The sequence below is a fragment of the Peromyscus maniculatus genome, chromosome 6 (assembly GCF_049852395.1).
Source record: "Peromyscus maniculatus bairdii isolate BWxNUB_F1_BW_parent chromosome 6, HU_Pman_BW_mat_3.1, whole genome shotgun sequence".
NCBI classification, from domain to species: Eukaryota; Metazoa; Chordata; class Mammalia; order Rodentia; family Cricetidae; genus Peromyscus; species Peromyscus maniculatus.
Window position 1 is genome coordinate 13,998,201 of NC_134857.1, and position 72,089 is coordinate 14,070,289.

Sequence of the window (72,089 nt, forward strand, 5' to 3'; positions counted from 1 at the left end):
CTACTCATAATGGCCATTGGTTGATGTACATTGTTAGCAGAACATACGCTGAGCTTCATGGCATTTAAAATATTATGAGGAAGTGTATGTGATGATCCAGCAGTCTAAAGAAGAATTTTTGTATATTTACAAAGACAGGGAACAGTAATATGATGTATGCTAACATTTATATATAAATACATCTGTAAGAGTTATTGCAATGAGTATAAAATTAAAATTCTGAATAAGAAAGCCTGGTGTCATGGTTGAATTAGGAATACTTTTTCACAATTATAGTAGTATAATGTCTAATTGATAATAATGTGTAATATGTAAAAATATTATATGTTTTATTACACATATTATTGTTATTTTCTGAAGGTTGTTGTGGTATATTACCTAGGTAAAGATGTTTTACATTTGTTTGTGTTGCAGAATATTACTTTAACTGTGTAAGCTGTGTTACATTGGTTTATGCGGCATTTGTTTAGTTATGTAAAAATGTGTTGCATTTGTTTCACCTTGCCTGACTAAGGCACTTGACTGTTCTAATAAAGAACTGAATGACTAATAAGTAGGCAGAGAAAGGATAGACGGGCTGGCAGGCAGAGAGAATAAATGTGAGGAGAAATCTAGGCGCTAGAGAGAAAGCATGAGAAGAGAAGGAGAAGAGAACAGGGAAAGGAGACACATCTGTGGCAGAAGCCAGGCAGCCACAGCCAGCCAGACATGGAGACAGCAGGAAAGTGAGATACACAGAAAGTCATAAAAGTAAAAAGCCCCTAGGCAAAAGGTAGATAAACAAGTTAATTTAAGTTAAAGAAAAAAAACTAGCTAGGAATGAGCCTAAGCATAGTGAGCATTCAAAACTAATACGTCTCTGTGCCATGATTTGGAGCTGGTTGATTGGCAAAACCAAAAAGGCTGCTACAGGGATTAGAGATGGATCCAAAGACTTTGCAAGTGAGAGGCAAGTTCTCGACCCCTGGCCTACAGCCCCTTTCCTTGATTCACATCAGTGCCAACTGAACATGACTTACTTAGGAGTGTGCATGCTCAATGCCCTTTCCTCTCCAGTGATGTGTTTCAGCACCCTCACTTCCGCATTTCATTACAAGGAATTCCCGTTGTTCTCCGTTTTTCTGCAGAACCTCATGACTGCCTGATCTCATGTACCCTGTGGGTCTCCGAGATCTAAGTGGTAACTCCTCTCCTCCCATTCTCATAGTTGCAGCTGCTTTCTGGTTTACCAGATGTCTGTGTCAGACACATGTCCTCCCTTGTGGTCTGCTCATGTGGTATACACAGTTTCTGATTTGCTCATCTAGAGTAAAATGAACCTACCCACCACACTCCCTGCCTCGACTTCCTTTTCTTCTCTGAAGTCCCAGCATTGATATGGCGGGACCTTTTATAATATAGCTAAAGACTACAAACAAACAAAAAACAGATAAACAAAACCCAGAATTTGCAAAATATAGTGAAGGAAAAAAACCCTGACATCACTGATCAATTCTGCTAGTCTTGGATCATCTTTGTATTGGTTTGAAAAAAAATTGTTTTATTCAAATCAATGCATTTTAAAAGACAATGGAATTGCTCCTTTAATATGTGATAAGTTCACAAGGGTTTGAAATATTAACCGTAAAGATGTGACATGGTCAAGTTTAACTTTACACATTATGCCTTCCTATTCCCTCCACCTTGTTCCTCGGCATAGAGCTGTTGAGGGCAGATCAGTGAAAAAAGGTATAATCAAGAAAAATGTTAGTGAATAAGTTGAAACATGAGAAATGCAAACCACAAAAACAATTACTCCAAGTGTGATTGTAGAAATGCAAGAGTTATGAGAAGCCGTCTGTATTAGCTAAGGTAACTGGAGCAGATTTTATGGTGGAACACCCCAACAGCTCAGAAATTTAACAAATACTAGATTCCTTGTGTGTGTTACAGCACAAGATGTCCGTGGGGTCCAGACTGTTGCCTTGAACAACCTCAAGGGCAGGAGGAAGAGCCATGGAATATCCCTGTTCTGGGAAAAGCAGGTCCACTCAGTATGCGGATCTTTCTCTTCTCACCTCCTAATATTCCTCCAGGACCTCTGCGTTAGTTACAGTTCTTATTTCTGTGACCAAAATATTTATCAGAAACAACTTAAGGGAGGGTGCAATTATTCAATCAGGGTTTCTGAGGGTTTGTTCCACAGTGGTGAGGAAGCCATTGCAGAGGCCATGGTAATGGGAGCATGTCCTGGAGATTCTTCATGTCTTCTTGACCAGCAAGCAGACAAAGCTAGATTAGAACAATGAGTGGGTGTAGCTTCTAAATATCCACCCCCTAAACCTGCTTCTATCAGTTAGGTCCCATCTCCTACAGGCTATACAGCTTTCAAAGAGGTGCCATAAGCTGGAAATTGAGAATTCAAAACACTAGCTTATAAACTGGATGTAATTGCTCAGTCTTATAATTCCAAGCAGTAGGAAGATGGAGTTTGGAGGATCATGAGTTCAAGGTCATCTTCTGCTATATAGTGAATGTTAGGCCAGTATGGATTACATAACATTCTTGTTTAAAAAAATTAAAACATGGATCTATGGTGGACATTTTTTATACAAACCATAGCAATCTGTCATTTGTCAAACCCTGCTTGAAAGGCCAGCTGTGGAACTCAAAGATCAATGCTCCTATATTGTGGAGAAAACCAGGCAACTGGGAAAAGCAGATCTTAAATGGTCATCTTGAACAAACTTGATGATAAGAAAGAGAATAGGGTGTGTATGCCCCCAGGGGAATATGGCTTGTGAGAGTTAAGGCAAATGAGAGAGAGCATTTGCAGGTCATGCAGTTAGTTTAGGAACCCAGGTAAGAGGCAGGAAACAGTTACTGATACTTCCCACAAGCCAGATGAAGTCAGATGTGGGGCTGATCTGTCTACCTTTTAAATGCATTTTACAGATTATAATTATTTTTAATAAGCTTAGGAATTAAAACCATGCTGGGGAACATTAGAAACTAGAAAGTGTCCCATTGAGTTGAGTTCACTATATTAAGATTCAATTTGCAGTGAGTGAGGCAAGAGAAACATGTAAATATTAATTTCATGAATCATGATAGCACTGTGTCTTATGGTCCAGATTCTAGCGCTAAAATATTCTGGGCTGTTTCCTTTCAGCTAATAGAGAGGCTTCTCTCAATATTTGCTTGAGGACTGAAGAATGCTTCATCCTTCGTCTCCTGCCTGGATTCTCACTGCAAAAATTATTTAAAGTATACAAATGGAAGAAATCATAATTTTCCCCTGAATACTGCTATCTCCCTATTTCCTGTTAATTTTATTTGAATTTTCAACCTGGTCTACACAATAGCTGGATAGTTATCTAATCGTTCTGGACCTCAGAAACTGATCTTCAACAAGGATGTTTCCACTTAGATGACCACAGGGAAGTTACAATTTAGTGAACTGGTCACTGTAAGGAAGGGAAAAAAAAGCAATCTGGGTTTTAAGTTGGCAAAGAATTTTCCATACAAGGCACAATAATTTTTATATTAGAGCTTAATTTTATATATAGTTATGATACATATTCAGATTGTGAATTTTAATGGATAAAACTGTCCTCTCTCCACAGTACTATTTTTACATTACAGGGAAACTGCATCCATGCAGTCTCAGAACTATGGTTATGGCATGCCAGTGTGGATGAGGGATATCTCACACACCCCCACCCCTGCCATGAAGAGCTATAGTCATTAATAGCTGCTGAGAGAAGAACTGTCTTCTAAGGATGATCATCATGATAGGTTGTCCAATCCCAAGGGGTCAGCCCTAAACACATGTGCACATGAACAACACTAAATGGACTTGGCAGGCTGTATTTATATATACATCATATATACAGAAAAAAATTACTTAAAGAAGATGTCATGAACTTAGAGAAATAGTGTGGGAAAGGCATGGGAAGAGTTGCAGGTGGAAGAGAAAAGGGTGAAAATGATGTGAACACACTACTAATGCTGAAATTCTCAAAAAGATTTAAATTAAGACTAAATAAAGTGCTACCTCCAAATCTGGGTGTGGTGACTGACACCAGCAATCCCAGCAAGTAGGAAGGCAAGGCAGCCTGAGCTACATAGTGAGTTCTAGAACAGTCTGAACTACAGAGAGACTCTGTCCCTAAACCCCTTCATATAAAAATTCTGTTTCCACAGAAGAAATACTTAAGAAATAATTATTCAAAATCTGAATTCTTTATATCATGAACAAAGATATTTGCATTATTTACAGACATATGAACTAGTCTCAAGATTGTGCATTACTTTACAAAGCATGTATGTCCCCTTGGTTTGTTAGAAATGGTCTAATAAACAGATTTTGAAAACAGCAGTGCATGAGTGTTCACCAGCAGCCCATCCCTTCAAAACACTGAAAAAAAGCCAAGCACATTGTCATTCAGTTTAACTCACACAGTCTCGGTGTTGCTTGCAGCTGAGAGATTCCATGATGCTTTTAATACTGAACCCTGACTCGTTGATTTAAGTCATAAACATGGCTCTTCTCGCTGTTGGCTATAGAATTTCCACCATGCAAGGTCACAGCAAAAGAATGGCCAGCAGCTGCATCTCACTGCTGTCATCCTTTGGGTGGTGGTGGCTGTCACAGGCTCTGTGGTGAGGAAAATTCTGAAGCCATTCCTGGCTCAGCAGGACAGAGGTCTGTATTAACACTAATGTCTTCTAAAAGTATGAGAAATGAAGATAGTTATTGGTTACACTGAAGTAAAAAAAAAAAAACAAAAAAAAAAACAACTTCTGTTGTAAGTAGAAACGAATGCCTAGCTCAAACAAACATTTTCAGTGGGTCATATTATGAATGAAGATAATTGGCTAAAATTAAGTATTCAATATGAAGTATTTATTACATACGGGGGCTTTTTAGTTACTTTTCTGTTGCTGTGGTAAAACACCATAACCAAGAGAGACTTAAGGAAGAAAGTTCATTTTGGTTACAGTTCCAGAGGTATAAACTCCATAATTTCAGGAAAGGTGTGATAGGAAGTGGCAGGTGTAGAGAGCTGACTGATTACATTTCCATTTGTACATTTACCACAGGGCGGTCGGGGGGGGGAGAGAGAGAGAGAGAGAGAGAAAGAGAGAGAGAGAGAGAGAGAGAGAGAGAGAGAGAGAGAGAGAGAGAGAGAGAGAGAGAGAGCTATTAATCTCAAAGCCTGTCTCCAGTGATGTGGTTCCTCCAGTGCCTCTTAAAGGGCACATATTCCCCCTAAACAGTGCCACCAACTGGAGACCACATATTCAAATAATGAACACACGAGGGCCATTTTCATTCAGACCATCACAAGGACCACATAATTTGTTCTCTTTTGCAGGTGGTTGTAATGGCTCTTCTTTCTTCCCTCACTGATCTTAGCAAATGTTTCAATTATCTCTATGGACCAACTTAACAGAGCCCAGAGTCAGCTGAGCATCTCGGCTAAGTGATCACCCAGATTAGATTGGCCTAGGCCAGGTCTGTGGGAGATTGTCCTGATTATTAATTGATGTGGGAAGGTCCAGCCCATTGTGGGTGGCTCTAGCTCTGGGCTGTGGTCCTGGACTATGAAAGAGAGAAAGAGAGCTAGCTGAGCATGAGCTCCAAGTGAGCCAGAAAATAGTTTTCTGTCATGGTTCTGCTACAGGCTCCTGCTTGAATTCCTGCCCTGACTTCCCTATATGATTAACTGTGACCAGGAAGTGTAAGCCAAATAAATCCTTTCTTTCCCCAAGCTGCCTCTGGTCCCAGTGGTTGGTTTTTTTTTTTTTTTTTAATTTAAACTGGCCTAATGGTTCAGGCTTCTTGCTAACTATTCTTATATCTTAAATCAACCCATTTCTATTAATTTATAAGTTGCCACATGGCTCGTGGCTTACTGGTATCTTAACATCTTCTCATGGTGGCAGCTGGCAGCGTCTTGCTTGGTCAGCCTTCCTGTTCCCAGAATTCTCTTCTCTGCTTGTCCTGCCTATACTTCCTGCCTGGGTACTGGCCAATCAGCATTTTATTTATACAGAGCTATATCCACAGCACTTCTCCTTTTCTTTTTTTTTTTCAAAAAGGAAGGTTTTAACTTTCATACAGTAAAATTACATATAACAAAAACAATTATCAAGCAAGAATTATAGTTAGAATATCTAGTTTATTTACAATATCTAGTCTATTTGTATTTGGCAAAATTAAAGAAGGTATCCTATCTATCCTATATTTGTGAGTCTAAGGTTTCATATCTAACTTATCTTTTATCATAACTGAGGAAATTATAACTCTAGTCTTCAACTACATCAAAGACCCCAGAAGGATATACTATTACCTGAGAAACGGGAGAAGGATGCAAGCAACTTTCAGGAGTCATGCAGGGTAGACAGAGATAGCTGGCAGCCTGGACAGTGACCTAATGTTTCTTTGTAAAGTTGGGGCATCTGTCTTCAGCCCACAGGCCTAGAGTCTCTCAGCCATTTCTCTCTGTATCCTGTAGAATGTCTGGCAATTTCCTCTGTGAAGCAGGAACCTGTAGGACCATTTTGCCAAGCAAAGTTCAGTGGTTACCTTCCTATGGGTCCTGCATGTCCAGTTGATCAAGCAGTCCAGGCAAGAACAGTTTCTTGCCCAAATGGCTATTTTTGTCAAGGTGAAGATAAACTCCATATGGAGTGTCTTCGATGTCCATCTTCCTCTCTGAAGTAAATCGGTACTGCCAGGAGCAGACAAAATTTAGACTTTCTTGTCCAAGTGTTTTATCACAACAACAGAGATGAAACTAGAACATCAAGGCAGGGAGTGACTTTTTAGCCGGGGTGTGCAGGCGCTTAGGAGTCTGGTAACAGAGCCAGGAAAGAATGCAATGGGCTCCTGGATCGTATTTTCTCCTTCGGTCTTCTCTGCTGTGACACAGAAATGAGCAGAAATGGGTGTTCAGATAAACACTGAGTTCGCACAGATGGGGATATGGCTCCGCAGTAGAGGGAGCACTTGTCCAGAAGGACAAGTGTTTTAGCCAAGTCTCCAGTTCTAGGCTCACTGCCTTCTCACACTCAACACTTGACAGAGGTCTTTCCCATGTCTTCAGGCTCCACAACTTCTCTTGAGAAGTCAATGCTGATTAACCACAGTGTTCTAGGGGCTGAAGTGATGGCTCAGTGGTTAATAATGTCCTGGCAGAGGACACAGGTTTGTTTCTCAGCACAACATTGGAAGGTTTCTAACCCAGTATGGGGTGTATCTGCTGCCCTTTTCTGGACACTGGGAGATCCTGCATATACAGAAAAGTGAGTGGACACACACGCACACACACACACACACACACACACACACACACGCACACGCACACGCACACGCATGCACACACACACGAAGAAGTGCTGGTGTTTCACTTGGTGTAAAGTGTGCTTTCTCCTTGGGGAGTTCAAGTTTTCCTCATTGTTCTTGGTTTTCAAGCAATTCATTATAGAGTGCCTAGAAGTTTTGAATTTTGTTTTTATTCATTTTTTTGGTCTTTATCCCATTTAGGATTCACTGAGCTATATGAATCTATAGTTTGATATTTTAAAAAAATCAGTTTTGTAAACCTAGCTGCAATTATGTTTAATAGTTTATCTTCCTCATTTTTTTAATCTTGGGAGCCATCAGTTATGTGCATATTGGATACTAAATGCTGTCTGTTTTGTTCTAGGTATTCTGTTCGCTTTCATTTTTAGCTCTTGTGATTTTCTTATGTCTGTTTGGATACTTTTTTATTGGTCAGCCCTCAGGTTCACTGATACTCTGCTCTAGCATTTGTCTTCCATGAGTCAATCCAGTGAATTTATAATTACTTTTATGATTTTTACAAGTGAAGTTTCTTTTTATTCGAAATTATTGGTTATCTAGAAGGTAGTTGTCACACAGCATATGTCTCATCCATTTTTCTTGATAAATGAAAACACCAGTTTAATAAAGTAGCTTAGTGATAGAGCTTAGTCCAGAGCAGGGATGTATTTGAGAAATGAAGGCAGGACAGTGTGGGTTTGTTAGAGCACTGTATGGCTGAACCTCAGAACAGGACGGTGGACTGAGCAGACATGCTGGGCAACATTTCTAGTTAGATTTTTATGCAGTTATCTTTGATGCGTTTCCCCACTTCTTTCACTGTATTCCTTAACACATCTGTCATGGTTATTCCAAGTTCTCTGTGGGATAATTTCAACATTTGAGCTATCTTGGGATTTGGTTTTATGGACTGCTTTCTCTTTTGTTGACTATTCATATATATAATTTTTTGTGTTTGTAATATAACTTTTCATTGCTGGCAAGCCATTCTGTATAAATGATAGTATAAATGAAATAACATTTATTTCAGGTTTGAAAGTATACTTATTTATTTTAATTTAATTTTATTGGGGTGGGGGTTGGCTGGTATACCACAGTGTGATTCTGGCAGACAGGGGACAACTTGAGGGAGTCATTTTTTCCTTCCACCATGGAGTTCTCAGATTCTCAAAATTGGTGGCCAGTGCCTTAGCCCCTGAACCATCTCACTGGTCCTCATTGGTTGCATTTTTAATGCAACCATTCAAAGTAAGAGATAAGGCAATGCTGATTTCTGTTTATGCTTTATTTCAAACTCACTTTAATTTAATTTTCCACTCTGTTCAAATGCTTTGAAATGTTAGGTTGTTCCCCTTTACAGGGTTGGCATCTGAGTTTGGACAACACTCCAGACATTTCCACAAGATGCAGAGCAGAGTCACCATTTTTTAGAGTTGAGGAATAGCTCTCTCTGGCATGGAGTGGCTGGCCATGTTTGTGGTCTCTGAAGAGTTTCTTTGCTTTTGAACCTTGAAGATCTTGACATGACTCCAGTTCTACATGCTGTGAAGACACTGGGCACCTGGGAGAGGTTTCTTTTTAGGTTTGCTTACTAAAGGGGCTGTCAAATAAGTACATAAGCGTGTTCATGCATGTGTGTGTCTGCCGGTCTGCCTGCCTGTCTGTCTATCCTCTTTGACTCATTCAGATTCCCTCAGGTGATGAAGTTCTCTCCGGTTGTTTCCTTGCTCCAGCTCAACCTACTTTGAGAAAGGTTTGCACTTGAAGACAGAACACTGGGGGACAATCTAATATTTTAGCTCTCACTCTTCACACTGCCTCCTTGCTTTTGGAGTATCACTTCCTAAAGTTAACAAATACTCATGGGCAAAAGTTGGCAAGTGGATGCTCTTTGGGCTGTGGATGGAATTCCTCCACTGACTGTCTACTATGGCAACCCACACGTGGGTCTTAACAATCCTTAACAGTCTTTGTCTAATTTTATTGCTTTCTTTTTCTCACCTCATTCTCATGGCATAGTTCTTCCTCAGAGTTCTAGTGTCTTTCCTTCACAAAATATTCACTCATTTCCCGTATTTGGTATTTTGAGACAGGGTTTCTCTGTACAGCCCTGGTGACTCATCCTTAGTATTTGTTTGTTTGGCTTTTGTTATTTCCCAGCTCTTGATATGTTTTAAAACCTATGACTTTTGTAGCAAATCTGGCTTTTAAGTTTTAAATTAGGGTGAGAGTCATGCACTTTTGTAACTTTATCTGATTGAAAAAAAATTCAAGGTATTGTTGGTTTAAAAACACCTCTCTTTATGCATGGGTTTGTGGACAAAGGATACACCTGATATGGGAGTCCAACAGTCACACCTGCATGCTCGGAGAAACTGGTTAGAGCAGACTGAAAACATTCCTTTGTCCTCATCAGCATTTAGCAAAGTGCATCCTGTAGCACTCAAAACAGGAAGGGAGCCGGAGCAGGGCATCTCAGTGACTCACGCTCTCTTTCTGCTGTCTTGACATTCAGAGTTGGAAACAGTCAACGGAAATATTTTGGTGCTCTGAACTGGTGATAGTGTACATAAGACCACAGTTGTCACTGACTCACTCTGAAAATCATTTCCCCTCTTCTTTCTATTTTCTACTTCTTCAGCTTACAAAAAGACTTTGAATTCTTAAGGAAGATTATAATTTCCTTTATTTTTCTTACTTTACAAACTAAGATATCAACCATACTAAAGCCTGTACTTTTCAGATATTGCATAATATAATTATACTGTCTGTCTAATTTCCAAATTTCATATATTTAATTACTTTAGTATTTCTTTATAAATTAGTGATTTGATTTGTTTATTCATAGTTATTTAAATTCAATTCAGGTTTTTAATAAACAGTTTCTACTATAGTTATTCAAACAAATCTAAATATATTAGTGCATGTGTATGATTATTAGTATGAAGGTACATATTTAATAGGATTTTATCAACCTAAAACTGTTCATGTTACCCAAATATGATTCACATTCTGAACCAGAAAGGCTTTGCAACTTATTTCTCTTGTTCACAGACTGTATACTCATACACATTGATAGTATATTAATCTTTCTGTTGTGGGAATTGTCACATTTATAACTTTGATAGGTCATCATAGTAATTTTATCAGGCACATTGCCCTGATTGAATTCTGCTTGGACAAAGATTAAACAGCAATTTTACACAAATTTATTTTCTTTTGGTGCATATAAATATATTATTTGAGGGCTGGAAAATTGGTATCTTGTTTATTCATTTATTTTATTTTTTTAAGCACTCATTTTCAAGATCCCCAGAGTAATCCCCACTCCTAAGGACTCCATAGGCTTCCTGCAGATGAGTGTCCTTGGTGTCCTGAAGAAAGAAACTGCACAGGAGTGGAATGCACTGTTTCCCCCTTTTTGGTGCGTTCTATGTCAGGAGCACAGTTTAGTCTGATGGTCCAGGGTTGGATGGGACCCAGCGGGCACCCTGCTGGACAGCCGATTGTCTAAGTCAGGTGGTGTATGAAATACCAAATGCTATTGCAGCCAAACTGAGCAAGAATGGGTCATACATGGCAGTCCTGATCAGGTCATGCTGAGACAGTGTGCAGCAGCTCATCACAATGCTGGCGATTCATTTCCTTTGCCACAGGTGCTGTTAACATTGAGCATGTGACCCTTAAATCCGGACCTGAGCAATGAACTATCCATTGAGATATGACTCCATAGCACAGATATGTACAAAGACAAAGACCCACGACAAAAGCCCCTTTTTATGAAGGAAACTCCTGTTACTTGATATCTCTGCCCAGCATTGGTACAACATGGCCTACAGCAGCACTAAACATCTGTTTGGTGATCACCTCCTTCCAGACCCCGCAGGGCAAACCTATTGACCCAGCATTGTAGACATCTGAGGCTACTGCCTGTCTTGACAGGATGACTGAGAGTGCTCTCCATGCAGGAGGGAGGTGAGAGGAGGCAGGAGGAGGTGAGAGGCAGGAGGAGGTGAGAGGCAGGAGGAGGTGAGAGGCAGGAGGACTCACCAGGAGAAGAAACACGCTAACTGACTTGCAAAGGCCTCATTCCACATAGTGTGACTGCAGTTTTGCAGAATGGAAGGTGCTCAGTAATGAAGAAGGCCTTTCTGTTTGGTTTCCTTTTTTAGTTCATGGTTCTGTAGGTACCCATAAAAAATAAGATATGTTCAACTATGGCTGCTGAGAGATTTTTAAATTAAGAAACCATTTTTGTTGAAACTTGCAAAGATCTAGACATAATAACAGTTTCTAAAAGTGACAAAGGAGATGGACATTGAATGTAAGTATTGAAGATAATTAGGATTTTATTGAAAAGTAATGATTTACCAAATTTTTCAAAGAAAAATAATAAATAAAATAAATAACAAATAAAAATATGCAAATAACCATATTTAAACAGTTGACTTTAATTTCCTGAAAATTAAACAATATAAAATTTTGTAATAGCTGACAGAATATCTTATAAGAAAATGACTTTTTTGGACAACATAAAAGTAATTTTAATAAAATTTCACAAATAATAATAATGATAAGTATTTTTTAAATCATATTTTAATTAAATCATTCTCAGTAATACCTATTTAACTATATTAAATCATTATCATAATTGTAACAATTAGTGTTTCTGAAATGAAATTAAGAAAACTAACTACATAATAATATAGAGTAGCTTCTTGTTAAGTTTATTTGTATTTTATTATACACTCAAGCATTACCAGCTAACCAGGAGATGTCTTCGGTTACATTTGGTGTATTTTATAAAGATTTATTTTATTTTTATTTATTTATATGTATATGTGTATTATTTACATCCTCCACCAGCTCCAAATACCATCATAAAATTATGAATCCTGCAATGATGTCAGAACTTCATATTCCAATCCCTTCCCTAACTCTGAGAACCAACCCTTTACAAGGGCCTTTGGAGACATCAGTGCAAGAGCCCTCGGGGTACATTTGACATTCCAGACATAACAACTGCTAACAATTTATTTCCATGAAAAGAAGAAATCCACTCCTTTAATATAACCTATAGTCTTCTTATAACCACAAATGAATGCTGGCTGATGCTACAAAGGATGCCTTTCAAGGGGGAACCATGTCTCTAGCACTGTGCTCTTCCTTCCTTTGCTTCTGGCCATCATGAACTGAACAGCTTCCTTCTGACAGAACCTTCAGTCATGATGCCTGCCTTACCACAGACCCTGAAACCACAAGTTGACAAAGGATGGAAACTGTGAACCAAACAGATCTTTCCATTTCTAGATTGCCTTTCTCAGGCATTTTGTCACGGCGGTGGAAAATCATGAACACAATAATATGTACATAATGCTCTCTTGCCAAGGCATTCCATTAGTGGTAGCTATTTAAAGGTCTTTTCCTTTCTAACATTTGTTCTTAAGAAAAGGAGAGAAGGCATTTCAGGTTTGGAGAAGCTAAGAAATGATTGGATTATTCCATTACACACTTGTGTTAATAAAACATCACTGTATTTCTGAGCTGGGGTTGTTGGTAGTGAGAATAGAAGTTAAGATAAAGAGTAAAGGAGATGGCAACAAGGGAATATTAAAAACTAAAAAATGATAATGCCAGTACAGATAATAGAGTGGTTGTAATTTTCTGTAATTATATATATAATATATGAACCAATCTATGAAAGCCATTACCTTGTACATTGACTAAAATAGTTTTTAAAGTCTTGAAGCTACACTTGAATATTAGATATAGGAATAGATGATATAAGAACTGAAAATAAAAATAGAATTAGAAGATATATGAAAAATCTGAGAATTTTGCTCATCATCATTGGAGATTTCTTTTTCAGAACTTCTCAGAATCCCATCTCTATCTCTTTATATCTATCTGAGTCATCTGCATAATCATATCTACATCTAGATCTTCCTCCCTCCCTCCCTCCCTCCCTCCCTCCCTCCCTCCCTCCCTCTTTCTTTCTTTCTTTCTTTCTTTCTTTCTTTCTTTCTTTCTTTCTTTCTTTCTTTCTTTCTTTCTTCTCTTTCTTTCTTTCCTTCCTTCCTTCCTTCCTTCCTTCCTTCCTTCCTTCCTTCCTTCCTTCCTTCTTTCTTTCTTTCTTTCTTTCTTTCTTTCTTTCTTTCTTTCTTTCTTTCTTTCTTTCTTTCTTTCTTCTTTCTTTCATCTACACACACAGTTATGAACTTATGCACCAATAAGTATCTATACAGATACATACTAACTAGTTAGCAGACCACTAGGTCTTGTTCTACCTTCATTCTGTTGCTATGACAAACACTTTGACTACAAACAAGTTAAGGAAGGAAAGGACTTATGTGTCTTATGATTCAGGTCACAGTCTGTCATTCAGGGAAATCGGGCCATGAACTCAAGCAGGAACTTGAAGTAGAAACCACAGAGGATTTCTGCTTGTGGGCTCACTCACAGGCTCACACTTCCCTAGCTTTCTTATATAGCCCAGAGATACTTACACTGAACCGGGGCTTCCCACAGTAAGATGGACCATCCAAGTCAATTAACAATCAAGACAACCCCCAGACACACCCCAGGTCAACCTGATGAGGTAATCACTCAACTGAGACTTCCTTTTCAGATGCCTTGTAGGCTGTGTCAGGTTAACTGTGACAGTTAAAGATAACTAGGACAGTTTTTGACACAGGTAGTATGACATAATGTTTGGTTATTTATGTTAGGTAATGACAGGCGATGTTAGCCAAATACTCTGGAAAATTGTCATTGCTAACAAATACTGTTCATTTTAAATGCTCCTGTGAGAGATTTCTACATATTTTGACCCCCAAGGATGTATTACTCAGCTAGTGTGGGGGCCTTTAGAGCTCATCAATGACTCAAATGCTCAAATACAGTCAGCACAATTGAAAGAAGTAAACTTCTGTGGGTTGAGTCCACTTCAGTACCATTTTATCAGCCTCATATTTTAATGCCTTGAAGATTTTTGTATCATATTCCTTCTCCTGTATAATTTTCATTCCTAAAATATATTCTATTGTTTCTTATGTGAACAGTTTTTTTTTCCATTTCCAAATTCTGTATATTTTAAGAGAAGAAAACAAATATTGCAAATCCAGCATGCGTTCTATGTTGACCAGATCCCTGAGAGACATACAACAGCATGTCATCTGAGAGTGGGGGTGCATGGTAGTTTAAGTGAGAAATGTCTCTTGCGAGCTCATTTATTTGAACACTCGATCCCTAGCTGGGGACCATTTGGGGGTAGTATGGAATGTTAAGGAGGTAGACTTGCTGGAGGAAGCACATGCCTGGGGCAGATTTTGAGAGTTTATAGTGGTACTGGCTGGTTTTGTGCGTCAACTTGACACAAACTAGAGTCAACAGAGGAAGGAGTCTCTGTTGAGGAAAGGCCTCGATGAGATCCAGGTGTAAGGCATTTTCTCATTTAGTGACCATGGGGGAGGGCCCAGTGCTGTGGATATTGCTCTATATATAAATAAAACACTGATGGCCAGTGTCCAGGCAGGAAGTAGGTTGCCAGGCAGGAAGTAGGTGGGACAAGGAGAGAGAAGAATTCTGGGAAGCGGAAGGCTGGGGAGAGACACTGCAGCCACCGCCAGGACAAGCAGCATGTGAAGACGCCGGTAAGCCACCAGCCACGTGGCAAGGTATAGATTTATAAAAATGGGTTAATTTAAGATAAAGGAACAGTTAGCAAGAAGCCTGCCACGGCCATACAGTTTGTAAGTGATATAAGCGTCTGAGTGATTATTTTATACGTGGATTGTAGGACTGCGGGGCTTGGGGAACCTGGAGAGAAGCCCTCCAGCAACAGCCCAGCCCATGGTGGGTGGTGCCATCCTTGGGCTGTTGGTCTTGGGTTCTATGGGAATGCAGGCTGAGCAAGCCAGTAAGCAGCTCCCCTCCATGGTATCTGTAACAGCTCCTGCCTCCAGGATCCTGCCATGTTCAAGTTTCTGTCCTGACTTCCTTCAGGGATGAACATCAATGCTGAAGTGTAAGCCTAATAAACCCTTTCCTCCCCAACTTGCTTTTTAGTCCTGGTGTTTTGTAGAAGCAATAGAAACCCTAACTAAGACAAAAGTCTTGCCACACTTTCTGCTTCTGTGAGTAGATGGAGTGTGATCAACCATCTTACTGTTCCACTGCCGTGCTGTGGCATAGTGGACTCCCACCCACGGGAAGCAGAAGTAGACCCTGTCTTCTCTAAGTTGCTTTTGCCACTCACAGTATTTTATCACAGCAACAGAAAAGTGATGAATACAGAACCCTGCAGCAGGAACAGAGCTGCTGCTGTGAAGGGCCTGGCCATGCTGGTTTTTTGGAGGAATGCGGTAAACCTTGGAAGTTTTAACTGGGTGCTTTGAGCAGAGCGTAAGGGGTCATTCTAGTAGGACCTTGGAAGACAGTAGTGCCAAGAGCAATGTGGACGGTGGAGGCCTGGTTCCTGAGGTTTCGGACGAGGGACAAAGACTAGCAGCTGCACTGGAGGTTATTCATGTAGGGTTTTGATAAAGAATTTTTCTGCAATGTCCATATGTCTTAGGGTTAAGTTAAAAAGTGACGGACTAATTTATTTGGCAGAGGAAATTTTAAGACAGTGCGAGATTCAAAACAGCATAATATTGAATCTGTAGAACAGTTATTGCTAAGTACTCCTTTGCATGTCTGCAGTGAAAAAGAGCAACAAGTGGGCAGGAGGAAACAGAACTTGTTCAATTTGGAGTGGAAAAAATCAGTAGGAAGTTAATGTCACAGCAAAGACCTGTGTTGTAAAAGAGGCTATAAACGTTCAGGAGAGTTGTTAAAGAGAAGCCTCCTGCTTTTCACTGGACAGATAAGATGTCCTTAGGGCAATGCCCCCACTCAGATAAACCTCCAATTTGTGAAAGAGCCTAGGGAAGTCCTTGCTCCTAGAGAGCAATTGCTTCAGCGTACAGAAACTGTTGCAGCTATGGTCCAACAGAGAAATATGTCCACCCCAAGCTCACAGCTGAACACAGCACTGTCACCCACATGACAGTGGTTTGGAAACAAAAAGAAACAAGATGGGTGGGGAAGGGTGTTGAAGATTCTGCCTTCATGGAAACAGAGAGCTGCTGAGACAGGCAACCAAGTGGCAGAGTCAGAGTCTCGCTGAGGACGCCTGAGAGGCCATTGCATGAGGCTGTGCAGGTGAAGTCTGGGCCATGGTGGAGAGCTCTTGATGTTACAGATGCCAGCTGTGAGGGTCTGGCCAGGAGAGCTGCACAAATGGAGTAGATCCAGTGAGGCAGCAAAACCAGAGGAGCAGGGCTGTCTATGATCTTTGAAACTGAAATTCTAGATCTCAGACTTTAAGCTAAAGTATTTGGTTTTTGACCTTCTGGGTTTGGTATTGCTTTGATCTAGTCTTTTCTTATTGTATCCCAGTTTCTCCCATGGAATTGGGAATGTACAGTCTATGTTGTGCTATGTTGTAAGCTTATAATTTTTTAAATAATGACCATTTTTATGTTTGAAGATGTCAAATTTTTCTCAGATTTATTTTTACTTTTAATTATGTACATGTACATTTTAAATATTCGTCCTTATACCCACAGGTAAGTGTTATCCTGATTCCACATCAAGGAAACTTCTGTTTTCAACAGATGGAGACTATTGCAGAAAGCCACAACAACCAAAGTACGGAGTTGTATAGCCCTGCCTCAGTGGACACATCCATAGTACAACTCCTGCATCCCATACTTGGGGATAATTCAGGGGAAACAGGTGGAAAGGTTGTGAGGGCGGGAGGAAGACAGGGAGTTTGCTGGGAGGTTGTATCTCCTAGTAATAGCAGAAGCCACACCCATAAAGTCTCACCAGCATGATGCCTAATCATCAGCTGAACCAGCCAACAACAATAGATATGGCAAAGTGGATGGGGAAAGACAAAGAGGCCTCAAACCACATGGTCAGCTTTGAATACATACACACAGGTGACACTATACAGACTGAGCAGGTCATACTTATGTAAGAATATATGTGGTGTGTGTATGTGTGTGTGTGTGTGTGTGTGTGTGTGTGTGTGTGTGTGTGTAGAAGAGGGAAATGATATATTAATCTTAAAAACAAAAGAAATAATTTTAAAAGAGTTATTTTTATCTTAAATTATGTATCTGTGTGTGTCTTTATATGAGTATGTACATATGAATTTGTCAGATTTTTTTGGATGAGGAGTTACAGGCTGTTGTGAGCCACCATGTGGGTGTTGGGAATAGAATCTGAATCCTCTGCAAGAGTAGAAAGTGCTCTTAACTACTGAGCCATTTCTCTAGCTTTGTATTTTTTTTTTATGTTACTGGGGATTACCCTTAGGAGATTGTTTTATGTCTAAGGAAATATTTTGCACCTTTGTATAGTGTTACAACTGGTGATTTTTAAAGTTGGACTAAAAACATGTTACATTATGAGATGGTCACGAGCCTGTAGGGTCTAGAGGCTGAATGTGGGGAATGGTTAAATTAGACAAATCCCTATGTGCTTCTGTTTCTGAACACTTGGACACTAGTGGCATTTTAGGGAGGAGATTATGAAACCTTTAGGAGGTGGAGCCTTGCTGACCTTCTGGAGTAGGTCTACAGACTAGTAAGCAGAAAGGTATGTCCTAAGCAAGTGATATGTGTCTATTCCTTTGGGAATGGAAATTATGAGGAGGCAATTCCCACAGTAATTTATAGGGATACATATCCTTGGGAAGGCTACAGAATATCTCCTGAGACATATTAAACTTGAGCATGATGACATCTGCTCTGGTGAGATGTAGCTTATGTGCCATGCATTAACTTGACTTTGTATGACCATTGGCTATGTGGGATATGAATACACTACTGTCTCCATGCTAAAGGGAAAATGCAGAAAACTTTGGCCAATGTTCTCTTAGAAAATAGGTGAGATATTTGTGGGACAGGTTGGCAGAAGCAAGCCAGAAAGTCATGGGACAGAGTGAGAGAGAAGTTGTGTGCCTGGAAGTTGGTGCAACTTAAACTAGAAAGTGGAAAACAAAACAGTAATGATAATGGAATCACAAATTGAGAGCTCATCCATGATGGTGACTTTAGTCCAGTAAATGGATTTCTCTACTGCAGCGCTTCCTACTGGCAAGTTCAAGTTTTAGTTGGTACCTAAAGGAAGACTCATAGTCTCCATACAAAGAGAAAAATGTTGCCAACACACTGGGAGAAGAAGACCATGACTATTTCCAGGAATGGGTAGTGCAACTTCTGGTGGGATTGGCATGGCTGGGAGGAGTTTTCCTTTTCTTTGGCATAGGAAAAACCAAACTACTAAGGATCCAGAGTTGCTCTCCTCAGCATCATTTCTTACCACTGCAAATAGAAAGCTCCTAAGAAGTCGAATCTGGTAAATCTCAGTTTTTGCTCAGATGATTTGCCAGCCTTACCATTCTTTGCATTTTCCCACCCAGCAGCTCATGTGGTATCAGCTCTTGAGTTACTATAATTATTATCTTGGTTTTGGGCTGTTGAGAGAGCTCAGTGGACAAAAATGCTTACCATGTAAGTATAAGAAGCAGACTTTGGATTTCCAGGAACACATTAAAAATGTCTGGTAGGCATGGTGTCCTGCCTGTAACCCCAGAGCTCAGGTGGCAGAGACAGAGGATCTCTATGGAAAGTTGGCTAGCTAGATTAGCGGAATTATTGAGCTAAGTGAGAGACCCTGCCTCCATAGATAAAGTGAAGAGAGATACAGGAAGACATACAACATTAACATTTGGCCTCTACAAATGTGCCCCCTCCATACACACCAACATGGAAACACATATGCAAAGAAAAAGAGGCCTTGGTCTCTGCCATTTCCCTTTATGCATTTTAGTATAGTTGTCATCTTAGTCTGTAGACAGGGCAACCATGCAACAAGCTGTCTCTGATAACTACCTCTTGGCACAAGGTCCTATAATTTTAGGCAGAGAACCATTCCCTGGTATACTTCTGGCTATATTTACAATGTCACTCAGTTTTCCTTCATCTCAAATGAAAATGACAGAAATAAAAGCAGTGTCTTGTGGTTTCTATTGCTGTGAAGAAACACCATGACCATGGCAACTCTTATAACATAAAACATTTAATTGGTGCTGGCTTCTTGTGGTGGTTTGATGGTCCCTAAGGGAGTGGCACTATTAGGAAGGCTGGGTTTGTTGGAGTGGGTGTGGCCTTGTTGGAGGGCATGTGTCACTGTTGGGGTGAGAGTTGAGGTCTCCTTTTCTCAAACTTTGCTTAGCGTGACATTCAGACCACTTCCTGTTGCCTGCAAGTCAAAGTATATTAATTCTCAGCTCCTGCTCCAGCGTCATGTCTGCCTGTATGTGGTCATGTCCCACCATGATGATAATGGACTGAACCTCTGGGCTATAAAGGAGCCACCCCAAGCATGGCAGTGTGCAGGCCGACATGGTGCTGGGGAAGGAACTGAGAGTTTTACATCTTGATCCACAGGCAGCAGAAGGAGACTGTGTACCACACTTGGCATAAATTGAACATAGGAGACCTCAAAGCCTGTCCCCACAGTGACACACTTTCTTCAACAAGGCGACATCTCCTAACAGTGCCACTCTGTTATGGGCCAAGCATTCAAACACATGAATCTAGGAGGGCCATACCTATTCAAACCACCACAAACAGAAACTCACCATAAATACATGTTATTACAGAAGCACAGAGTTGATGGTGGGAAAACGCAGTGGATGAACCAGATACACACACACACACACACACACACACACACACACACACACACACACACACACACACACATTAGCCTCTGGAAAACAAAACTTACTATATCCCTTTCAGTAACTTTCTTCCTGATATATCAGAATGTCAGTAGTCTGGATAAATTATAAAAAACAGAAGTTTATTTGGTTCATAGATCTAGAAGCGGTGATGTCCCCAGATCAAGAGACTGCATGTAGTTAGGGACTTTTTGAATGCAGTATAATATACAAAAGGAATCACATGGCAAGAAATCATGGAAGGGAGGGAAGGAGTAAATGAGAGCAGAGGGAGAGAGAAAGTATCTATAAAGAAAGAAAGAAAGAAAAGAGGAAAAAGAGGCCAGACCCTTGAGACTAGTAACCTGTAGTAACAGCATCAAAATACAGTTCACTGATGTGGTCAGAGCCTCATACTCGAGAGCAGTGGTTCTCAACCTTCCTAATGCTGAGACCCTTTAATGCAGTTCCTCATGTGCCGATCTCCAACCATAAAATCATTTCATTGCTACTTCATAACTAATTTTGCTACTGTTATGAATTATAATGTGAACATCTGATATGTGACCCCTGTGAAAGGGTTGTTAGACCCACAAAGGGGTCGCAGCCCCACAGCTTTAGAACACCCTCTCTAATACTTCCTAATGCCATCATAATGGCAACTATATTTCATGTTTTATTTCAGGAGTTCAAGGACAACCCCCACTACATGAAGAACATTCTATTAACTTGGAATGTTAATAAGCTGTTCTGCAATCCTCGAGTCCCTTTCTTCTCTTCTGGAGATGTGAAGTTCTGTTTGGGAGTCTGTCATCTGAGAATCAGGTTACTCTGAAAGTGACTCACCTGGGACACAGTGTCAAAAGAAGGCATGTGTGGTCTATTTTATATGGATTGCTCATTGTGTGTGTTCATACTCTTCATCATTGGACTTGCTTTTGTCTATAAAAGTGACTACCCTAGTTTTAAAAGGGTCTGAAGGCAAAAATGTCCATAAGATTTTTATCAAGTAAATTCTAAGAATTAAGCCCTGTCAATCTCTATCATGGGTACAGAAATAAAACTGAACAAGAGGGGAAAGGTCAACATTTCTTTCTCAGCATCTTGGGAATATTATCATCCAAGGGGAAAGGCTTTATCATCTAAATAAAATTCTCTCTATCATATCTATCTATCTATCTATCTATCTATCTATCTATCTATCTATCTATCTATCTATCTATCTATCATCCATCTGTCTATCTATCTATCTATCTATCTATCTGTCTGTCTCTATCTATCTATCTTCATCATCATCATCTGTCTGTCTATATCTTTTTTTGCATATGCTATCAATGTGTGTGTATGTGTGTATATGTATGTGTGTGTGCACTCACATGCAAGGTCACCGGACAACTTGTGGGGATGGGTTCTTACCCCATGTAGGTTCAGTAGAATAAACTTGGCAGCAAGTATCCTTCTTCCTGAGCCTCTTGCTGGCCCTGACTTTATATTTTAAATGGAACAATTCACAGAATTAGAATTCAAACTTTTTCAAGGTACGTACTTGAAAAATTCTGCAATATGAATTATTTTTCATTAACTTCTCTTTTATTATACTTTCTTTGAGCCCGAGGAAGGCAAAGGTTTGCCAGTTTTAATTATTTTCTTTTGGGAGTATTGCAACTTGGTAACAGTTTGGATTGATAGATTTACAATTAAATAAATGAAGAGATATACACTCATTTTAGAGAGCCAAAGAGTACACTCTAAAAAAAAAATGTTTTAAACTTCTCTAGTGAGAGGTCTCTTTGTGCTTTACTACCCACATGTTGTCTTGTGCACAAACTTTCTTTCTTTTTTCTTAATTGAAGGAATAAAAGGCCTAAGTCTCTTCAGGGGCACCTCTGCTTCAAGCCCATATGTTATCTTCTTATGTTGGACTTTTAAGTGTGTTTAAATTTCATTTTAATTGCAAAGTCAGACTTCTATCCTCTTTGATTTTTAAAATCATGTTTCTGAGTAATTTCCATTCATGTAAGCATAAAATAACCCTTTTATGGCTCCATTTTCAGGTTGTTGAGTGTCTCTGTGGCAGTTGTCTTTTCAAAATAATAACAAAACCCAAATCAGGTATTTGCATAACTCTTGTGGTTGATAGCAGGCAGACTCTGCTGCAGTTTCTTCTTCTGAAGCTTTATGAGGTATAGAAGCTGATATTATTTTCCACACTTTATAGATAATGAAACTGAGGTACAGGGAGTTTATCGTACTTGCCCAAGGGCATATAGCTAATAACGATAAAATAGAGCTACAAACCAGGGCTGCGTTTTCCTGGTTCCCCAAACAATAAATCTTGTGTGTTTTTTTTTTTTTTTTTTTTTTTAGACTTCATTTCTATTCTAAACATGCTTTTGCTGTTAGGTTGTACAAATACTTATATCATATTATGAAGACTAACAGACAGACAATGTGCTCCAATAGCTGATCCGAGCTCTAGGAGTTAAGGCAGCCTCGATTTTGACTTGGAAATAGGAGATAATGACAAAATGCAGCTCACTTGTTAGAATGAAGTGAACTGATAGAAAGAAAGCAGGCCATCATGGAAACCTCATTCCTGTCAAGGTCCTGATTTTATCCTGCTAGCTTTGAACCTCTGGGCAAGTTATTTCTCATTTCTGGGCCTGCAAAGGAGAAATAACCTCTCTTAATGATACTTGGGAAGATTTACCTTGATAATCTCTTCAACGATCAAACAGAGTTCAAACATCAAATATGTTGTGTTGTTGCTGCTGCTGTCATTGGACTAATTAACCCTTGTCCATATCACCTCTCCTTCATTTCACTCTGTCTGCTTGAAAAGCCTTCTTCTGTCTATCACCCCACTTATCTACATGTTCTGATCACCCTGGGTATTGTCATCTACCTAGACAGAAGCGTTCTTCTAGCCACTTGCCTCAGATGGGCACTAAATATGACTGTGTTTGGAATGTTGATTCTAAATTTCTATTGAAATGTAATTGTTAGGTCAGCAGGATGGCTCAGTGGAGAAAGAGAGGCACTTACTGCCATCCCTGATGCCCTGAGTGTTATTTCTGAAACCACGTGACAGAGGGAGAGAATTGATCCTTCAAGTTGTACTCTGACCCCTACACAAGTGTTATGACACTCATGGCACACACACACAAATAAATAAATAAAGATAGATACATAAATAAATAAGGAAATAGATGGATAAATGCAATTATGAAATAAAAAATGAAATGTTGTTGCCATTATGGTAGCATTAGGAAGTACTAGAGTAGTGGTTCTGAACCTTTGGGTCTCATTGCCTTTGGGGGGTTGAACCACCATTTCATGGGGGCCACATATTAGATATTCTGCATTTCAGATATTTACATTATGGTCCATAACAGTAGCAAAATTACAACTATGAAGTAGCAATGAAATGATTTTATGGTTGGGGATCACCACCACATGAGGAACTGTATTATAGTGTTGCGGCATTAGGAAGGTTGAGAACCACTGCTCTAGAGTATGAGGCTCTGACCACATCAGTGGACTGATATTTTGATGCTGTTACTACAGGTTGCGTGGATTGTAAATTTTGCTCTGCTAAGAATTCACGACAGTTTTAGACAGTGAACAATGGTGGTTTATAAAAACAATGCATATGCACATCCTATGGAAGGTCAGGTGTTGTGGTTTGAAGTGGAGTGCTGATGTAAGTGCCTGGTTTTGAAGGTTGGTCTCTTGCTGTTGGTGCTGTTTAGCAAGCTTGTGAGGTGTTTAGGAGGTAGACTCTTGCTGAAGGAAGTGGATCACCAAGAGCAGTCATAGCCCAGCCTCTCTTCCTGTCTGCTCTCTACTGCTGACACAATGGACCAGACGCCCCAAGTTTGTGCCACCATTTTCTCCTCCACAATCTACTGTAAGGCACAATCAGCCCTTCCTCCTTTAAGTTGATTTCTAGAGTGTTTTGTTACAATTACTTATTCATTGTATGTATATGGGAGCCCATGTTGTAGGTAGTATTGGGAAATCAGAAGACATGCTTTGGGGAGTCAGTTCTCTGCTTACAACTTGTGGGCTTTTGGGGATTGAACTTGGGCAGTCAAGGCTTGGAGCTCTCTCCCCGGCCCCTAAGTGTGTTCTTGTCAAGTATTTGGTTGCAGTATCAAGATAAATGACAAAGCAAACGAGGAAGAAAGGAAGACAGAAAGAAATAGGAGTTATCTAGAAGAGATTCAGATAAACTAGAGACTGAATATGAAGCTACCTTAATACAATGGAGTTTAGAATTCCTTCCAAATTGTGATGCAGTTTCTTTCTTTTCCAAAGACACTTAATATTCCTGGGTAACCACACTTCCTTCATCAATGAAGAGGGCACTGGACATTTATACTCTAAGTAGGATGAAAATGAGATACTTTGGATTTTTTGACAATAGGCTGGATAAGGATTTTAGTGGTTCACAAAGAAATATTCCAGTAAAAATCTACTTAAAAACTAGAATAGTTCATCTCCCATTTCCTCAGTGGATACTCATGCTTTTGCTCCCCAGCAAGGAATTAGATGATTTCCTTGCAGAAGCAAAACAAAAGAGTGTAGGTTGTAATTTTAGTGGCCCTTCAGTAAAGTGACTATATCCCACCACTTTACCCTAGAATAAAACTGGCCTATCCCAAGCCTGTCCACCTCCAATGTATAGGAACTCCTTGTGTCTATCACACAAAGTCAGAAGCTAATACCTAAAACTGATGAAGAAGATGAAAGAAGAGAAGGAGGAGGAGGAGATGATGGATAATTTAATTTAAATAATGTAAAAATGAGGAAGATAATAGAGGAAATCATGAAAGTAGTCTAAAGTTGGATTCCTCTGAAAGATGGAAATCAAAGTTGGTGTAAGGGATCCTGCATTAGCCTGGACTAGCTTTGTAAATTCTGTAAGTTGATTGTCTCAGGAATTCATTACATCAGTAAAAGAATGACAAATTTGACAACTGTATACCTTGGATTTATCCTACATAATGATGTATGAATAAATTTTATCATCTATATACCCATCCATCCATCCATCCATCAATTTTCTTCCTTCCTTCCTTCCTTCCTTCCTTCCTTCCTTCCTTCCTTCCTTCCTTCCTTCCTTTCTCTCTCTTTCTCTGTATCTATCATTAGTTATCCATCTATCAATCAATTTATATATCATCTATCATTATTATCACCCATTTAGTACCACCATGTTTCTATCACCTATGTGTATATATATATATATATATATATATATATATATATATATATATGCATATATGCTTGTATGTATCAATCTTCCGTTACCTGTTCATCTTGATTCTGTTTCTCTATAATTTCCAGAGTACTATATTGATATTGTAAGAGTCTAGAGGTAATTGGCTGTCAAGAGATTCTTTCTAGAATGAATGAGTAGGATTGCTAAAACTGAACCAAGCAGCCAAGATCCAATTGAGAAGAGGGCTTATAGAACAAACTGTTGACCACATTCTGGTCAAGAAGAGAGTTGACTGAACTCAAGAAAGTCCAGACAGATTTTGTCTGGAAATGACTGTGAGGATATCTCTGGAAGCCTTTTGCATTTGAATCAGTAGACTGATTAGGGACATCTACCATTGCTGACATAGGTGGGCATCACTCAGGCAACTGAAAGCTGGAGGAGAGCCACACGCAGAAGAGGGTGAGTTTTATTCCTTGTCCTGTGTTTGGTTCTTAGAGCTTCTTCTCACACCTTTGATCCTTGACTAGGACTTACACAATTGCTTCCCCTAGACTTTCTGACTTTCAAGCTTGACTGACTTAACAACCCCAGCTTCTCAGTGTTTCCAGGTGTAGATGGTATGTCGTGGAACTTTCTGGTGTCTGTTGCATAAACCAGTTCCATGATCAACCCTACTTATTTTGTTTTCCCAAATAGTCCTTTCTAATACAGGCAATCTTAGTTTGGAAACAGCCAAGTGCTGGAGGAATTAGAATGCTTTGGTATTTGATGAACACTGACAAAATGTAAAAGATAGCCACATCCAATCTACTTTACAGACAGATTGAACAGACAAACAACCCTCAAGGTGATATATGTGAGCAAAACATATGGAGGTGTGTTGGTGCTGTTTTCCCCTGAAACTTAACTTTTCTTTTTACAGTCTACCATCTTTTGCTTTTTAGTTTTAAATTAGGAGTGATCTCATTATACTCAGCTTGATTGTTCTCAGTTCTACAGTAGCAAGAATAGTACCAACTGCACAGGCCTTACATTTTGCTTTGGGGCCAGTTTTTATAAGAACTTTGTACTTGAATTTAAAAGCCCCTCAAGGGTAAAAAATCAAGCTCACCACCAAGTTCAATGAAATGTTTTTAGATCTTGGTAAATTGTTTTCTCAGACTTCTAAGAATGTTTCAGTATCCCCGGCCTTTGTAGGAAATGGCTTTTCTTACTTATCAGTAAGCTCAAGAATCTTGTAAGTCACTTACCAGGTACCAGAATGTGTTTTCCAAGAGAATTTTATAAGTGTTTTTCTTTTCTTTTTTTTTTTTGACTTTTTTCTTTACAACCATTTTGTTCTTTTTAAATTTTTTTTTTATAATTTAATTTAATTTTATATATCAGCCACAGATTCCCCTGTTCTCTCCTCTCCTGTGCCCCCTTCCCCCCAGCCCACCCCCATTCCCATCTCCTCTAGGGCAAAGACTCCCCTGGGGATTCAGTTCAACCTGGTAGATTCAGTCCAGGCAGGTCCAGTCCCCTCCTCCCAGGCTTAGTGAAGTGTCCCTGCATAAGCCCCAGGTTCCAAACAGCCAGCTCATGCACTGAGGACAGGTCCCAGTCCCACTGCCTGGGTGCCTCCCACACAGTTTAAGCTAATCAACTGTCTCACTTATCCAGAGGGCCTGATCCAGTTAGGGGCTCCTCAGCTATTGGTTCATAGTTCATCTGTTTCCATTAGTTTGGCTATTTGTCCCTGTGCTTTTTCCAATTTTGGTCTCAACAATTCTTGCTAATACAATCCCTCCTCTTTCTCGCCAAATGGACTCCTGGAGCTCCACCTAGGGCCTGGCCATGGATCTTTGCATCTGCTTCCCTCAGTCATTGAATGAGATTTCTAGCACGACAGTTAAGATGTTTGGCCATCCTATCACCAGAGTAGGTCAGTTCGTGCTTTTTGTTGACCATTGCCAGTATAAAATGAATCTTTGTTCCTTAAAAGAATTTCTGATCATGTGTGATTCCATTCATTATTTTGTAATATGTCATTCCAAAGTCTGATTTATATAATCAATTTTTTCTAATTATGTTATATTAGAAGAAAGATAGATTCTTACTGGACTTATGTAAATTAGAATATGACCATGAAAATAAGAATGTAGTTATTTGCATAAGTTCAATGAGTTTTCCATCTATAGAAAGATCAAGGACAGAGTACAAAAATAAGCGTTTCATTTTTGTTCTCACAAGTATAATCTACCAAACTGTTGTTACAGATAACTTACAAGGAAAAGAAGGAGAGCTGTTGAAATCCACAAGCTACAACATCAAAGAAGGTGAAATTGAAGCAGGTGAGCCCAGCAATACGAATTCACTGATTTATTTTATTTTATATTTGTTAACATGAATGTTATTTCTGGCAGGATAGCACAAACTCAGCATCCTATACAATATGGGAGCCAACATTTTTGCCAGTACACGTGGAGGAGACTTTCATTTGCTTTGATATATAGTCTTATAGAGACTGTGGACCAAGTGTTAGGTGAGAGTGTGAGAAACATCACATAACTCTTGTCACGAACCTCAGACTTCCCAAATGTCTAACATCCAGTGTGATTCCTATTTCTCTGTTTATTTTCTCCAGTAGTGGATTTTGGACACTTCAGAGTCCCCTGAGAACCTCTCATGCAGCTCAAATTTAGTGGCTGCAGGGAATTCAGTGAATGAAATGGGATGGGAGTTTGGTAGTGATGGGTAGAGAGATGGAGGATGTAGAGTTGTGAGGGATTTGAGGATGGAAGGAGTAAAAGGAACAGAAGCAACAGGAAGAAGAGGTTTTAGAGTGTAGCATAGTCTCCTAGAGATGCCATTGAGCTCCCACATTGTCCTGGGTAGGGATGACAGTAAGGAAGGAAAGACATCATCTCTGTCCTGGAGCCTAGACGTAGAAGCAAGTCCAGAAAGGAGAGAAGGTTGAACTTGTTGAGATGCTCTTGTTCTGAGGCAGGGAAATCTGAGATAGAGATAGACATAGAGACAGAGATGAAGAAGGTGATGGAGATGAAATAATATGGGAAGGGAAAAGAATGCTTCACTCTAGAGTCTGGTTGAAGTCTTGTGAGCTGACTCCAGGATTCCCTCATTATAATATTTGCTGTATAATTTGGCAACATGGAGACAATGTTCACTTTATATCAAAATATCCCAAATAAGAAGGTTGAAACAGCAATGAACCTTGCTTAAGTCCTCAATATATATGATATTTGACTATTACATTTCTTCTTTCCTACTTATAATCCCATAATTTTCTCTCATACACAAAAATCCTCATTTACAGTAAAAGATATGACTTAACCCTGGCTCAACTCTTGTGACCCCTGGTTTTATCTTATCACATTGTAATCTTATCTAAGTCACCTCTGAAGCTACTCTGTGATCTCCTTTATTGAAAAAATGGGGAAAGGAAAGAGTTTCTTAGCAATACCTTGAGATGTGACTCAAAAGTCACCAAAATCTTATGTATGGCTACTGCCAAGACACTTAAGCACAGCTTGCCAGAGTTTGTACTCTCTTTCGGGGTGTCTTATACTTCCCTGGAGCCCGCCCCCTTTGGATAGGCCTGTGCTTAAATTTATCTTTAAATTAATCTCTTCCTCAACTCTGTTTCTTCCTGGATTCCTCTGAGAGCCTTTTCTTCAGGAAAATCAAGAATCTTGCTTTCATCCTAGTAGAGATCTCTTTAAGAAAGAGCAGGCTGCTGCAGGTGGCAGCATGGAGCTGTCTCCACACCCCATCCCACCGCTGTTTGCAGTTCCTAACCATGGTAAACTTGCAAACAGGCTGAGAACTCTGAAACAGCTTCTTCATCTCATAAACACAAAAACATCAGGCAGCAATCCAGCTTCTCACAGAGAGCCTAGAACTCTAAAGAGCTTCTTACTATGACAAGAGGCCCGCCCTTACTTCTCACCAACAAGAAGCCTTGGGCTCCAACCAAACCTTTCTTTGCCTGAGAACTAGTTATCAGTTCTATTGACCGTGAACTTGTCAGAATCTCAAATTACCACACAAACAAATGTCAGAAAATGTCTGCTAGGGGTTATTGTGATAAGGTTGACTGAAGTGGGAAGACATAACCTAAATGTAAAAAATAGGAATGCCATTCCAGGGCTTGGTTGGTGGGTTGGGTCCTGCCTGTCCCAGCTTTCTTCTTCTTCTTCTTCTTCTTCTTCTTCTTCTTCTTCTTCTTCTTCTTCTTCTTCTTCTTCTTCTTCTTCTTCTTCTTCTTCTTCTTCTTCTTCTTTCTCCTCCTCTTTCTGTCATTGCTTAAACGTTATTATTTGCAAATTAGGTTACACAGCAGCTTTACACAGCATGAGATGGGAAGAAGGATGGAGAGTGGAGGGGAGGTGACCCGCTCTGGACTTTCTTATCCACCTTCACCTCTGGTGCGTAGCCAAGTCTTCAGGGCTGCCTTCACCCAGTTTGGATCAGGCCTCGGAGCACATGTGTTAGATGGGCCCTGGTTCTGAGAGGCCAGGGCCACCAGAGCTCTCACTAGCAGGCTTTTCACAGGCGTTGAAGGTGAGTGTGAAGGCATCAGCTTGTCTAGGTGATGGTGACAAATGAGGCCGCCGGGCAGACCTACTAGACACCGCTGGCTTGCAGGGTATAGTTCTCAGGGTGTTGAGTGAGCTATAGAATCTTCAACCAAAACTGTATAAAAGTAGTTCCAAGACAGGAAGCAGCAAAGGGTCAGGGACATAATGTACCATGTCTGGCCCTTGATCTCATTGACGGATTCCACATCTATTGAATATAGATTGAAGTAGTGGGATCTAAGGAAGAGGGTACAAAGCTCTTGTCTCAGTTTCTTATACCTGACTGCCAGGTGTTGAACCTCCATACACTGATCTCCTGATGGGATGCAGGGGAAGGGTGGGAAGTTCCGGGAACTTGGAAAGGTATCAAAGTCCCAGGATAGGGGCAAGGAGGTCCCTCAAAAAGGCTACTAAGCCCATCTAGACAACCATTGTGCGACTCAGGTCCTGGTCCCTCCTCCCTCTTTCCCAGAGGAAGATCCACCCACAATGAGTTGAGAGTCTGAACCTGAGAGAGAGTGGGAGAGCCTGAGGAAGAGGGTGCGTGGGAGGATGTGTGGGTGTGAGTGACCAGAGAAGAGGAAAAGATGGAGAAGTGGGTGGAGTGGAGCGGGACCAGAAGGGTGGGAATGATAGAGTCCGAGGAGAAAGCTGGCTCTGGGGTCGAGCCTGGTAGGCAAGGAGGCAGGACCGGACCCCCCTCCTCGCCCCCGCCGGTACATGGTGTTCTGGGGGTGAGAGGAGCCTCCAGCATCCTATCTTCTCCCTGGGCAGCACGCCCTGGAGTCAGCTTTGTGAAGGGGAAGGAGGGCTGCCCTCTGCTTCTTGATGTGAATGCAATGGCCAGCTTCCCTCCCCACATGATGGACTGACTGAAGCGTTTGAATTTGAACCCAAATAAATGCCCCTTCCTGTTGCTTTTGTCAGTCACTTTGTCACAGCAAAGTGGAGATTGAGTAGCAAGGGTCCTGAGTTCAGTTCCTTACAGGCTTTCCAGATAGACGGGAAAACACTCTATCCTAGAAGTCTGGAAACAGCAAGGTTTCTGTGTAGGAGTTTTGTTTTCCAGCCAGCTACCTTAGCCTTGAGCTTGAATTAAGCTTTAGAGAAGATGTATAATCTCAAGGTCCGAAATGTCACAAGGTCATTCCTGTGTCTGGAGTTCATGACATCCATCTTCCATCAGTCAGGTGTGAAGAAATGAATCCATAATTGACCAGCTGTAGTTCTAGGTGATAGGTTTGACTCATCGTGATCCTGGATCATGGTTCCACAGCTCTTAGAAAATTTTATTTTGGTGCTTGTTAAGATGATGAGAAAAATTTTTGTTTAAGACAACTGAGACTCATGTTGAAGCTTTCAAAGACAAAAGAGTGATGGGACCCCCATACTCCAAACAAGTGGAGATTTACAGGCAAGTTTCAGGTTCGGAGTGGGAGGAGCTTAGTCATTTGAATGAGCAAATAGAATACAGTAAGGAAGGGGCGCTCTTACTGGACTGACTCAGCAGCATTCATGTTGGGGTAAGCCAGAAGAGTAAGATCTGGAGGAGCTGCTTTAAATGATGGAGAAGGATTCTTGCTGAAATGACTTTGGAGGCTTGGTAAGCATATATTGGTGATGACATTCAAGGACCTGAAAAGAGATGGTCACTTTGAGGTCTATCTACTAACTATTTAAGGCTTAAAGATGACTTACATGTCTTCCATTTTATTATTAAAAATGCTAAATATGTTTTACATCGGCTTAACTGGTCATATGGAAAATGCGTTTTCCTTTGAAGTTTTTAAGATCCTTCTTTTTATTATTTAAAACAATTTTTACATTTAAATATATTTTGATCATATTCTTCCCCTCTTCCAAGTCCTTCCAGATCCTCTCCTACTCCTTACCCACATAACTTTAAATTCTTTCTCAAAAAATAAACAAAACTGCAATATAACAACAAAGCCCCGAAAAAAACCCAAGAAAATAGAATAAAACCACACCCTAAAAGAAAAACAAACAAAATCTCCTACCAAACTGTAACCAAAGAAAGTACAGATACAGAACAAAAACAAACAGCAACATGGAGTCCATTACATGCTGGTCAAATACTTCTGAACCTGAGGTCTGTCCTCTGGTTGACTCAGTGTCACTCTATTGGATAAAACTGACTTTGCCTCTCCCAGCATGTAGAAGTGACAGTTCAGGTGTTAATCCTTATCCTAGTAGCTAGGTTTTCATTTTTGTTCATTCCTCTTTAAAAGATACAACAAAATAAATAAGATAAAACAAAAAACAATCATGTGGATTTTGGACAAGACAAACCAACAGGAGAAAAAGAGCCCAGCGTGTAGGCACGAGAATCAGAGACCCCACTCCTTTGCACACCCAGGAGCCCCAGAAGAACACTGCACTAGAAGTCATGATAAATACGCAGATGGTCTGGTGCAGGCCCTGTGCATGGTGCTTCAGCCTCTGGAAGTCGATACGAGCTTTGCTTGTGTTGATTTAGAGCACCGTGTTCTCCGGATGTTTTCCACTCTCTCTGGCTCTCATGTTCTTTCCACTCCAGGGGAGGGATTTGATGGAGAAATACCATTTAGGGCTGAGTGTTCCAAGGTCTCTCACTCTCTGCATAATGTCTGGCTATGGATCTCGCTATTTGTCTCCATTTGTTGCAGGAGGAAGCCTCTCTGAGGATAGTTGAACAAGGCACTGATCTATGAGTGTAGCAGAATATCATTAGGAGTCATTTTATCACCACATTTTTTCTTTTTATGTCAGTATTGTTTGGTTTTGCCATAGGTCCCAGGTATATCTAGTATCAGATTGTTGACCACCCAAGAAGTGTTAGGTATAGGCGTCTGGGTTCCATCTCATGGAGTGGGCTTTAAGTCAAAGCAGTTATTGTTTGGTTACCCCCACAAGTGCTATGGTTGCCCTACCATATCTTAAAGGTAGTACCTATGTAGATAAACATTGTGTCTGGCTTGGTATTTACATTTCTCTTTTGAGAGCATTTAGAATATGTTCCTGTACCAAAGATTCTGGAATGCAGGGGTGAAGACTCTATGTAGGCACTGACTCGACATCTCCATTTTCAATGTGTTGTGGAGGTATTATATAGAATATTAAAATAAAAGCTTTATAAATGGTGAATGCTTGGGAGTAAGGCATGTGTTTTCTCTTCCTGTCCTTTCCAACTGGTCATACTAATTTATAGGACCATTCTAAGTGTATTAAAATTTAAAGTTAATATCTTTAATGTTAGAAACTCTTTTACAACATCTTTTATCTTAAAATTTACTTCAATGTATTACAACTTGTTCATTTTATATTTTATACATATAAATAAATTAAATATATAAATACATAAATATATAATTACCTGTAGGTACATTTAGTAATATTGTAGAACAAAGTTATGAATGATTCTACAGTCCAAAAAGGACATATTTTATGTAGTAAGATAGAAAGTTCCATGTTAAAAGGCAGCCGTAACTTTTTTGATGTCCCTTTAATTCTGTGTTTGTTGTCTAATGGTTGAAGTTAGAGAGGTTTATGGAGACAATATTACTGAGAATGGATGTTGACAGGAGAAATTGCTGTGGAATTGGCATTAAATGGTAAGTAGATAAATTACATCCTTAGTAGTGACTTTAAAAAGTTTACTAAAAAATATTTATGAGAGAGAGAGAGAGAGAGAGAGAGAGAGAGAGAGAGAGAGAGAGAGAGAGAGAGCTATGTGAAGGTCAGGGTCAAACGACATCTGTGGGAGCTGACTCTCTCTCTGTTGGTCTTGGGGACTGAACTCAGATTGTCAGGCATGGCAGCTGTAGCCTTTACCTGCTGAAGCATCTTTGAGGCCCCTCTGTCCAGGTCAAGGTCATATTTATAGTATTTTGTGTGACTTCAAAGTGTCTAGGATCAAACATTTTCCACTATGGAAAAACTCCTGTTAAGCAAAAGAAAAGAATTGTTATGGTTTCAGCCAACAAATATTGCACAGAAGCAATAATTCTACTGCAAAAAAACAAAAACAACCCAAATTTATTTCACATGTTGGAAGAGAGATTAAAGAGACACCATTTAATCAATTCAAGAAGAACTTACCAGATACAAAACCACAGGAACCCTAACTGAAACTGAAAATAGATGCAAAATTTAAGAAGTTCATAGAGCTGGGGAAAGGAAGGCTATCTGGTGTGGCTAAAGTGATGAGACATTCTAAATCCTCTGAGTAATGTGGAATTCATTCATTGTGTGTGTCTGTGTGTGTGTGTTGCCTGTAATCTGTTCTTTCCAAGAGGAAAGGAGGCTGTGTGGAATTTATAGAGGGTGAAATGGGGCCAGATCTGTTTGAGAACTTTGTCTGCTTAGATAAATAAAAAAGACAAGAGACAAGACTTGTTCAAATCCTTTCATACTTAAAAAAGTATTCAAATGTATCTTTTCAAGCTTTCAAGCTGAAGCTTCTCCAGGTTGAATACTGATGGAAGACAGACATCATTACACAGTGCAGAAGTGAAACATCTGAGAAATAACACTAGGGGTCAGAATGATTGAAAATCAAAACAGCTGGCCCAGAAAGCCATGCATGAACAAAGGGGCACAGAAAGACACGTGTTAGGCTGGTATACAATAGACAGAAGTTAAGAAGTTCCCCACAATCCTCATACACTGTTAGACATGCACTGTTGAGAGCTTTGTCCTTAGCTACTGTGTTAGTCGGGGTTTTCTAGAGCAACAGAACTTATAAAATGAATATCTCTATATATAGAAAGGGAGTTTATTAGAATGAGCTACAAGCTATGGTCCAGCTAATCCAACAATGACTGGCTATGAACAGAAAGCCTATGAATCCAGTAGTTTCTCAGTCCATGAACTGTATGTCTCAGCTTGTCTTCAGTGTGTGCTGGAATACCAAGAAGTAGGCTCTAATGCCAATGAAAGAATGGGCTTGCTAGCAAGGCCAGAAAAAACAAGCCAAGAGCAAAAGCTTCCTTCTTCCATGTCCTTATATAGGCTTCTAGGAGAAGGCTGAATTAGCTATGGGTTTCCCAGCTCAAAAGATCTGGATTAAAGGTATGTCATCCCACCTCAAAGATCTACATTAAAAGTACAACTTCCTACCTAAAAATTAAATAAAAATCCCTTACAGGTGTGCCCTCATTTTTGGGTTTTAGTTAATTCCAGATGTAGTCAAGTTGACAACCTAGAATAGCCACCACAGCCTCATTTCTGGATGTAACTGCCAGGAACATCATGCAGCTCCCAACAGAGAGCCACGATGCTAATGTGGGACATTATTAGAGTACATTTATTTTTGAGACTGAGTTTCTGTGTAACAGCTCTGTCTATCCTGGAACTCACTTTGTAGATCAGGCTGGCCTCAGACTCACAGAGATCCACTTGCCTCTGCTTCTCTAGCACTGGGATTAAAGGTGTGCACCAGTACTACATAGTTAGGATGCATAAATTTTAAGCTGTTAAACTTGTTAACAAAACTTACTCTGGAGATAGTGCAGAGCTTCTAGGAATATGTGTAAAATTAGCTGGTATAAAGGAATAGGACATTTATGAAAGCTAGTCTGGGGCTTCTCTGTGTTCCTCAAGGTCAGTGATGATAAGGATGTCATTCAGAGAATTAGAAGTGGCAATAGAAGAGATGAAATAGATACAGACATTGAGAACAAAGAATTGTTAAGATTCCATGAATATTTGCTCAAAAAATGAACATATCAAAGACAATTTTAGGACTGGAGTATAAGTGACCATGAAAAATTTCTGTGGGCCATGAGAAGGGACAAAGTGTGAACATTAATCTTCTTTGATTGACAGAGAAATTTCTGCAATTCCAGTCACTTAGGGAGGTTGAAGCAGGGTGATTTCAACTTCAAGGCCAGATAGGACAACTCAGTTAGATTCTGCCTCAAAACAAAAATGAAAATGAAAAAGGGGCCAGGGATATAGCTTAGTGACAGAGTACTTGCATGGTTATAGGTTCAAACACACACACACACACACACACACACACACACACACACACACACAAAAGATAAAGTCAGTTACTGAATTAAATCAATGGAGGGTTGTGGTTGATTAAATATTTTAGGCTTTGCTACTTTAAATCATTTAAAAACTATAACTATTAATATTTGTTCAGAGGCTTAGGGTTCTCCTTTTATTTTTTTCAAGCCAGTAGACAATATTTTGTATATGAGTCAGCATGAATTAATGTAGCTTGACTGTAATGGTCTTGACCTGGTTTCTTGTTATCAGATATTACTTCACCTCTGTGTAATATTCTTAGAACTAAGTACTGGAATGGGAATGATCTTAAGATAAAGTTCATCCACCGTTGATATTCCATCAATTCACAGACTGGTCATAGTTACAACAGAACTCTGAAACTTTTGCAGAGTTAAAACAGGGATGTGGCATCAGGAAAAGATAGAGTGAGGCAGTTGCCAAGGAAGTAAATGTAGGAGAAGAGAGAAGAATAAAGGCTCAGGAGCAGTGCTTCTTACAGTTTAATGTTCATACAGATTCCCTGGGGGAGCTATTGAAAAGAAGACTATGGAGAAGACCCACCTTCTGCATTTCTAAGAGGCCCCACTGTCTGTATTATTCTGGATGTCCTTCTGCCCAAAGGACTCTGTTCATGTTCTATGGCAATAAGATAACACCACTTCACTTTCTTTAGAATCATATTGTTGTGTTTAAGATTCATATTTATGGACTTCCAAAGCACATTAATATATGGAAGTTCTCTCCTAATGACAAGCCTTACCTAAAATACAGTTAGAATCTCATCCTCTCTTTTAGAATCACTTACATTTGCTCTTTTCCATCTCACACTGCTGCAGCCCCCACTAGCACCCTAAACACTTCAATGATTAAAGACAGACATTGAGAGTCACTTCTAATGAGATAAGCAGATTACAGCTCATCTTTTGGAAGTTCAAAGAAGGCACTCTGCTTCTTCCTCATGAGATTCTTGGCTTTAGCTAAGAAACATGAATTCTCCAAGGGTTGAAGTTTCCATATGTCCTTGCATAGGAAAACTCTGGGATTGTAATCAGTTAAAAAAGATCTTTCCTTGTGTGTGTGTATCTAAGAATGCTTTTGATTGAGCTCAGATGCTGGTGATGGCTGCAGCAGAGCAAGACAGAACAGAGCGAATGTGAAGGAACCTGAAAGAGTGATGGCATTCTGGCTGTTTATATAAAGCTTGTCCAGAGTGAAATTTTAAATTATGCTTAATGTTTTTATACTGAAGGATACATTAGTCTTAAAACTAGTAAGCCACATACTTTTTGGACAACTAAGTGACATTTTCTTTTTCCCTTCTTTCTAGTGAAAATTTTCTTCAGATATAGGCATCCCAAACAAAAACTACATTCCTTTGGCTCTTGGTGTATTTATTTCCCTCTGGTTGATCAAGAACTAGGTATTTGAAAAGGGAGAGTTCTGTAGTCTTCTTGCACTGCTTAAATGTTAGAATAAGATGAGTAATGTAAGTTAGTAATGTAAAATAATCCATGTAACCTATGAAATCTTGGGGATGTTTAATAACAGAAGTAAAAATATCTGTAAAATTGAATATATGCTTATACAGACACTTAGTTGTTCTTTACATGTATTTTCAAATTGAAAAACCTTTATTATAGTTATATATGTTTTTTGTTTTGTTTTGTTTTTTGAGACAAGGTTTCTCAGTGTAGCTCTGGCCGTCCTGGAACTAACTCTGTAGCCCAGGCTGGCCTGGAAATCACAGAAATCTGCCTGCCTCTGCAATTACATATGTTCTTAAACATAATCTGTGTTATAAATGATATTGCCAAACTATCCAAAAAGTCAGATGTGGAATAATTTTGAATCAGGAAAATTTTTCTTCAGGGAGTCTTCTCTCTCAGAAAGTTACATCTTAGGCAAAAAACAGAAAAAAAAAACAGAAAATGTTTTTAAAAAGTGACAATAATGTTAGACATTTATACTAAAAAATAACAAATGATTATTGTACAGTTGGACGACCAAGATTGTGTGTGGGTTTGGCATAGCATGAAATGACTTTGTATGTTCACAGCAGCTGTGTGCAATGGGGTGATGGACAGGAGGGGACATCCTAAGGATGGCCCTGGTGGCACTGGCATTGAGGGCTGGTCAAAATAGACTCTTTCAACCGACTTCCTCCTGTAGAAACAGAAAACCAACAGCATGTGTACCACATCTGCTTGTTGTTTTAACATGCCAAGAGAGGATGAGATTTTCAGTTTGAGAAACGGAGTTTTAAAAAGAAAGGAGAAATGTGGCACAAAGTTAAGAAACAAAATATTTATGCAAAGAAATCTTCACAAGAAATACTGTAAATTCCTGACTGAAAATAGGTTGACAAGAAGCTTGATGGAAAAGCTGAAAGAGACATACAAAAGCATTAGTATTTCATGTTTTCAAGGAATGACAGGTAAAATTCAACTGTAATCTGTACTAATTGAACTTAAGAGAAAACAATTTTTTTTGTCATACACATTCCTGCTGATCAGTGTTATCTGTATGAACAAACAACGACACTGGAGAAAAGAAGGATAACAGCCAAAGCATGTGAAGTGAGGAAGGTCTCATAGAATGTAATAACAAGGAAGTGGAAGCATGCTAACTATGGGTGGTCATTTCCCATCCAAAATATCTAAGTCATTTTAACATCAGACACGAATACTCATTGTAGAGAGAAATGAAAGATATAATGATGTAGTTATAAGAAGCATAGCAAGGAAGCTACCTGATATAATTTATGTGAAAGTAAGTGTGTGTGTGTGTGTGTGTGTGTGTGTATATGTGTGTGTGTGTGTATCTGTGTGTATCTGTATGTGTGTACAGTCTAGAAAGTAATATCATCAACATTAAATACAGGCCAGTACTGACAATAATTTATTGGCTCCCTGTTCAAATCTGTTGCTTAGAATTGATTCATAATTAAAGTAGATCTCCTACTTGAGTAGACTCTAACTCACTGAGGTTCTTCTATGCAGTCCATTTCCATTTTTGACATGATCCTATGGTTGATAATGAGGTCAGTAAAGAATACTGGGATGCAAGTGGATATATACTGCTCAGAGGAAGGTCTGCTGCTCAGAAGAACAGGGAAAAGACCACCTGCCCTCAGAACCTTCCCATGCCATTGGTTTGGATCCCAAAGAATCAACCTACTGCCACCCTTCCCTGCCTCACTTCCAACTCCTGCTGCTGTGCCCCTACCCCCACCTTATGCCAGCCAGAAAAACATATAAGAAAACTCAGGCAGAGACCCCCTGCTAGACCAAAGTCCAAGCTAGCCTCCAGAAGTCCAGTCCTACATTTGGACAGAGACTCCCTGATGGACTAGAGGTCATGCCTTGGCCAATAGAAATCTAGGCCATGAAGACCAGAAGATCAGAGAGGAAACAGAAACCAAGGAACAAAACACCCATCCAACAAAGACAAACTCAGAAATCAGTGCCTAGACCTGTGATCATCCCAAACCCAGATGGCTAGATGCCAGGGTAAGAACACAATCAACATCAGTCATGGCAATATTGCACCACCAGAACCCAGCTATCCTACTACAGCAAGCCCAAAATATTCCAACACAACTGAAGCATAAGATAATGACCTTAAAACCAACTTTATGAAGATGATAGAGGTCCTTAAAGAGGAAATGATTAAATTCCTTAAATAAATCTAGGAAAATACAAGCACACAATTGGAGAAAAGGGAATAAATACCTTAAAGAAATCCAAGAAACAAACAAACGAACAGGAAAAGAAAATGAATAAAACTGTTCAAGACCTGAAATTGGAAATAGAAGCAATAGAGAAAATAAAAACTGAGTAAAATGAAAAAAAAAACCACCAGGAACTGCAGATATGCAGATATAAGCATCACTAAAAGAATACAAGAGTTAGAAGAGAGAATGTCCTCAGGTGTTGAGGACATATAGAAGAAGTAGATACATTGATCAAAGAAAATGTTAAATCTAAAAACTTCCTGACACAAACATTCAGGAAATCTGGGACACTATGAAAAGGCAAGACCAAAAAATAATAGAAATAGAGGAAGGAGAATAATCACAGTTCAAAGGCCCAGAAAATATTTTTAACAAAATCATCAAATAAAAATTTTCTAACCCAAAGAAGGAAATACTTATAAAGGTATAAGAAGCTTATAGACCACCAAATACATTGGACCAGAAAGGCATGTCCTCTCATCACGTGATAACCAAAATACTAAAAGTACAGAACAAAGAAAGAATATTAAAAGCTGCAAGGGAAAAAGACCAAGTAACACATAAAGGCAGATCCATTCGAATTACACCCAACTTGTCAATGGAGAATCGAAAAGCAAGAAATGCCTGGGCAGATGTCTTACAGACTCTAAGAGACCACGGATGCCAGCCCAGACTGCTATACTCAGCAAAACTCTCAATCAGCATAGACAGAGAAAACAAGATATTCTTTGACAAAGTCAAATTTGAAAAAACTAGCACTATAGAAGGTAATAGAAGGGAAACTCCAACTGAAGGACATTAGCTACACCTATGAAAACACAGGAAATTAATAATTTCACACCAGAAAAACCAAAAGTAAAACACATCACCACTACCACCAAAATAACAGTAATTAACAATCATTGTTCATTAATATCTCTCAATATCAATGGACTTAATGCCCCAATAAAAAGACACAAGCTAACTAACAGAATGGATATGAAAGCAGGATCCATCCTTCTGCTGCATACAAAAATACATGTCCCAACATCAAACATAGACATTACTTCAGAGTAAAGGGCTGGAAAAAGATTTTCCAAGCAAATGGACCCAAGAAGGAAGGTGGTGTAGCTATTAGTATATGTAACAAAATAGACTTCAAACCAAAGTTAATTAAAAAAGATGGGGAAGGACACTTCATATTCATCAAAGGAAAATTCTACCAAGATGACATTTCAGTTTTTAACATCTATGCCCAAAATGCAAGGGCACACACATTTGTAAAAGAAATATTACTAAAGCTTAAATCATACATTAATAGTGGGAGACTAACCCACTATACCCAATTCTCAGCAATGAACAGATCATCCAGACAAAAGCTAAACAGAAAAATACTGGAGCTAACAGACATCATGAACCAAGTGCAACTAATAGATATCTACAGAACATTTCACCTAAACACAAAAGAATATACCTTCTATAGTTTCCCATAGAAACTTCTCCAAAATTAACCACATACTCAGTCAACAAAGCAAGTCTCAACAGGTACAAGAAAACTGAAATATCCTCTCTTCCATATCCTTGCAGACAACCATGGACTAGAGCTAAATTTCAAGAACAACAGAAACAGCAGAAAGCCTACAAACACATGGAAACTGAACAACTCTCCACTAAATGATGCAGAAGGAAATTTCCCTGTGTCCCATCTGGCTCTGCAGTCAGCACGAATCTCTCCCATCCAGAGCCCCAGAAGCTTATATTAATTACAAACTGTATGGTCTATGGCTTCAGCTTCTTGCTAGCTAGCTCTTTCATCTTAAATTAATCCATTCCTATTAATCTATGTGTTGCCACATGGATGTGGCATTACCTGTCTGCTGGCATCTTGTTGCTCCTTTGGTGGCAGGCTGATGTATCTCCCAACTCCACCTTCTCTCTTATCTCTGCTTGGATTTCCCACCTGGCTGTAAGTTGTTTTTGCCATAAACAAAAACAGCTTTATTTATTATCCAATGGGAGGCACACAAATTCACAACATACAGAACGATCCCACAGCACTCCCCCTTTTCTGTCTAATCAAAAAATGAAGGTTTTAACTTTAACATAGTAAAATATATCTAACAAAAGTTATCAAGAAAGAATTACAGTTACAATATCTAGTCTATTTGACAAAATTAAAGAAAATACTCTATCATCTATTCTATTTTTGTGAGTCTAAAGTTTTATATCTTATTTATGTTTTATCATGACTAAGAAAAACTATCTGGTCTTCAACTCCATCAAAGACCCCAGAAGGATATAATGTTACCTAAATAAACAGGGAATGCATTGTAAGCAACTTCCAAAATTCTAGAAATGACAGAGACATCTGGCTGCCTGGGCAGTCACCCAAAGTTCCTCTGTAACGTTGGGACATCTATCTTCAGCCTACAGGCCTACAGTCTCTGCCATAACTTTCAGTGAAGCAGGGAATTTTAAGGACTGTTCTACCCATTCTGGAAAAGTTCATCAGTTGCTTCTCCCTGTGTCCTGTAGAATGTCTGGCACTTTCTTCTGTGAAGCAAGAACCCGAAGGATCATCTCACCTTGTAAAGTTCAATGGTCACCTTCCTATGGGTCTAGCATGTCCAGTTTATACAACATACTGTCAAATAGTCCAGGTAAGAACAGTTTTTTTTTGCCCAAATTGCTAACTTCTGCCATAAATAAAGCAAACCCCATATGGAGTTTCTTTGATGCCTATCACCTTCTCTGAAGTAGATTGGTGCTGCCAGGAGCAGACATGTCTCAATGTCCAGAAAAGTCTAAGTTCTTAAAACATTTTAAATGCCATATTCTGTAGGTCTTTGAAGTGTTTTGAGATTACCTACCTAATTGAAAAATATCTATTTATACCTAGAAAACATAACATGACTGTAAGTTTATCATAGATGACAAATAATTAATCTGTACTTCTTAATGGTACATTACAATTTTAAATGAGTTGCCTAAACATAATACCTTAAACAAGAGTAAAGATATATATGCAGTATAACAAAATTAACTTTAAGTTTGTATCAATAAACGAAAATCCATAGCAATTTAAAATAAGTTGTTACTCTTTAAAAACAGAGTCAATAATATGCTCTTTCATCTTATCACACCTGTATCCTTTTTTCTTCTTTAGAAAGAGATTGCATTTATAACCAACCTACTTTAAATGTAAATAAACATTTAGAAACAGTATTTTAGGAATTTGAGCATAGCTTCCCACACTACTTCCTGGTGATTGGGGGCACTGACAATCTTATGGGGATCCTGAGAAAATTAAGAATTATAGTTAAGTCTTGGCTCAACTAGTCAGTGAGAATGTATTAACCTTTCAGGGGGTCTTGAATGGTCAAATCACATTAGTGTGGAAGCAACCCATAGGTTCTCATCTGCTGTGGAAACAAAAGCAAAACCTCTTTTCCAAAGCAACGTATCCTTAGATATAAATTTTAAAGTTAAGATATCTTTAAAATTTATATATTGGTTTAACTTAGTAGCCCCTACAATCAAATGTTTCTCTGTAGCTCAGAATCCCTGAAGCAATAAAATAAGATTCTTTGTGTAATTTCCATTATTATATGGCTTAACTTTTGTATTTTTACTATCTTTAAAGATTTAATTTTTAGAGCTTCCATCTGGCCCAGAGGTGAGTGACTGGGTCCATACCCAGGGAGGCCTGCTCTAAGTTCCCATCTCTGGGCCCCAGTGGTTCCTTGGGAAGACCTGCCCAACTCAGCCTGAGTTGCCAGCCAGTGGGCAGGGCTCCCTTGGGAAGGTTCCTCTTCTTCAAGACCCCCCAGTGGACCCTGCAATCTACACAACCTGCCCCCACACCCACCTGCCTGAGACCACTGCCACTTCCTGAGACATGGAGACCAACCCCCAGCTTCCATCTGGCCCAGAGAGCTCCCATCTGGCCCAGAGAAAGAGAGAGTTCTCATTGGACAAAGAGCTGTCATTGGACCAAGAGTAAACTCAGGAGAATCTCCCAGCCCTGATTAGAGCAAGTGTGGCTTTCTGAGAAGTAGAATCTACCACCTCTCATTGGACCAAGAGAGGCTTCTTGAAATGCCGAATATGTCAGCTCTGACTGGACCAAGAGCCCTGATAAGATCAAGTATGAATTCGTGAGTCACAGGATCAACTAGCTTGGGTTGACCCAAGAGTAGCTCCCTGAGACACAGAAACTGCCTGCTCCAATCAGAACAAGAGCTAAGATTAGACCCAGAAGGGCCACCTGAGACACAAACACAGAGTGGAACAACTAGCAACTAGCTCAGACACAGACAACTCTTATACCTATTAGACAGGAGATGGGAAGACATCAAGGCAGAAGTACATACAACAACAAAAAGGGCAATACAGCATTACCAGAACCTAGCCCTCCTCCAACAGCAAGACCTGAACATCACAGGGTAGAAGAAGCAGAAGAAAGCAACCTTAAGAATAGCATCATGAAGATGCTAGAGGCCTTTCAAGAAAAAATTAAAAATGAAATTGAGGAAAAGATAAACAAAAAAGTGGAGGATATCAATAAAGAAAATGAGAAAAAGTCAAACAAAAAATGGGAAGAAATCCATAAAAAACTAAAGGAAAAGACAAATAAAAAAGTGGAAGGAAACAATAAATCCCTTAAAGAAAACCACAAAAAAGCAATGAAACAGGTGAGGGAAACAGTTCAAGACCTGAAAAGGGAAATAGAAACAATGAAGAAGACACAAGCAGAGGGAATGCTGGAAATAGAAAATCTGAGTAAATGAACAGGAAACACAGATGCAAGCATAACCAACAGAATACAAGAGATGGAAGAGAGGAACTCTGGTGTAGAGGATACAATAGAGGAAATGGATTCATCACTCAAAGAAAATACCAATGCCAAAAAAGTCACAACACAAAATGTCCAAGAAATCTGGGATACCATGAAAAGACCAAACCTAAGAATAATAGGGATAGAGGAAGGAGAAGAATACCAACTCAAAGGCACAGAAAATATATTCAACAAGACCATAGAAGAAAACTTTCCCAATTTAAAGAAGGAAATGCCTGTGAAGATACAAGAAGCCTATAGAACACCAAACTGATAGATCCCCCCAAAAGTCCCCTCGACACATAATAATTAAACAACTAAACATACAGAATAAAGAAAGAATATTAAGAGCAGCAAAAGAAAAAGGCCAAGTGACTTACAAAGGCAAACCCATCAGATTAATACCTGATTTCTCAATGGAGACTTTGAAAGCCAGAAGGACCTGGACCGATGTAATGCAGATGCTAAGAGACCATGGATGCCAGCCTAGACTAATATACCCAGCAAAATTTTCAATCATCATGGAGTGAACAAGACATTCTAAGACAAAACAGATTTAAACGCTACTTATCCACAAACCCAGCCCTACAGAAAGCACTAGAAGGAAAATGCCAACCTAAAGATGTCAGAAACACCCACGAAAACACAGGCAATAGATAACACCACAGCAGTAAACCCCAAAGAAGAGAAGTACATACACACTACCACCAAAAGATAACAGGAATGAATAATCACTGGTCATTAATATCCCTTAATATCAATGGACTTAATTCACCTATAAAAAGACACAGGCTAACAGAATGGATATGAAAGTAGGACCCATCTTTCTGCTGTATACAAGAAACACACCTCAAATTCAAAGACAGACACTACCTAAGAATAAAAGGCTGGGAAAAGTCTTTCCAATCAAATGGTCTTAAAAAGGAAGCTGGTATAGCCATCCTAATATCTAGCAAAATAGACTTCAAACTAAAATCAATCAAAAAAGATCAAGAAGAGCATTAAGTACTCATCACAGGAAAGATCCACCAAGATGAAGTTTCAATTCTGAACATTTATGCTCCAAACACAAGGGCACCCACATATGTAAAAGAAACATTACTAAAACTTAAATCATATATAAAACCCCACACATTAATAGTGTGGGGTTTTATATATGATTTAACACCCCACTCTCACCACTGGACAGATCTGCCAAATTGAAACTTAACAGAAATAAAAGACTTAACTGATGTTATGACTCAAATGGACTTAATATCTACAGAACATTCCATCCTAACAAAAAAGAATACACCTTCTTCTCAGCACCCCATGGAACCTTCTCTAAAATCGACCACATACTTGGCCATAAAGCAAATCTCAACAGATACAAAACAATTGGAATAACCCCCTGTTTTCTATCAGACATCCGTGGTTTAAAGTTAGATTTCAACAACATCAAAAAACTACAGAAAGCCTACAATCTCATGAAAACTGAATAATGCTCAACTGAATCATCATTGGGTCAAGGAAGAAATAAAAAAAATTAAAGACTTCCTAGAGGTCAATGAAAATGAATATACCACATACCCAAACTTATGGGGCACTATGAAAGCAGTGTTAAGAGGGAAATTCATAGCATTAAATGCCCACATAAAGAAGTTGGAGAAATCTCATGCTAGTGACTTAACAGCACACCTGAAAGCTCTAGAACAAGAAGAAGCAAAGTCATCCAGGAGGAATAGATGCCAGGAAATAATCAAATTGAGAGCTGAAATCAATAAAATAGAAACAAAGAGAACAATACAAAAAATTAATGAAACAAAGAGTTGGTTCTTTGAGAAAATCAACAAGATAGACAAGCCCTTATCCAAACTAACCAAAAGGCAGAGAGAGAGAGAGAGAGAGAGAGAGAGAGAGAGAGAGAGAGAGCATCCAAATTAGCAAAATCAGAAATGAAAAGGGAGACATAACAACTAACACTGAGGAAATTCAGAGAATCATTAGGTCATACTTCAAAAACCTCTACTCCACAAAACTGGAAAATATAAAAGAAATGGATAATTTACTGGATAGGTACCACATACCTAAGGTAAATCAAGAACAGATAAGCTATTTAAATAGTCCAATAACCCCTATGGAAATAGAGTCAGTCATTAAAAGTCTCCAACAACAACAACAAAAGCCAAGGACCAGATGGTTTCAACACAGAATTATACCAGATCTTCAAAGAAGAGTTAATACCAATAGTCTTTAAATTGTTTCACACAATAGAAACAGAAGGAACATTACCAAACTCTTTCTATGAAAATACAATTACCCTGATTCCCAAGCCAAACAAAGAAGCAACAAAGAAAGAGAACTACAGACCAATCTCCCGCATGAACATTGATACAAAAATACTCAATAAAATACTGGCAAACTGACTGCAAGAACACATCAAAACAATTATCCACCATGATCAAGAAGGCTTCATACCAGGGATTCAAGGGTGGTTCAACATATGAAAATCTGTCAATGTAATACACCATATAAATAACCTGAAAGAAAAAAACCCACATGATCATCTCACTAGATGCTGAAAAGGCATTTGACAAAATCCAGCACCCCTTCATGATGAAGGTCTAGGAGAGATCAGGAATACAGGGAACATACCTAAACATAATAAAGGCAATTTACAGCAAGCCAACAGCCAAATTAAATGGAAAGAAACTCAAAGCAATTCCACTAAAATCAGGAACAAGGCAAGGTTGTTAGAAAGGAAGAAGTCAAGCTTTTACTATTTGCAGATGGCATGATAGTATACATAAGAGACCCCAAAAATTCAACCAAGGAACTCGTACAGCTTATAAACACCTTCAGCAATGTAGCAGGATACAAGATTAACTAAAAAAAAAATCAGTAGCTCTCCTTTATTCAATTGATAAACAGGCTGAGAAGGAAATCAGAGACATATCACCCTTTACAATAGCCACAAATGATATAAAATACCTTGGAGTAATTCTAACTAAGCAAGTGAAGGAACTGTATGACAAGAACTTTAAGTCCCTGAAAAAAGAAATTGAAGAAGATGTCAAAAAATGGAAAGATCTCCCATGCTCATGAATAGGCAGGATTAACACAGTAAAAATGGCAATCTTACCAAAAGCACTCTACAGATTCAATACAATCCCCATCAAAATGCCAACACAATTCTTCACAGACCTGGAAAGAATAATACTCAACTTCATATGGAAAAACAAAAAACCCAGGATAGCCAAAAGAATCCTGTACAATAAAACAACCTCTAGAGGCATCACGATCCCTGACCTCAAGCTCTACTATAGAGCTACAGTAATAAAACCAGCTTGGTACCGGCATAAAAACTGACATGTGGACCAATGGAATTGAATTGAAGACATTGACATTAATCCGCACATCTATGAACATATAATTTTTGATAAAGAAGCCAAAACTGTACAATGGAAAAAAGAAAGCATCTTCAACAAATGGTGCTGGCATAACTGGAAGTAAACGTGTAGAAGGCTGCAAATAGATCCATATCTGTCACCGTGCATAAAACTCAAGTCCAAGTGGATCAAAGACCTCAACATAAATCCAGTTACTCTGAACCTGATAGAAGAGAAAATAGGAAGTAGCCTTGAAAGCATTGGCACCAGAGATCACTTCCTAAATATAACACCAGTAGCACAGACACTGAGAGAAACAATCAATCAATGGGACCGCTTGAAACTGAGAAGCTTTTGTAGAGCAAAGGATATGGTCAGCAAGGCAAAGAAACAGTCTACAGAATGGGAAAAGATCTTCACCAACCCCACATCTGACAGAGGGCTGATATCCAGAATATTTAAAGAACTCAAGAAATTAGACATCAAAGTACCCAATAGTCCAATTAAGAAATGGGCTATAGAGCTAAACAGAGAATTCTCAACAGAGGAAAATCAACTGGCTGAAAGACATTTAAGGAATTGCTCAACATCCCTAATCATCAGGGAAATGCAAATTAAAATGACTCTGAGATACCACCTTACACCTGTCAGAATGGCTAAGTTCAAAAACACACTGAAGACAGCTTATGCTGGAGAGGATGTGGAGCAAGGGGAACTCTCCTCCACTGTTGGTGGGAATGCAAGCTTGTACAGACACTTTGGAAATCAATTTAGTGCTTTCTTTGAAAATTGGGAATCAATCTCCCCCAAGACCAGCTATACCACTCTTGGGCATATACCCAAGGAATGCTCAATCATACCACAAGGGCACATGCTAAGCTATGTTCATATCAGCACTGTTTGTAATAGCCAGAACCTGGAAACAACCTAGATGCTCTTCAACTGAAGAATGGATAAATAAAATGTGCTACATACACACAATGGAGTACTACCACTCAGCAGAGAAAAACAATGATATCATGAGGTCTGCAGGCAAATGGATGGATCTAGAAAAAATTATCCTGAGTGATTTAACCCAGACTCAGAAAGACAAACATGGTATGTACTCACTCATAGGTGGATACTAGATGTAAAGCAAAGGATGACTAAACTGCTACTCACAACTCCAGGAAAGCTACCTAGTAAAGAGGACCCTAAGAAAGACACAGGGATAGCTCAACGACAGATAAATGGATGAGATCTACATGAGCAAACTGGATGTGAGGGCAGGGGTGGGTGGGTAATAGAGGGCAAGGGTTGGGGGAAAGAGAGATTAGGGGAGATGGAGATCCCAGCTGGATTAAGAACAGAAAGGGAGAACAAGGAAGGAAATATCATGATAAATGAAGACCTCATGGGAATAGGAAGAAGTAAATTGCTTGAGAGGTCCCCAGAAATCCACAAAGATGACTCTACTATAGACTATTGGCAATGGTCAAGAGAAAGCCTGAACTGACCTACTCTGGTGATCTGATGGCCGAACACCCTAACTGTCATGATAGAATGCTCATCCAATGACTGATGGAAGCAGATGCAAATATCCACGGCCAAGCCCAAGGTGGAGGTCCAGGAGTCCAATCAGTGAGAGAGAGGAGGGATTATATGAGCAAGAGATATTAAAACCATAATTGGAAAAAGCACAGGGACAAATAGGCAAACTAGCGGAAACACATGAACTGTAAACTAATGCTTGAGGAGCCCCCATGGAAGTGGATCAGGCCCTCTGGATAAGTGAGACAGTTGATTAGTTTGAACTATTTAGGAGGCTCCCAGGCTGTAGGACTGGGACCTGTCCTTAGAGCATGAGCTGGCTTTTTGGAACCTAGGGCCTAGGCTGAGACATTTTGCTCAGCCTAGGTGAAGGGATGAGGGGACTGGACTTGCCTCAACTGAATCTACCAGGCTGAGCTGAATCCCCAGGGGAGTCCTTGCCTTGGAGGATATGGGAATGGGAGGTAGATTGGGGGGAAATCAGGGGGAGGATGGAGGAGGGAGGACAGGAGAATCATGGATGATATGTAAAATTAAATTAATTATAAAATTTTGAAAAAAGATTTAATTTTAAAAACTATTTCTTTATATAACTATCTTTATTTTTTCTCTCTCTTCTAAGCTTGTCTATATTTTTATATACATTATAAAACATTTAAAGGTTTATTCCATCTGAATCTGTCTTATTGTGTATCTATAATCCTTTTCTGTCCAGGAGAGATTTTAAACTGCTAAGCTGTGTGGCAACTTTGGCTATTGACTCCACTTCATTCAGCTTTCCAACATGGTGGAGGTAAATTTACTGCCAGCTCTGGGAGCCTTGTTCACTGCCAACTCTGGAAAGCAGTGGGTCTATGCCTTCATCAAGAAGCATGTAGCCTAGATCCCCCCCCCTTTTTTGTCTTTACTAACAAATGCTAAATGCACCACAAAGTGAGCTGCATGGCTTGCAGATGCCTCAGTGTACTGCAGCAGGAATCCACCAAGCTGTTGCTCAAGCTAAAATGCTGGAGTGTCTCAGTCCAGGGACATCTCTGTACCATGGCCCCCACAAGGCATATGAACTAGCAAGCTGCTCTTAGCTCTGTTTTAGTAAGTTCTTTCAGGTGGTAGATGGAAACTTTTGCCATCATGTTTGGGTGCCAAATGTAGAGGGAAGTTTCTCTGTCCTGCCCAACTTATGGTCAGGACAAATGTCTCCCACATGCGGTCCCACAGCTGCTTATAAAATAATTACACAGAGGCATATATTAATTATAAACTATATGGCCTATGGTTTCAGCTTCTTGCTAGCTAGCTCCTTCATCTTAAATTAACCCATTCCTATTAATCTATATGTTGCCCCGTGGCCATGGCATTACCTGTCTGCTGGCATCTTATTGTTTCTTCAGCGGCAGGCTGAAGACTCTTCTAATTCTTCCCTTCTTCTTTCTGTATCTCAGCTTGGATTTCCCACCTGGCTGTAAGCTTTCTTGCCATAGGCCAAAACAGCTTTATTTATTATCCAATGGGAACCACACATATTCACAGCATACAGAAAGACATCCTACAGCAGATGTCTACTGGGTGAAGGAAGAAATAAAGAGAGAAGTTAAAGACTTCTTAGAAGTCAATGAAAATGAATGCACAATGTATCCAAACTTATGGGACACAATGAAAGTAGTGCTAAGAGGAAAGTTCACAGCACTGAGTGCCTCAATAAAAAAATTTCAGAGATCTCATACTAGCAACTTTACAGAACACTTGAAAGATCTAGAAAAAAAAGAAGCAAATGCACTCAAGAAGAGAAGATGGCAGGAAAAATTCAAACTCAAGGCTGAAATCAACGAAACAGAAACAAAGAGAACAATACAAATAATCAGCAAAACAAAATTTGATGCTTTGAGACAACCAACAAGATAGAAAAACCCTTATCCAAACTAACTAAAAGATACAGAGGGTATATTCAAATTAAAAAATCAGAAATGAAGTGGGGAACATAACACACACTTAAGAAATTCAAAAAATCATTAGGTCATACTTCAAAAATCTGTACTCCACAAAATTGGAAAATACAAATGAAATGGACAATTTTGTCAATAGGTGCCACTTTACTAAAGTTAAATCAATATCAGATAAACAGTTTAAATAGACCTTTAACACCTAAAAAATAGAAGCAGTCATTAACAGTCTCCCAAAGACAACAACAAAAAGCACAGAGCCAGATGGTTTTACTACAGAATTCTACCAGAGCATCAAAGAAGAGCTAATACCAATACTCCTTAAATTATTCCACAAAATAGAAACATAAGAAACATTGCCAAATTCTTCTTAAGAAACCACAATCACACTGATACCCAAACTACACAGATTTCACCAAGATTGAGAATTATAGAGCGGTTTTCCTCATGAACATTGATACAAAAATACTCAATAAAATACTTGCTGACCAAAATCCAAGAAAATATCAGAAAGATTATCCATTATGACCAAGTAGGCTTCATTCTAGAGATGCAGAGATGATTCAATATACAAAAATCTGTCAGTGTAATCCACGATATAAACAAAGTGAAAGAAAAAAAACATGATTATTTAATTAGATGCTCAAAAAGCCTTTGACAAAATCCAACACTTCTTCATGATAAAAGTCTTGGATAGATCATGGATAAAAATGACATTCTGAAACATAACAAAAGCAATATACAGCAAGCTCATTGCCAACATCATATTAAATAGAGAAAAACTCAAAGCAACTCCATTAAATTAGGAATAAGACAAGGCTGTCCAGTTTCCATTTATATTCAACATAGTACTTGAAGTTCCAGATAGAGCAAAAAGACTATTAAAAGAGATCAAGGGAATACAAATTGGAAAGAGAAGTCAAATTATTATTTGTAGTTGTACTTTCTTGTCGGAACTGCCAGCCCACAAATAATGACATGGAGACTTATTATTAATTATAAAAGATTGCCCTTAGCTTACACTTGTTCCTAACTAGTTCTTATAACTTACATTAACCCATATTTTTAATCTACATTCTTCCAAGAGGCTCATTATCTTGTGTCCACCCTTCTTATCCTGTTTCCTCTGTATCTGGCTGGTGACTCCACCTTCTTCTTCCCGTCATTTCCTCTCTGCAAAGAAGTACCACCTATCTCTCCTGCCTAGCTACTTGATGTTCAGCTTTTTACTATACCAATCATAGCAACACATCTTCATACAATGTACAAATAGTCTTCAAAATTTCCTCCTTTTTGTCTAAATAAAAAGGTAAAATTTTAACTCTAACACAGAAAAAACTATATACAATAAGGACAATTATCAGACAAGAATTTCATTCACAATGTCCAGTCAATATGTATTTGGCAAATTTAGACAAAGTACTGTATTATCCATCCTATCGTAGTGAGTTCAAAGTTTTATACCTAAACCACTTTCTATCATAACTTGTATAACCATCCTAACAATATCTTTGTAGACCTTAAAAAATTTTCTTAGACAAACAACTTAAGCTTTTATGGTTTTCAACCTTATAAACTTTACATCACTTATGAAAGGTTTTTTTTTCTAAATTTGGTAATAAGAAAAACTGTAACTATAACTATCTAGTATTCAACCCCATCAAAAACCCAAGAAAGACACGATATTATGTGAGTAAACAGGAAATGCAGAGCAATCAACTTCCAAAACTATGGAAATGACAGAAACAGCTGGCTGCCTGGACAGCCACCCAAGGTTCCTCTGCAAAATTGGAACATCCATTTTCAGCCTACAGGCCTAGAATATCTGACAAATTTTCTGTGAAGCAGAAATTTTGAAGGACTGTCTTACCTCATTTTAGCAAAGTTTGGCAGTTGCTTTCTTTATGTCCTGCTTGTCCAATTTGTACAGCATATTATCAGCGGTGGAGGCAAAGCCATTTTTTTACCCAGTGGCTAATTTTGCCACAATGAAAGAAAACTCCATATAGAAGTTCTCTGACTCTCATCCTCCTTTTTTTGAAGTAAATTGGTGCTGCTAGGAACAGACATGTTTCACTGTCATGAAAAGCCCTATGTTAACAAAACATTTTTTTCTTTTTCTTTTTTTGGTTTCTTTTTTATTTTTTATTTATTTTTTAAATTATACTCATCACTCATGATATTCATTACTTACACTCATGATATTAATCACATTTGTGGTATTCATAGATTACATTTGCAGTATTCATTCAAATATATATATATATATATTTTAAATGTCAAATGTCAATTCTTGAAGGGGGTAGGAGGTCTTAAATACAGGCTTACAGCACAATGGGAGGACCCCGGAGGGCAGAAGTTCGCTACTGATGTTTTACAATCTTGCATCTAAGCTGTTAACGCCCATTATTCAGGATACACAGACAAGGAACTTCCCTTAAGCATTCAGGAGGGTGGAATCTGGCAGGGAATTAGCATTGGGAGGATATCAAGGTCAAGGTCTGCAAGCAAGGCAACAGTTACCCAAAACGGGGGCCAGGACCCTGCAGGTCCCCCTTTTATTAAAAAAATGAGCTTCTGACTTGGGTTGCATATTGACGTCAGCAGGTCAGCTTACCTGTCATGGAGATGCCTGCCCAGGCCATACAGGTGCTCTGTCTTAGGTTGGTGAGTGCCCCCCAGGAATTACCCGTCTCTGAATACTCATTATCATACTGGTTCAATCATGTGTGAGCTGCATGGTTAATTGCTGCCAAAGATCTCAAAGTGGCACTGGGCTTGCAATTTGTGTGTTTGATACAAAAAAGACCAACAGAGGTCCTATCTCACCCATAGCCAGTAGGCTAAAGGCAACTGAGCCATTCCCTTCCTTAATGAGCCATATTGTACGTTGGAGTCCTTGTAAGATAGTATCCCAAAAGCAACTGGAACTTGAGTTTATAAGTTTATAATTTTCAAAGCCAATAGAGATGTATATAACTACTGAATTAAATTTATTATGCCCAATAGAATGAAAGATTAACTCACTGTGGTAGCTACTTTTGTTGCTAGGGTCTCCACTGTGCTAGCTGTAGTAAGCAATTATGAAATGGTAATCCCAGAAACAGTAGCAGCAGTGTGCGCCATTGTTATAACAGCAACAGCAGCAGCAGCAATGTCAGATTCTCTTCTGGATTGTATGGACATCCACTGGCATGGATACAACTCCAGGAACACGAACCGCCAAGGCCCATTTTTCTTGATCCCAGCATGATTTTAGCTGGCAGCTCTTCTGGAGAATCCAATCTCATGGCTACAGTTCCTAGGCTTACATTAATGCTTGCCAAAGCTGGCCATATTGGGCTCTCAATCTCCATTGGCATCAGACGGGTAGATTTTTTTCATATAGACCCATTAGGTCTCTGTCATGTTGGGTTTCAGCAGCAGCCACAGGGCAGGTTCAGTACTCAGGAATCCAAAGAGGAACCTCATTGTCCTGAGGAAAGACATAAACCAAACTCCAGGGCCACACCAACACTAGATCGGGTCTCCTCCACGTGCTAGTAGAAAGATCCTTCCATCACTCCAGAGGGTGATTTGCAACAGGAGCCCCCCAGTGCTTATCTGCATCAGATCCTCCACCAGAATCCACCGATAAACTCCAGCAGAATCCACCTATAAAAAAATTTTAAAATATATAAAACAAGGGAAAGAATAGAATGTGGAGAGGAATGATGAGCCCCTAGTTCTCCCTTTTTTTAACTTTAGTAAAATGTATGTTTGTTTTTAACAAAACATTTTAAATGTCATATTCTAGAGGTCTCTAAAGCGTTTGAAGACCATCTCTCTATTAAAAATATATCTCTGTTTAACTTTGAAAACATATCTAAAATGACAAGTTTGATTATTACAGGTGACTAACTACTAATCTGTTTTTTAAATTATACATTACCTTTTTAAATGAACAGTATAGGTACAATTCCTTAAACAAGAATAGAGACATACATACAGTATAACAAAAATAACCGTAAATTTGCATCAATATAAAAAAATCTTAAACAAGAGTAGAAACATATGCCAAGCAGTGGTAGCACATTCCTTTAATCCCAGAACTTGTGAGGCAGAGGCAGTCTGATCTCTATGAGATCAAGGCCAGCCGGGTCTACAGAGCGAGTTCCAGGACAGCCTCCAAAGATACACAGAGAAACCCTGTCTCGAAAAACCAAAGTAAAAAAAAAAAATAAAGACTAGAAACATATATAGAGTATATTCTAGGAAAAAATAACCTTAGATTTGTATCAATATACAAAAAAAATCTATACCAATATAAAATATTTGAGAATAATTGCTTTTTGGTTTAAAAGTAGATTCAATAATCTACCCTTTTATCCTATTTTTCTATATTCCCCCTTTTCTTCTCAGAAAGAGATCCTTAAAGCCAACCAACCTCCTTTGTTTAGTTTTATTTTTTACCATGACCAGTAACAACTTGCAACTAACCCCTCTAAGTGATGACAAACATCCATTACCCACTGAATGACCAAAACCCACCCATCTTACCTCTTGGAAATGTGGGCATCATGTTTTCTAGACTGCTTCCTATTGTGTTGGGGCAATGGCATCTTTAGGGGACCCTGAAATAATTGGAATTATGATCACCTGGGAGAGCTAGGTGTACTAATTTTTGTTTAGTCTCTTTATGATGGGAAAGTCTTGGATGGAGTAGCCTGTGAGGATGGACCATCTCAGCTAGCAGTACTGAAGTTTATCTGGATGCAGAATTTTGAGGAACTGCAACAGAGGTATTCTGAGAGGCTGAATTACCCAGGTTACTTTAATGGTGTCTGGTCCTTTTTTCTGGAAACACATAAACTTTTAAAGGTAATATATATTTGCATTAACATAAGTATGAAATGTGTAGTGTGCACAAGTCAGTTAAAGATGAATTTTTTTGTTCTATGTCTGAGTAGGTAAAAGGCATCTGTCAGCTTTATAAGCCCATTGTACTGCATATCGAAACTGTAATATAGTAAGTTATAAGGACTCTGTAAACAACAAGATTTATCATGTCTCATCCAGTCTCAGAGCTGTTCCCATAGTATCCCAGAGGGATCAGCATACACATCATCTTTCCTGGCTTCCTCCTTCATGTCTGCAGCCAAGAGCCTTAGGAGGTCTCCCTAGTCAAATCTGACCCTTTTTTCCCCTTAGTTTTTCAAGACAAGGTATCTCTGTGTAGCTTTGCACCTTTCCTGGAACTCACTTTATAGCCCAGGCTGGCCTCACAGAGATCTGCCTGCCTGTGCCTCCCTAGTGCTGGGATTAAAGGTGTGCACCACCACTACCTGGCTCAAATCTGATCTTTATTAGTTTTGAAGAAATTATAGCTTTTTGTTTCCTGTGGAAACAAAGGCATAATCTCTCCCCCAACACAACACATATCCTGACTTCCGTTCTGAAGCTAAGACATTTTAAAAATGTATAGGCTGGTTTAATTCAGCAGTTTTTTCCACAACCCAGTATCTCTAAGCTGCTATCACTTTTTGTTTATTAACACTTAAAAAATTCAAAGTCAACAAAACACCGTACAGGATCCAGACTTTCTGTGTATTTCGTATCCTTATGTGGCTTATTCATTTTACATTACTTTACTTTCTCTTTAAAGACTTTATTATTTTCAGATTATTTTTTTTATGACTGTCTATACCCATTTTTTCTTTCTTCAGAATTTTGAACCTTTTGAAACATTTGTATCTTTTTAGAGGTTTTCTGTGTCTGGATCTGGCTTTCTGCTTCTCTGCAGCCTTCTCTGACTGTGTGAGCAAAAATTGCTAGATTGCTGGCTCCACCCCCTCAGTTCATTCCCATGAGTTTAGCCTCATGCCAGCAAGTACTGGACCTGGAGTCACATTTGCCCACCTCAGCTCTGAGAATTTGTTGTATCCACCTGCAGCAGGCATTTGTACCCAGTGACATCTGCTCAAGTGTTAGCTGCATTTAAAAGAGCTGTGCCTCTGTATGAGAAGCTTACCTGAGAGTCTGCGGTCTCCAAGAAGCTGCTTCTTCTGCATTCAGAATATTTTTAAAGCTTTTTCAGGCCTTATATGGGTACATGTGACTGGACACTGGATGCCATTTGTAGTTGTACTTTCTCATCAGTACTGTTAGCCCACAAATAATGACATGGAGACTTATTATAATCAGGAAAACAACATCCTTAACAATAGCTACAAATAATATAAAATATCTTGGTGTAACTCTAACCGAGTAAGTGAAAGACCTATATGACAAGAGCTTTAAGTCTTTGAAGAAGAAACTGGAGAAGATATCAGAAGATGGAAAGATCTCCCATGCTCATGGATGAGTAAGATCAACATAGTAAAAATAGCCATGTCACCAAAAGCAATCTTCAGATTCAATGAAATCTCCATTAAAATTTCAACACAATTCTTTACAGATCTTGAAAAAACAATACTCATCTTCCGATGGTAAAAGCAAAAACCCAGGATAGCTAAAACAATACCGTACAATAAAAGAACTCCTGCAGGTATATCAAGCCTGATTTCAAGCTGTAATACAGAGATATAGTAATAAAAATCACATGGTATTGGCATAAAAACAGACAAGTTGATCAACAGAATTGAATCAAAGATCCAGACATAAATCCACAAACCTACAGACACATGATTTTTGATAGAGAAGCCAGAAATATACAATGGAAAAAGGAAGCATCTTCAACAAATAGTGTTGGTCTAACTGAATGTTTGCATGTAGAAGAATGCAAATAAATTCTTATCTATCACCCTGTACAAAACACCAGTCCAAATGGACCAGACCTCATCATAAATCCAGACACACTGAACTTGATAGAAGAGAAAGTTCAACCTTGAAGAGAAAGATAGAAGAGAAAGAATAACTTTGAATGCATTGGCACAAGAAACAAGTTACTAAACAGAACACCAATAGCACTAACATGAACATTAACATGAACAATTAATAAATGGGACCTCATGAAACTGAAAAGTTTCTGTAAGGCAAAAGGATACCATCAACAAGACAAAGCAGCAGCCTTCAGAATGGGGCTCCATTTTGTCATCAATTCCACCTCCAATAGAGGTCTAATATTCAAAACATATAAAGAACTCAAGAAACTAGACACTCACAAACCAAATAATACCATTAAAATTGGGGTATAGATCTAAACAGAGAATTCTCAACAGAGGAAACCAAAATGGCTAAGAAACACTTAAAAAATGTTCAACATCCTTAGCCATCAGGGAAATACAAATCAAAACAACTCTGAGATTACATCTTCACCTGTCAGAATGACTAAGAACAGAAACACAAGTGACAGTTCATGCTGGCAAGGATGTAGAGCAAGGGGAACACTCCTCTATTGCTGGTGGGAGTGTAAACTTGTACATCCACTTTGAAAATCAATATGGCAGTTTCTCAGAAAATTGGGAATTGATCTACCTCAAGATCTACCTATACTATTCCTGGGCATATACCCAAAGGACAATCTATCCTACTACAAGGACACTTGATAATGTTAATAGCAGCTTTATTCATATTAACCAGAAACTGAAAGCATCTTCAACAGGAGAATGAATAACATGAGGCCTATGCCACGAGAGTGAGCCCATGCCTGACACTGCCTGGAGGCCTAGGAACCATAGGCTGGATAGACCAAAGACCCATTATAGAACCAAACACAGCTGGCAAAAATAAATAAACAATAAACAAACAAACAAATATGTCAATGAAATGATTTCTAATGATTTTATTCTACTGTTCTCATAGGAGTCTAGCATAATCATCATCAGAGAGGTTTATCCAGCAACTGATAGGAGCAGATGCAGACACCACAGCCAAATGTTAGGCAGAGCTCAGGAATCCTTCAGAAGAAGGGGAAGAAGGATTGTATGAGCCAGAGCTGTCAAGTACAAAACAAGAAAATGACCCACGGAATCAACTAACCTGGGCTCATAGGGGTTCACAGAGACTGAACCAACAACTGGGGGGCCTGTATAGGTCTGACCTAGGCATATATGTTATGGTTGTGTAAGTTTTTGTTCTTGTGAGACTCCTAACAGTGGGAGCAGGGCTGTCTCTGACTCTGTTGCCTGCTCTCAGGACCCTTTTCCTCCTGCTGGGTTGCCTCCTTCAGTCTTGATATGAGAGCATGTGCCTAGGCTTATTGTAACTTGTTATGCCATGTTTGCTGGATATCCCTGGGAGGCCTGCTCTGGAGGAGAGAGGAGATGAGGGGGATAGACTGGGATGAGAGGAAGGAGAAGAAACTGTGATTGGTATATAATATATAAGAGAAGAATAAATAAGAAAGGAAAATAAGAAAACTGGGATGAATATGAAGGAATAGCTGCTTTAAAATTAGGTATTTGAACTTTTAAGAAGTGAATCTTATTTCCTGGATTTGTGCTTCAAAATTTCCCTTCAGAACAACCCAATATATTCATAATGAACTCTTAAAAAAAAGATCAGCTACCAAATAATTACAGAATACCAGTTTCTGTACAGCTGCTAAGTTAATGCTGTATTTTTTAGGAATTCCAATTGCAAGTAGTCAGATTAATTCTGTTATGAATGGAAGAGTTTCTAGGGGAAAATTTTTAAAACATTCATAGGAAGAAGGATCAATAATTTTTCAAAGCACTTGCAGTAACTTAAAAAGAAAGAGAAACACATATAGGAGCTAAATAATATGATGAGTAAGCATAAATTGATAACTTCAAACACTATATTTATTTCATATGCATTTGCATCAAAAAAAAACCTACACAAACCTAAGTTACATAATTTCAATGGGATTTTTTTTTGAGATAGAGTTTTTCTGTGTAACCCTGGTTGTCCCAGAAATTGCTCTGTGGATCAAGTTGGCCTCAAACTCAGAGATCTGCCTTCCTCTGCCTCCCAATTGTTGGGATTAAAGGCATGTGCCACCACAGCCCAGCACAATTGGATATTTTTTTATGACAAAAATTAAATGAAGTTTCAGTGCTTAAATAATGCTTTTCATTATGTCTTATGCTACCATCTTTTTTTAAGGTTTCCTAGGCTTTAGGATTCAAAGTCTCATGGTCACTTGATAATACAAAAAGTATTTAGTCCATCTCCAAAGGTCTGATGATGTCAGCAATGACAACTTGTTAAAAGCACAAAGACTCAAAGTTAGCTTGCATCTGTGCTTACCTCTAAAATCAAATCACAAGGAAGATACATACTTCAAACACACTATGATACAGAATACATGCTGTCATTGCAAAGAGAGAATAAAGAAAGGCTGCAATCCATCCAAGGCTGGAAGCCAGAAGCAATCACTATGTTCTGTAGCTGCATGTCTAGCATTCAGGTGAGGTGGTTGTATAACTTCACAGTGTATTTCATATTCAAGACACAACAATACTCATAAAACTAGCAAATGGTATGCATAGTTTACAGAAAAATTAAGTATATTTTTTTCTGAATATAAAAATATGCTAAGGCTAGCGATAGCAAGAAAAATTAAAATACTCATAAATAAGACTGATCTCAGAGAATTTCTGGGACAAGGAATTCAAGGTGAACCAGAGCAATATACCAAGACTGCTAGAAATACCAAACCAAAATCTGTCTCCAAACACATGGTTAATATTTCTTTTACTGCTGTAAACTAGTTATGAGTAATTTCATAAAGTATAAAATGTCCTGTTTGCTCTAGTCCACAAATTACTTTGTATCTAGTGCTGTGTGATCAGCTAGATCACCACCTCCCAAATCTTTTGATTATTGTTCATGACTCACGTGCTACTCAGTTCAGGCAGAAGCAGCCAATTGTGGAGGTGTCTTGTTGGTCTTCAGTCTGTAATACCACATGAGATTTCACAGAAATGCTATGGTCAGGAAGGATTTGGCCAGTGGAGAGGAAGGTATGACCAAGAAACAAGCGAGAATGCTGTAGCCTGAGGACAGGGTACAAATGGAGTCTAGAACAGATGGCTGAGGATGTTGACATTCCTGTCACTCCAGACTATGCAGGAATACAGCTGTAGCAGTTTGTGAGGGTGACCTCACCAGCACAGTGGGTGGGGTGGCCGTGCTAGGAAGTGAAGATGAACAGAAAGGGACACTACAATTTCTCATTAAAGCAACTCTTAGAGAAGTTCATAAATGAAAAGCACAGAGAATAAAAGTTTGGAAGCTGATCCAAAGTGAAGAATTTGTTTTTTATCATTTCAAATTTTATTTACTTTCAATAATTTTAGCTAAAATATAATTACATCACTTCTCCCTTCCCTTTCCTCCTTCCAGCCCTTCCTATGTACTTTGTACCCTCTCATCTCACCCACACTTTCAAATTGATGGTCTCCTTTTTTTCTTTTCTTTGATTCACACACACACACACACACACACACACACACACACACTATGTGTGTGTATATTTTTTTATTATACATATATTTACATATGTAAATTTATATAAGTACGTACCAATATGCACAAATATGTAAATGCAGCTTGCTGAGTCCATTTCTGTTGTTTGTGTGTATATGTTTTTGGGGTAACCACTTTGTATTGGATAACCAATAAGGGGGCTCATGCCAGAGAGAGGCTAATTATCTCTCTCCACCATCATTAGTTGCCTGTAGTTCTTTATCTAGGGGTAGGACCCTCATGAGACCTTCCCCCTCCCCAGGTATGATGTTTATTGACATTGACAAATGTTCAGATCTTTCTTATGCAGTCATTTCTAGTAGGTGAGTCTCACAGCACACTGCCTGGTATTATGAATCTTACAATCTTTCTCCTGACTCTTGTGTGATGTTGCCTAAGCAATAGATGCAGGGGCTGTGGTGCAGGTGGATCCACTGTCACTGGTCCCTGTCATCTGGATCTCTGGATTGTGTCCAGTTGTAATTTTCTGTAATGGTCTCCATTTGTTGTAAAGAGAAGGTTCTTTGATAGCTACACCCATCTGTGAGTACAGAATAAGATTTAGAATTACGCTGGTTTAGGAAAGTGGTAGTTGTAGGTTCTCTTCTAAGCTCCACAACCTCTCTAGCTCTTGGTAGTTGCCCTGGTTTCTAGTACCAGAAATAATTTCTCACCTGTTGAGTGTGCCTTAGTCCAATCAGACAGCTGCCAGTTGCCACCAATCTGTGAATGCCCCTTATTGCACTCTTACAGTTATCTTGCCATACTGGTCACTGTCGTAGTTCATACATGTCACACACAGGTAAGACTTAATAGCTTTCCTTCCTTGGCAGTTTTCACAATACTTTCTGGTACAGAAAGCTAGACAATAGAACAGAGGCTTTCAGGTCAGATATTTCTTGAACCACCTGAGTCCTGGGGCCAAAGTGTGATGTGTCTTTAGCAACAAGGACTTACCTTCAACCTCTGGGGGGCATCCAAGACCTACAGCAATTGCTTATATTATTTGGGGAGTCACTTGACTCAAAAGGAAGATTTTCATGCCGTTACTGGTGTTTTTGTTATTCTATGGGTTTTGTGTGGAGTACTGTCAGTCCAAGGGGTATAATCTTGTTTTACAGATACATATCCTTTATGTCATTTTAGGTAAATATAAAGTAATATGATTCCTTGAGGCTTTATTAAACACCTCTGGTATTCTCTGTTCTTCTTACTCATTTGCTAAGCCATAAAAGAATATTTACCTCATGTTATAAGTTATGCATTGGGAATAAAGAATGGACCATTCAGTTTGCTCTCTTAAAAAACAATATCTCCCCAAACAAAACAAATAAGCAAGCCACAAGGTTTTGCTATGCAGCTCAGACTAGCCCCAAAAGTCACCACGTAGCTTAAACTGGCCTCCGATTTATAATCGTCCTACCTTTATTGCCTCTAGATGGCTGGAATTACAGGCATGCATGCACCCAGCTCAAACTACAGCTGAGATGATCTCACAAAGACGTTTCCAGTGTTTTGAATTCATGTTTCTTAAAGACATCTATTAGCCTTATTATTTTAAATTTCCTTATGAGGCATGGGCCCCCAGGATGGGCGAAGGAAGATCATAATAACCCCAGTTTGAAGTGTTGTTTTATTGTGGATTTTGGTCCCCAGCAATAGGATGGATTTTGATTTTGAGCATTAAGCTGTAAGTTTTTATTTCTTGTGGCCTTTGTTTTTTAACAGTAAAGTCTCCATTTCTCCTAGTATGTGACAGATGTCTGTCTGTTACAACACAAAGAACGGAGAGGTTACAGTGTCCATGCTGACTCCAGTCAAAGAACAATTCAGAGACAGAGACCCAACTCCGGTTATTAAAGGGGTGCACAGATTCCTTTGGAGGACTAGAGAAATGGGGAAGTGAGGGCATTCTAATTCTAAATGAAAACCCAATGCCCTAAAGTCAGTGGTCTTCCAGGAGGCTGTCTTCTTTAACCATGGAGTTTGTGAGGCTCGCCATAAACACCATAAACACTGGCACTTCGGCCACCCAATTTTTTTTTTTTAGGTTTAGCAGTATTTTTTATATTCAAAGTAATTTTTTTCATATGATATATTATGATATGGTTTACACTCCCCCATCTCCTCTCAGATTCCTCCACCTCCCCATCCATCCTTTTAGTTTGTTAATTCAATGAAGAAGAACACACCTGCTAGCCGATATCAGTTACATGCTTGTAAACAACAATGAGAAAGTTTCTAATGTCAAAAGAACGTGGGTTTTGCTGTTGTTGTTGTTGTTTTGTATTTTTGAGGGTAGGTTGCCAGCAGGCTATCTTAGGCTGGCCTCTGACTTTCTATGTAGCTGAAGGCCTTGAACTTCTGATCCTCTTGCCTCTACTTCCCATGTGCTTGGATTACAGGGGTGTGTCACTATACCTGATTTTATGTAGTGCTGGGGAGAGAACACTGGCTTTGGCGCTATTAAAAAAATGCTCTACTGGCTTCATTACAACTCCAGCTCCTGATGACAATTTTGTTTGTGTTTTTTTCCAGACAGGGTTTTTCTGTGTAGCCCTGACTGTCTGAAACTTGCTCTGTAGACCATGCTGGCTTCGAACTCACTGAGATCTGCCTGCCTTTGCCTCTTGAGTGCTGGGATCAAAGGTGTGTGCCATCACTGCCTGGTCTGATGACAAATTTTAAAGTTTGTTTGGTATACATAACCTCAGCTTCCCTGGACATCCTTAGGTTGCTCTACTACCCGAAGAGAGAGCTACTTACATAAAATTTCAAGGAAACTTCAAGATTTACTAAAGTCATAAGTAAATTATGTAAGATTGCTTTTTTACATATATATATATATATATATATATATATATATATATATATATATATATATACCAGCAGAAATGGAAACCAATTTAAGTCTGAACATTTAAGACATAATGAGATTAAAAGCATTTAGTGCCTCTTCTGTTTTCAAACTAGGCAAATTCAGCATACCTAGTGATTGGTTATTTGTTTAAGTGAATCTTTAGCAGTCTATTACTGAGTGCCATTCTGTGTTGTCTTCCTTCCACTGTTTTGCTCTGTGCTAACTTTTTTCTCTGCTTATATTCTCCATCTCTCATCTCTCTCCCCAGGATCTTTAACATACAATGTCTGTACTGATTACCTGCATACCCAGTTCCACCCTTTTCCATTCATGCAGTCCAGACTTCCTTCTGCTTTTCTTTCCCATTCATGCCAATCAGATTTCCTCCTTCTGCTTCCCTTTTCCACTATCTCTGGAATCTGCCCAAATAAAAGCACAGTGAATTGAGTGCCCTGTTTGTGCATTTTTCATGACAACAAGGAAGTACTTGGTGCAGACCATCTTCATAACAAAGAGAGACTTTAGGCCCAAATTCTCTACAGCTTTTGGCTTCCAGGGAAATGAAGTCAGCCCAGATTTACTCAGGAATGGTATATAGTGGCATTCCAACAGCAAAAACATGCATGCTAGAAATAGTTCCCAGGGTGAGAAAGGATGAGAGAGAGAGAGAGACAGAGACAGAGAGATAGAGAGAGACAGAGAGAGAGACAGACAGAGACAGAGACTCTGAGAATTAACCAAATTAACTGGAGATCTTAATTAGTTCCAAGTATTTGGGCCCAGTTGTCTTATGGACTTCTTACAGAGTCTTAATTGTTAAATGTCCCACAATTCTTGAATAATGACATTCCTGGGACCTCCAATACTTAGCCTTTACAAATAGACTTAGGCTACCTCAACTATACAAAATAGTTGGCTAGGAAGAGGTATTTTGTTGTTTATAGTTTGCTTTATCTTTTATGAAAGTCTGGGTTGATAAGGAGTCCATAGTAAAAGTATAGTTCTGTTCCATGAGTTGTCCATATTTTCAAGTGTTTTTTTTTTTTTTTTTTTTTTGGTTTTTTCGAGACAGGGTTTTTCTGCGTAGCTTTGCACCTTTCCTGGAACTCTCTTTGGAGACCAGGCTGGCCTCGAACTCACAGAGATCCACCTGTCTCTGCCTCCCGAGTGCTGGGATTAAAGGCGTGCGCCACCACCGCCCGGCTTCAAGTTTCTTTTGTTTTGCTCATCCTAGAATATTTTGGTCATTTTCACTACCCTCACCTCTCCTTTACCCATATATAGCTGCAAGAGAGTCTGGATGCCCACTTGTAGTAAGGACAGTTCTAATCATGGAAGAAAAATTCAGGGGCAACTATGAGCCTTTGCCACCACCTGACTGATTCTCAGTGTCAGCTTCCAAGTTTATGCTGGTTTTCCAAATTCTTGTTTGTTTACTTGTTTGAGAGAGTTTCAGTTATTACTATTGTAGTCTGTTGTAGAATATTATTTTAAGGTGTATTGCTTTTGTTTACATTGCATTTGTTTAACCCTGTGAAGCTGTGTTACTGTGCCTGTCTAAAACACCTGATGGTCTAATGAAGAACCGAATGGCCAATGGCAAGGCAGGAAAAAGGATAGGTGGGGCTGGCAGGCAGAGAGAATGTATAGAAGGAGAAATCTGGGAGGAAAAAAGAAGGAACCAAAGAAAGTGGAAGACTCTAGGGGCCAGATACCCAGTTACAGAGCAAGCCATGAAGTAAGAATAAGATTTACAGAAGTAAGAGAATGGGAAAAGCCCAGGGGCAAAAGGTAGATGGTATAATATAAGTTAAGGAAAGCTGGCAAGAAACAAGCCAAGCTAAGGCCTGGTGTTCATAATTAAGAATAAGTATCCATGGGAGATTTATTGGGGAGCTGGGTGGTGGGTCCCCTAAAAGAGTAATAGAAAAAACAATAACAGTAGCCCAACCTGGTCATGAATTCGCTATGTAGTATAGACTGGGTTTGAACTTAGAGTGCTGCCTTAGTCTCTCAAATAATGTGATTATAGGTATGTGCCAACACTATACGATGATATATTTTGTTACTTGTTTGTGTAGAATCAAATTCAAGGTCTTGAGCAAATGAGGTATATACTCTTATCATGGAGTCATAACCTGACCTGTTCTTCCAGCTTCTGACTCCCCAGGATCCATTCTTGACTCACTTCTTTTCAAGTATGATGGTCTATTTGTTATTAACATTGAGATATAGGATTTTAAGAGACACTTATACTTGACATATTAGTAATTATATTCAAATTATTTTGTGTCATTTGGATTAATTTATACCCATGATGAATAGAAATTAACCAATTATTAATAGCTTTGTTATCTGAGTAAATTTCCTGCAAGCATTATTAGTGTATTGTAGTGTTCTGTCCATGAGAAGCAGGCTTGGATCTTTGCTCATCCTTCTCACAAAGGATCTAAATATTTGGTGAGTTAATACAAACCATGGAGCTGCAAAGGGTCCTTTCTACAGTTACATAACTTCAAAAAAGTTGTGTAATGACATTATCATCTTTCTAAAACCTGGAAAAATCCTTTCAATAAAGATTATATATTATATTAAAAAGTGAATTTTTTTGTGATAAAGAACTCTCTCAGTCAACAAGAGAAAAGGCTTAAGTCAAAGACAAGTTGTGTATTCTTGCATGTGCCTATAGTTCTAGTTGCATGAAAGGCTGAGCCAGGAAGATTACTTGAGCATGGAAGATGGGGCCAGATTGGGCAACATAGTTAAACACCATTTCTTGTCCCAGTGGAGCAATGGATAAGGCTCTAATTAGGGCTGTCTGTGTGTCTGTTGGAGTAGCCAAGGAGCTATGATGCAAGGAGCAGGAGCCTGGTACAGTCCTAAAAGCGAGTTCATAAGGTGCCTTAGGGCCTGTCTCCCCACTCATTCTGCCCCTGTAAAACTCTGGCCTGAAACGGGAAGGGCAGTATATGGGTCTGTGAGATGCCTTTGGGGTCCTTGTCCTGTTGTTCCAAATGCTAATGCTTTGGCTCCCTCTCATCCATCTATTTTCACTCCTTTCCCCTCTTTCCATGGCTGGGCTGGGAACTTTCTGAGATTTTACTTTCCTTCTGCTGCCTTTGTACTTTAAATTCTGTCTTTAAAATAATTGCTTTCCATTCTTTTCTTGTAGTTGGAAGCTCATGTTACTAACACATTAAAAGAGAAGAAATATTGTCATATCAATAAACACAAATAAAACATGAAAAGATTTCAGAGCTGGAGAGATGGCTCATGGTAAAATACTTGCCACTCCAACATGAGGACCTGGATTTGACCCCGGAACTTCCCCCAACCAAAAAAAGCCAGGCATAATGATTTGCATCTGTAAAGTCAACAATGGGGAGGTTGAGAAAGGAGGATCCCAGTAGCTCACTCACCAGCCAATCTAGCTGTTCAGTGAGAGGCCTGGTCTCAAACAAGGCAGAATGAGGAGGAGACCTGCCCTCTGACTTCCATATGCACAGGCACACACATTCGTCTGACTTCCTACACAGGAGCCAGCGAGCGCGCGCACGCAGTATTGTGGAGCTCAAGATGTTTTTGTCACGAAGAAAATAAAATAAAACAAAACTCTGTCCTTCTCAGCCATAGACCAGCTTCTCTCAAACTTTTGCATTTGTCAAGATATCTGGAGTGTCTGTTAGAACACACTCTCATTCACACCACTCTCAGCATTGCTGATTCAGCAGATTAGACAGGCAGAGACTAAGGCCACTCCAGGAACTTTGTGTAGGGTGCATTGGCTGCAGAAGCAGGAAGTATGAGGAGTCAGTGTTCTGATTTTCAAAGAGCAATCACAATGGAAACAGCCAATTTAAAAAAAAAATGACTTATCTAAATTAGTAACACCTGAGGGCAATATCCACCAGGTTTATATCCATTAAAGATTTGGGGACTTGATGCTTGTCATTTCCCTGTCCACTTGCCTCTGCCTCAGTTTACTCTGCTACATGCTCACTTTCCTACATAATTGTCAACTGCTCCCTGATCATAAACTTGATTTGTGTGTAATTGGCCCAATGTGGAGTATTCTCTAAGGCTTCTCATCCAAATTTACCTTCTGTAATTCATGCACGACTAACTCCCATCAAGGGCTTCTACTTTCCTTTTTAAATTTTTTATTTATTTTTATTTCATGTGCATTGGTGTTTTGCTTGCATGTATGTCTGTATGAGGGTATTGGATTCTCTGGAACTGGAGTTACAGTTGTGAGCTGCTATGTGAGTGCTGGGAATTGAACCCAGGTCCTCTGGAAGAGCAGCCAGTGCTGTTAACCACTGAGCCATCTCTCCAACCTCTAATTTTTACTACCTTTCTAGAACAGACCCTGGGACAGGGGCGGGGGTGGTGGTGGTAAATAGACAAAAACTCAGCTGATACAGCTCTCTGCTCAATAGAGTCAATTATTAGACAGAGAGTAACTCTCCCTGCACTGTAATAATGATAATTTTTCCTGAATTCTAGTGATGATTGCCAGTTGTTCATGAGAGAAATCATGTAGAAGAATACACATGTTAACATGAAGGAAACTGACCAGCTCATGACTATTCAGCTTTGAATTAAATATCAAAACATTCCATTGTATGTTTGGTGTTTTCTTATGTCTTTTCTGCTTTAGTTTGTGGTTCCATGTCTCCAGGCTCAGTGTTTGAATGTAATTGGCCCCCATAATCTCATATGGAGAGGCACTACTAGGAGGTGTGGCTGTGTTGGAGTGAGTATGGCCTTGTTGGAGGTGTGTCACTGTAGGAGCAGACTTTGAGGTTTCCTTTGCTCAGGATAGCACCCAGTATAACAGTCGACTTCCTGTTGCCTGCAAGATGTAGGACTCTCAGCTGCTTCTCCAGCACCATGTCTACCTGCATGTCCTCATGCTCCCTGCCATGATGTTAATGGACTGAATCTCTGAAACTGTATGTAAGCCCCCTCAATTAAATGTTTTCCTTTATAAAAATTGCTGTGGTCATGGTGTCTATCACAGTAATAGAAACCCTAAGGCATATATTCACATAGGATGAGTAGGGAGAAAACATGAATTTTTTTATTGATCTTTGACAACCAATGAGGTAATATTTATGCATTTCTTTTCTTCTTCTGAAAGTATCCATTGTCATTAGCCTGAAAACCTAATTAATAAATCTTTAACAAACATTAAAAGAAAATGATGGCACCTGTTGAGCCAACACCTCCCACAACTGCAAAACCTGATTACTAATTATGATTGGCATCATTACTGCGTGTTCTAGTTTTAGCTGTGAAAGGATAGTTTACATATATTCACCACAGTGCTGACGTCCCACTCCATGTGGTTGTTTCCTTGTATCCATGAGCATGGTTTCAATAACCGTCCTGAGAACCAGAATCTGTGGATGTCCAAGCCTTTTCTACAAAACAGCATGGTGATTGCTTCTCACCTACACACATGCTCCCGCATGGAGCATCATCTCCAGATGAGTTTAACACACAACATCCTGTCAATGTTGCACAGGTGGTTATTATACTGTTGTACTGAAGGAATAAGAAAAAAAACCCCAAAACTCTGGGATGGGTTAAATTTAGTGGTTAAAGCTCTTGCCATGTAAAAGTGAGGACCAGCGTCGAGATCCACAGACCCCACATGTCAGAAGAGTGGCGATCCCAGAACCCACATCACACCTGCCACGCCCACTTAGAACTCCAGCCTCGGAAGATGACAAGAGCAAACCAGCAATCGAGGCCAGCTGTAGCAGCAGCAGCTCCGGATTGGCTTGAGAGACACTGCCTCAGTGAGTAAGATTAAAGAATTATTGACTATGGTTTTTGGTATCAATCTAGACCCTGCACATGCATGCCCACATATGATGTGCCCCCCCCAAGGATCTCCAGTCATGCAAATATGTACATGCATACACATGAAGATAAGAAAGGAATGTGATTCAGCTACAACAAAGGAAACGCTCCCTGACTCATGGTTGCTTGAGTCCACTGACACATCCCAGCAGTGCAGGTCAACAGGACTTGATTATGGAAACAGAATCAAAGGCACCCTTGCCAAAGGGCTTGGGGCCAGGCACCAGAGCAGTTTCTAAAACTGCCTTATGCTGAAGAAAACTGTTCCTAAATTCCAGAAAACTTAAAAACTTGGTATTGTTTTTGTGATATATCATTTCTTGTGGCAATATGAAAAAAATCAATGAATTTTCAAATAAAACATTTGATGGTTTCAAAAGAAACAAAAAGGAAGTTGGTCATTGGTGTGAGGTGGAAGTAGTCAAGTTCACTACTAAATGTTGAATTAAAATTCAGTTTCTTGAGGCTGGAGAGATGGTTCAGATTGTTGTTTTGCAGGTGACCTGGGTTTTATTCCCAGAACCCACATGGTGGATCACAACCACTAGTCACTCTAGTTCTATAGGACCCAAATACCTCCCCAATCTCCTCATGCTTCAGCCATGTGTGTGGTACACAAACATACATGTAGGCAAAACAGTCACACACATACAGTCAATAAATATAAATTGAAAAAATTAGATTTCTTCATGAAGTGAAGTTGAAACAACTTACACAGAGGAAATAGCTCTCTTTCAGGAAGCTAGGACCACTGCAGGAGGAAGGGTGAGATTTTAGCTCTGATCTCTGATCTCTTGGCTTTCTCTTTTACATTGGTTCTGTGTTTCTTATTTAATAAGACGGTTGGTTACATCTACATCTGGCGCCCAACGTGACAAGAATCCATTAAAAACCGCTTGGCTTGGTGGCAGGTCCAGTTTCCCGCAAGGACGGCTGGCCCTTTCCAGCCTGAACGGCCGGCTCACTAGTCCGAGCAGCCGGTCAGTTTCCTAGCCCAGGCCCAGGTCTGCTTGGCCTCAGGCCGGACTAACCAGTGAGCTGCTTGCTTAAAGCCGGTGCTACAAACAACTCAGGCCTGCCCTGCCGAACAGAGCCCCACCTGTAAAGCCAATGCACATGGACGGAGCTTAAGGAAGCCAGAGCCAAGCCTTGACTCGGCTCAAGAGGGAACACGTGGCTGGATTTAAGCTTTAGCCGGCTACGCTTTCTTGCTCTCTCTCTCTCTCTCTCTCTCTCTCTCTCTCTCTCTCTCTCTCTTTTTCTGGATTTACACCTCAGACACTAGGTGGCTGTTTTGAAATTTCCTCAGATTTCTACTGTTCTATGCAGATTTGGTAAGTCATAACATATCAGATATTTTAAAGGAAACTATTTAAAAGAGAATTTTTTTCCACATTAAAAAAAAATGGGTTTTATGTTTACATTGGAAGAAAATTGGGTTTTGTTCAAAATTTTAGGCAGTCTGACAATGGAACAACCATGTGAGAAGATTAGTATTAGTGGAATTATGCAGTTTATCACGATGCTTATCCTCATTTTAATATTTAAAAAGATAGTCAGTTTAAGTGCCAGGATAACAGCTTTAGAAAAACTTGTTAAACCTGTAAAAATTC

At 39.2% G+C, this 72,089-nt stretch overlaps 1 pseudogene; it reads right to left on the reverse strand.

Moving 5' to 3' along the window:
* Positions 1 to 29,755: 29,755 nt before the first annotated feature.
* On the reverse strand, positions 29,756 to 57,382 carry LOC102915313 (uncharacterized protein C6orf136 pseudogene; annotated as a pseudogene).
* Between the last annotated feature and the right edge of the window lie 14,707 nt (positions 57,383 to 72,089).